Source organism: Coenobita brevimanus, chromosome 83, assembly GCF_032717465.1.
Source record: "Coenobita brevimanus isolate Jiangsu-jjx chromosome 83, ASM3271746v2, whole genome shotgun sequence".
In the NCBI taxonomy this organism is placed as follows: Eukaryota; Metazoa; Arthropoda; class Malacostraca; order Decapoda; family Coenobitidae; genus Coenobita; species Coenobita brevimanus.
In genome coordinates this window covers 2187238-2259326 of record NC_137036.1, presented here as the reverse complement: position 1 = coordinate 2259326, position 72089 = coordinate 2187238, and the positions used below count along the sequence as shown (strand labels likewise).

General features: G+C 44.2%; 1 protein-coding gene across 1 annotated transcript; it reads left to right on the top strand.

Annotated features, from left to right (window-relative positions):
• Positions 1 to 36420: 36420 nt before the first annotated feature.
• On the top strand, positions 36421 to 54987 carry Ric (Ras-related protein interacting with calmodulin). The gene is made up of 5 exons (XM_080280080.1): positions 36421 to 36609; positions 46320 to 46376; positions 51353 to 51426; positions 53357 to 53554; positions 54556 to 54987. The coding sequence occupies exons 1-5, from the start codon at positions 36501 to 36503 to the stop codon at positions 54796 to 54798; spliced, it is 681 nt and encodes a 226-aa protein (XP_080136206.1). The 5' UTR covers positions 36421 to 36500; the 3' UTR covers positions 54799 to 54987.
• Positions 54988 to 72089: the final 17102 nt, after the last annotated feature.

Here is a 72089-nt window from a genome sequence, read left to right as displayed (position 1 = left end):
CACCACACACCACACCATATCAGTTCGCTACACACCACACCATATCAGTCCACCACACACCACACCATATCAGTCCACCACACACCACACCATATCAGTCCACCACACACCACACCATATCAGTCCACCACACACCACACCATATCAGTCCACCACACACCACACCATATCAGTCCACCACACACCACACCATATCAGTCCACCACACACCACACCATATCAGTCCACCCCACACCACACCATACCACACCATATCAGTCCACCACACACCACACCATACCACACCATATCAGTCCACCACACACCACACCATATCAGTTCGCCACACCACACCGCACCATATCAGTCCACCACACACCACACCTCACCACAGCACATCACCACCAGACCACATCACCACACCACACCACACCATACCACACCAAACCACATCATATCAGTCCACACACACAAACACACACACACACACACACACACACACACACACACACACACACACACACACACACACACACACACATTCCCACACTGGTTTCATTTACGAGAGAAACAGTGTTGCATATTCCAGTGATTGTGTGTGTGTGTGTGTGTGTGTGTGTGTGGAGAGAGAGAGAGAGAGAGAGAGAGAGAGAGAGAAGCTATGATAGTGTATATAATTACATGTTGAGTGTGCAATAATGTGATCTTGCTGTTATTTTTTTTGTTTTTTGTTTTTCTGTGAACTGGTTGAACAGGATATGCCGGTGTGTGTGTGTGTGTGTGTGTGTGTGTGTGTGTGTGTGTGTGTGTGTGTGTGTGTGTGTTACTGCTCCTATCTACAGTATATCTATCCTCTCTCTCTCTCTCTCTCTCTCTCTCTCTCTAACCAGTTCCAAGGAATTTCACTAGTTTCACTCCTTTAGGTGATAGAGAAAGGACCCTTCACGTGGTGGCACTGATATAACTGGGCGGGGGATCTTCCTGCAAAATCATATCACAGATACGACAAGGGCTCGCATTCTCGTCGTCCCTAACACCTCTTCCTTAGCGATTTATTTTTGGATATGGCTGGTTAATGTCCTTCTGTACGTTATTAATTTGTGGTAGGTGGTGGCGACCATCATCCACTCACTTGATGTAGTGCTGCCTACGTCTTCCTTCACCTTTATCATTCTTTTTCTGTGTCTGTCCTCCTCTCTTCCTATTTCTCACCATCATCCACTCACTTGATGTAGTGCTGCCTACTTCTTCCTTCACCTTTATCATTCATTTTCTGTCTGTCCTCCTCTCTTCCTATTTCTCACCATCATCCACTCACTTGATGTAGTGCTGCCTACTTCTTCCTTAGCCTTTATCATTCTTTTTCTGTGTCTGTCCTCCTCTCTTCCTATTTCTCACCATCATCCACTCACTTGATGTAGTGCTGCCTACTTCTTCCTTCACCTTTATCATTCTTTTTCTGTCTGTCCTCCTCTCTTCCTATTTCTCACCATCATCCACTCACTTGATGTAGTGCTGCCTACTTCTTCCTTCACCTTTATCATTCTTTTTCTGTGTCTGTCCTCCTCTCTTCCTATTTCTCACCATCATCCACTCACTTGATGTAGTGCTGCCTACTTCTTCCTTAGCCTTTATCATTCTTTTTCTGTGTCTGTCCTCCTCTCTTCCTATTTCTCACCATCATCCACTCAATTGATGTAGTGCTGCCTACTTCTTCCTTCACCTTTATCATTCTTTTTCTGTGTCTGTCCTCCTCTCTTCCTATTTCTCACCATCATCCACTCACTTGATGTAGTGCTGCCTACTTCTTCCTTCACCTTTATCATTCTTTTTCTGTGTCTGTCCTCCTCTCTTCCTATTTCTCACCATCATCCAATCACTTGATGTAGTGCTGCCTACTTCTTCCTTCACCTTTATCATTCTTTTTCTGTGTCTGTCCTCCTCTCTTCCTATTTCTCCCATCTTTCCTGTCACTTTTTATTACTCTTCTTTACAGGTGGCTTTACATTGAGTGACAAGTCCAATGGTTTCCTGTAAGCCAGGAAACCATTTACAACGCTGGGTGGTAACCATATAACCAAACCATACGTGTTCCTTGCGTGTCAACAAGTGGGTTAGTGTCTGGCAGTGTGTATGGGGATCCAGGGAGTTCATTAAGGTTAATAAAGAACCACCACTACATTTACAGCCAGTTTATAAAGAACCACCATCTGCAGTAATGTTTCCTCGACCCCCCCCCCTCAGGGAAAATACTCTCCTTCCCAGCAAACCTTCCTGTAGCATCTCATCAGCCCCAGCACGGAAAATTGTCGTGGTCTGGCCCCCTGCACGGGTCCCCTCCTTCTTCATGTGTGTATCTGCAGGCTGCTCTCCCTCGCCGTGACCTGAGGAGTTGAAGCCTCAGGTGTGACGCACGTAACTGCCGAAGCTTCATATGTCAGACTGGACAAAGTCGTCCTCCTGTTGCTGCAAACGCGTCTTGACTGGCTGGAGTGTCTGCGATGGCTCCTGCACTGCCAAGAGGAGATCCCTAATGGCATCCCGTACACTGGCTTCATGCTGACTGGAATCTCCCTCTGGAGGCTGACTTGCAAAGGATTCAGCAGCACGTACTGCATGGTGGCTGACTGTGCACCGGGGCAGCAGTGGCTGTTTTCCCCAGCTGTGGGAAATTCAAGGCCTGTAGACGGGCCTCCCAGACGTTGGTCGGCTGCGGCGGTGGTGGCTGCGCTACTTGGGCTTGAGCTGCAGTGTGTGGTGGTGCCGGGGTTGTACGTGGTTTGGGGGACTAGTGGGCCTTGTGTTCCTCTCCAGAGTTGCACCACTTGGGTGTGAAGTGTTCGACTGTCTTAATTTTTTCCGGACAGGTGCTACCTTCGTGCCTTCCAGCACAAACACGACACCTGTGTGTCGCACTACACTTCCCTGCCAGCTGCCCCCACCTGCTACAGCGGCAGCAGGCTCCAAAACAGCGTGCAGATCCCTGTGGCCTGATGAGTACTGTCCCTGGAATCTGCCCCTCTGACACAGCAACAAGCTGTGGTCTATCTTTTCATCCACAGGACATTTTCTGGAGCTTCAGGATCCTCCACCGCCCAACACACAGGTGTGTGTGGTTGGTAACAGCTTCCAGAACAACGCCATTAAATCCATGTTTAGTCAAATAATCCACAACATGGCCACTTCCCAGTCTCTTACGGATGTGTCCTACCCTCTTTGAACAATACCTCCAATTCAGGAAACTTTTGCCACAGAAACGGTCCACTTAGCATTTTGTGAGGCGGAGTGTTTACGTGTACTGTGAAGGGGGTGTTGATGGAACCTAGTGTGGGTGTGGAATATTCAGAACGGATTGAATGATTGAATATTTATTGATGTAAAGGGTAGCCCACAGAGTACTTACACAACAAAAGGAGGTGGCGGGTCTTGCCACACACCTCCTTCATCAAATACAGGTTTATACAGTCAGTGGTTAAAATAATCGTGGGCGTAGCTACCGTCCCTTTAGCAGATATCACCTGTAGTACGGTATGTGCTATGTACGTAGTGTTAATGAGTTTTAAGATATATTACATACAGGGGTGAGAAGCAGTAATATCAGCTGTAGTGTGTACCATTAAATGTATATAAATTGATAAGATGTATTACATGCAGGAGTGAGAGGTGGTAACAGAGAGGTATAGAACAGTAAGGGCGTGTGTGCCACAGGCCAAGGTGCTGACATCGCACCGGCTTCTCAGTGCGCCGTATGGGGCCGGTGAGTGATGGCAAAAAAACCAACACAACATCACTCTCCCTCTCTCTCTCTCAACTACACTACATCCTAGTTATTACTGAGACAGGCTTGTTCTGAGGGAACGGGCTTGTTCTGAGGAAAAGCAGTATCAGTGTTGCAACGAACATGTATCTTTTTTAGATCAACTGACAATGACATAGATGAATATGTTGAAACGTCTGGATATGATAAAAATGCTGTTCGTTGCAACACTGGTATTGCTTTTCCTGTATGCTAGTTATTTGTTTGTTCTTAGACAAGTCCCCGAATGGTATGTAGCCTACTAGTGTTTTCATTTTTACATACTGTAATATTAATAAAGGATTATGAATCTCCTACACAGTAGGCTATGTAGCCAAGGTAATATAATAAAGACTTCCTGACGTTTCTTCCATAAGGGTAGATAACTATGGGCCGAACTATATAGAAGAGGGACTTGGTTGTGTAGTATCTTATCTAAGGATGCTTATTTCTTTGTTGACAGGCAGGGACCTCTGTACGAAATACTGCCAAATACTCTCACAGATTCCATCCAATGTATTGAAAGCACAACTCTTGAAGTCCACTACACATGGATTCCTTCCCATGTTGGGATACCCTTTAGTGAAAAGCTGACGATTTAGCTCATTAAGCTCTGCTTCTGGATTCTCCTGATATTAGTGCTGAATATTGCTATACGTACTCGTGTGTTCAAAGCATGATTAACTCTAGCTGGTAATGCTATTTTCAGTGTGTGTGCGTGTGTGTACTTGCTTCGGCAGTACGTATTTTACATCCTCTGTGCTAAAACTATTTGCTGAAGAAAGTGTGTGGCAAGACCCACCACCTTTTTGTTTTATAAGTACTCTGTACCCTTTACTACAATAAAAATTTCAGTTCAGTGCTCTGTATCGTATCATGTAACGTATGTTGGCTAAACGACAACGTATCCCATGAGTCTCGTGTTTGTTGTTTACATGTGTGGTGCAGCAACCAGGCGCAAAAACTGCCATTGCCAAGTTAGCCTCTTTTCTGTTAGATCCAGTAATTTCCTTTTTTTCATTTAACAAAGCCTTTTAGCATCTAGAAGGAACCCATCTAAGCTGTGTAGCTTTATACACAATTCTATCGAGTTCCAACTATATCAGCATTTTTTTTTTTAGTACATTTTGAGGTTTTTATGTTAAGCAAAAGTGCCCATTTTTCATAAGTATGCTAAAATTATTAATTATGACAGAAGGATATATTAGAAATTTTTATACAAGTTTAATGGTAATTTAGTGATTTAAAAAGCTTTTGTCAAAATTCTACCTGTTTTTATAGCAAGATATGCTACATTTATGACGGTATTTGGCAACGGCGTGAGAACCTCTTCGCTCATCTCAAGACAAGGTGGGGATTTGGCGGTCATATGATCTTTTGCTCTTAAATAGGGTGATATCTGCACTTTGGGGTTTTGAAAAGAAAGGTGGGTACTGGGAAGGTATTCCTGTGTGGTGGTCATTTATATATACCTTATCATGTCTTTATTTAACCATACGTACAGTTGGTGGTCGTGTATAAAGAACTCATTGTATTCATTTCGTATTGGCTGCTTGATTTACCCAGCCACATAACCCCTCAGCAGCAGCGTAGAGAAGTGTCATTTTCCAGCCTGAAATACTGTATGTCTTGGTCCCAAATTTCTAGGTTAATTCTTCCATACCCCCAAACGTTGAAGAGGCCTACCGTAGTTTTCATAGTGACCACGCCATTTTTAACTTCCTAGCTGTTCCTTATTAAATGTAAGTACAGTATTTTGTAGTGTTTGCTGTTGACATCTTGCTATTTGTTGACACTCCTCCATGACACTTCTGTTGCAGATTTTAACTTCCTTCCCTGTGGGGTCAGTAATACCCTTACACATACGTACAGGGTAATGGGGAAAAGGTAAATATATACAAAATAATAACACTAGACTCCTGAATAATAATAATAATGAAGGGAATCTGTTTGTGGAGAGGTATATGAGAGAGGGGGTGTGAGCTGGGAGGAGGGCAGTGAAATGGCATTGGACAGGGTGACATGGAGGTGATTTGTTTGTTGCCTCCCCATACGGGATTAAGGCGTCTGGCAATAGATAGATAGATTGTTTGTTGCACAGTTTGTAGTCAACTTTCTTCTGTAATTATAAAATGTGAGATATTGTGTATAATGGAAGAGTTGAGAGGTAGGATGGGGCTGGAGTGTACTGGTGTTGTGATGAGGAGAGGTAGATTGAGATGGTTTGGGCATGTGGAGAGGATGGGGGATGTTACTTGGGTGCAGAAATTGAGAAGTGTTAATGAAAGGGGTAGGGTAGTGAGAGGTGGACTGAAAAAGACCTGGGACGAGGTCATTGAGTGTGACCTTGGGGATAAGGGACTGGATAGGGAAGCTGCCGGAGATTGAGCAGCATGTAGAGCCGCCATTAGGTGACCAAGGCCAACACATTCAAGCATGTTAGAGCCTTAAGAAAAAATAAATAAATAAAATATAAACGACTGTGGGGTCATTAATATGGTGTTAGGGCCTTGGAATATTTACCGCGGTGTACATTTTTTTCCAGTTGTAAAAATGAACAGAAGTGCATGAATTTCAGGCCATTTTCGGCATCATCCTACCCAAATACCACTTAACCTAACCTAGATTGTGTCAGTTGAGTCTAACCAAGATCAGCTTCCACTCTTATCCTTAGTGTGAGGTGTGGGGAGTGCAGTGATATGGTGGTATGGGAGTAAGGCGTCTGGCTGTAGATAGATAGATCCTTAGTTGTCAGTGGAGACCATCTTAACCCTGATTTAAAATTGAAAGACTTAATAGACCATTTCCATTCATCTGCTTGGCTGAATCAGAAGCATAATGAGGGAGGGGGAGTGAGTTGGGGAGGGCAGTCAAATACGGTAAAACCTCCATATAACGGACTTCAATAGACTAGAATTCGCTTTTATCGGACTCAAGGAGCTAGCGGACTAAATTCCTATATACTGTATTGGAAAAAGTCTGATAAAGCCAGAAGCAGTCTGGACTGCCTGACCACTTCAGCTGTGTTCACCACAATAAGGTAAATAAAAGACAAGTTTATCAGTGTACATTACAGTATTATTGTATATATTATACCATTTGATTAATGTAGTAAAGTTGTAGCACAGCACAGTACTGCAGTGGTAGTGAAAACAGTTTAAAAACCATTCATGCTATCCGGACTAATGTCTGATGTATTGGAGAAAGTCCGAGTTAGCAGGGGGAAGTCTCGATGTCACTTTTATCGGAATTTCACATTTTTCAGAGTGGCTTGGGCCCCAATTAGTCCGTTATAATGAGGTCTTACTGTAGTGGGTGACAGCGACTTGGAGGCGTTTTGTCAGCGGCCACCCTTTGCGGGATGAGGGTGTCGGGCTGCAGATAGATAAAAGAACAGAACAAAAGCATACCATCCAACCATAATGCCACACCAAGGTTTTACCGGATAAAAAATAAACACCACCAGCATAGGCGCACATTAAGGTCTCCACAATATCTCACTCATTTTTTATTTCCGGAAGAAAGATCACAGAAGGAAGTAGACTTAGAAGCCTGCACGGTATATACTGCCCTTATTACTGCTTAGGAATATGGTGTTACAATTATGGCAGCATGAGGGTGTGGCCAGACGTGATCCAGAAGACAAAATGAAGCGCTGGGTTAAGAGCCTTTGCAATATCCGAGTCTGAACGTTGGGTGGACCTCTGAGCCTCCTTTCCTCTTGTCGATCACATGTTTGGAGCAAGTGTGGCCGCACCCTTATCCAGGCAAAATTAGACCTGGGGTGTTTGGTACCCATAGCCAATGTCTTGCCCTAAAACATCAAGGACTGCCCCAGTGCCCCATACAGTCCTCTCCTTTAACTTACTGTGTGGTCAGAGGGATGGTTCCAACAATTTATTAAGGTACTGTCTGACTGAAGAGGGAGTTTGTCAAGTTTGGAGTGACTTCTATCTATCTATCAAGCCCGACGCCCTGATCCTGCAAAGGGTGGCCGCAAACAAAACGCCTCCAAGTCGCTGTGTCACCCATCATTTGACTGCCCTCCCCCTAACTGACTCCACCTTCCCTCATATACTTCTCAACTCCATCCCTCCACCTCATCCTCGGTCTCCCCCTCCCTCTCCCTCCCTCCACTTCATTGTTGAATCATATAAATCTGTCTGCTTGTCTAAGTGTTCACCCCTCCAGGAGTCTTGCAGCACAAATGTTATAGACCAAAACTGTGGTGATCTTCAAGGACACTTCCTGCTACTGTACTTTTACTTTGCAATTTGTCTTAGTTTTTCTTTACCAACGCCCTTCATGGATTTCTTTCGTTATTTTTTGAGTTTTTGAGTTTCGTTCCCCCCCCCCTCATATAGTTGGTGAATAGCTTTTAAAATACAATCATTGAACTAACTCAAAGTCAAATGGTCACCCATTACCGGATTATGGTGTCTGGCAACAGATAGATAGACAGATAGTTTATAATCCTCATCGGCACCAAGCACAGACAGACGCCATCTCGTTTTTGGCACAAAATTACCCTTATCAGGGCTGATATACCCAGACCCAACCTCAATCTTTGTAACATAACCCAAGCCAAACCTAACCCAGTCTAACCTAATTTATCCTAACCCTGTCTGTCTATCTATCTATCTATCTATCTTTATCTCTCTCTCTCTCTCTCTCTGTCTATCTGTCTATAGCCTGATGCCCTAATCCCGCAAAGGGTGGCCGCAGACAAAACACCTCCAAGTCACTCTGTCAACCCATCATTTGACTGCCCTTCCCCCAACTCACTCCCCCCTCCCTCATATACCTCTCGACTCCATCCCTCCACCTCATCCTAACCTAACCTAATGTATTTTAGATTAAACAGCAGGAGAACCCCATGCATAGAATTACCAGTTGTATTATTTTCAAGGGAGGGAGAGGCCAAGGATGAGATGGAGGGATGGAGTGGAGAGGTATATGAGAGAGGGGGGTGTGAGCTGGGAGCAGGGCAGTGAAATGGTGGAGGACAGGGTGACATGGAGATGATTCGTTTGTGGCCACCCCTTACAGGATTAAGGCATCTGGCAATAGATAGATAGATAGATAGATTATTTTCAAGCATCACAATAAACAGTGAGGGCCTCAAGACTGACCCCTGATGCACACCAACATTCATGGAAAACTCATCACTCAAATCTCCATTCACTCACCTTATGTTGATGGAGACTACCCACTAGAAGAAGAAAAACTATCCTTTCAGAACACGTCTCTAATGCAAGAGTTAACCGTTACTCCCAGTCCTTCATGTATGCAACAGGTCAGCTTTGGAACTGTCTCCCTCTGTCTGTATTTCCTACTGCCTATGATTTCCAGTCTTTCAAACACAGTGTATCCAGGCATCTCAAAATGAATGGATCTTGAATTTCCCTTTCTTATTTGCTTTTATTTTTTCGTGGAGGGAAGAATCTTGCAGGCTCCTGGTCTTTGGTTCCTTCTTCATTGCTTAAAAACAAATACACACACTATTTTATTTTCTATTTCCAGATGCCGTAATCCTATAAGGGGTGGCCACAAACAGATCGCCTCCATGTCGCCCTATCCCTCATCATTTCACTGCCCTTCCCCCAGCTCATATCCCCTCTCATACCATATCTCTCCACTCCATCCCTCCATCTCATCTGCAGCCTCCCCCCCCCCCTGCACCTCACTCACATACACTCTCCACATTAGTCTCTCGCTCTCCATCCTCTCCACATGGCCAGACCACCACAAAAATACACAGGTAAAATTAAACCCAAGGATATGAGTTTAGCGGATGAAGTGCAAGGAAGGAACATTACTTTTTTTTTTTTCTTTTATAGTGCATTGAGGACAGTTGTAAGTCAAGAAGTCACAGCGTTAATAGAATTGTGATCCCCAGTCTAACGAAGAAAATGATGCTTAATTTTGTGGAGAAGTGAGAGGGATGGAAATGAGTTACTTGTGAGGAGCTGTGTGGAGAGTCAGACAGATAAATGAGGAAGTGAGAGAGAGTGAGGTGTTAATGTGGAGGTACCGTACTGGAAGTGTTAATATTGTGGTAATCTGAGATGGTTTGGTCATGTGCAGAGATAAAAGTGTGAGAGATAATAGTACAGTACTGTAGTAGTAATGATGATGATGATAATAATAATGATGATAATAGTAGTGATGCTGTGCTGGGTGGTAACCATATAACCAACCCATATGTATTCCCTGTGTACTGACAAGTGGGTTGACGGAGAGTTAGTTCCCCTCCCTGTAAAGCATCTAACTCAAACAACCACCCCTTATGGGATTATGGCATCTGGCTATAGATTGGTAGATAGATAGATAGATGATGTTGGTGATGGTAATGTATCTTCCAGCAGTTAATTCAAGATGACCAGCGAGAGTGAGAGTGACCTGAACTGCATCATCTGCATGGAGGTGTATGAGGAGGAGTCCCATCCACCAAGAACCCTGCGTTGCGGCCACACCCTTTGTACTCCATGCCTTCGTGCCCTCCTGGACCGACCCCCAGGCGAGAGGTCCTGTCCCGAGTGCCGCCACGCCATTAAGATAACAGCGGTGGAACACGTGGCCGTCAGCTATGCTGTGCTTCGCCTCGCCAGGGCCCTAGAGCAAGCAAGACTGGGGGCATCGCCTGTGGTCACTCAGGAGTCGTGTCCAACGCACTCACGTCCCCTCACGGCACGGTGCGTATCAGGCGCTGGGAAACAGAGTGAGACAAACACTATCAATAAAAACAGGACACACAGATTCTTGTCTATACTTTAATAGAGAAATTGCTTGCTGGAACTTGGCACTTGTCTGTCTGTACCTCTGAAGGTCCTGGATATACTCCTTTCACTGTAACTTGGTGCTGTATAAAGTTCTTTCGCCTTAACTTGGCCCAGGTTTTTATCCCTTTGCAGTTTATTTCCCTTGGCTCAGTGTTTGACTAAGGCTTCAACTGTGCATCCTTTCCATAGCACTTCTTTGTGACCAGCATCACATTCTGGTGTTAGTCCCTTGTTACAGCTGAGCATTCAGTATGGGAAGATGACAGTTTTAAGCCAGGTTAGGAGAAAGGAGTGCCATTTTGTTTTTAACGGACAGAACTGAGCCACTCCCACCACTTGAATACTATACAGTACTGTCATTCACTGTTTGTTTATAAAGGCTTCAACATTCTTGCATGCATTGGCCTTGATCACCAAATGGTGGCTCTCCATCACTCCTTTGTCTCTGGCTGCCTCCCTCTTCAGTCCATTATCTCTTAGGTCACACTCAATGACCTCATTCCAAGTCTTGTTCAGTCTGCCTCTCCCAGCCCTACCCTCAACATTCACACCCCTCACCCTCCACACCCAGTTGTTGTCCTCTCCACATGCCCAAAACATCTCAGTCTACCCCTTCTCATCACAACACTAATTCTGTGCATCCAAGTCCCATCCTCCTCTCAGGTGTTCATTCACAATCCTAATCCCCCTAACCTATCATTTAAGCAGTGATTGTCCTTGGTTATTATGCTCTTTTTCGTGTAACATGTTCTAAAATTGCCATCTTCCCATCCTAGTTGTAGCAAGACACACTAGAAAATGATAACTATACTCTTTTTACTCCAGCTTGGCCTAAAACTGCCATTTCTTCATCTTAATTGCTGATTTGTAGCTTGAATGTAATGCCGGTCACAAAAAAGTGCTATGGAAATGATGTCAGTGGTAGGTGGGAGCACTCACCATCCACTAACTTGATGTAGTGCTGCTTTGGGTGTCTGCCCTTTCCTCTCTTCCATCCTTCCTCTTCTGTCTCTCTTTCCTCCATTCTTTCCTCTTTCTTCTGCCTACAGGTGACTTTACATTCCCTCTTCTGATTTCTTTCCTTCATTCTTTCCTCTTCCCTCTGCCTATTTGTAATTCTACACTGAGTGACAAACCAAATGGTTTCCTGTACACCAGGAAACCATTTACTGTGCTGGGTAGTAACCATGTAACCAAGTTCTGGCAGCTGGTGGTTTAGTGGGTAATTAAGGCGCTCCAATCGGATTGAGCTGTGTAGGTTTATATCCAAGGGATGGTTGGGGTTTATTGCTCACATAATGCCACTCAGGGATGAGTGAGGCTGGTTACTCTCATCTTAAATGTCAGGACCAACTTGCCTAGCCCTTGGTTCCTACACTTCTCATGGGGAGACATAGGATTGAATGATGGATGGATGAAATGATGTCGATGCACAATATTGTTTTCTTCTGTGACCGCAAAGGAAAAAAAAATCTGGGCCAAGTTAGAGTAAAAACAGTGTAATGAAGAAGTGCTGTGGAAAGGATGCAGTGCTCAACCATCATCCACTCACTTGATGTAGTGCTGCCTACTTCTTCCTTCACCTTTATCATATTTTTTCTGTGTCTGTCCTCCTCTCTTCCTATTTCTCCCATCTTTCCTGTCACTTTTTATTACTCCTCTTTTCTTTTCAGGTGGCTTTACATTGAGTGACAAGCCTAATGGTTTCCTGTAAGCCAGGAAACATTTACAGTGCTGGGTGGTAACCATATAACCAACCCATACGTGTTCCTTATGTGTCAACAGGTGGGCTGGGGGAGGGTTAGTGCCCCTCCCCATAAAACAACTAACTCAAAGACAAACGACCACCCCTTACAGGATTATGGCATCTGGCTATTTGTCTGTTATTTAGTTGTCGTAATATGATGTGCAATTGACAAAAATTTGGACCAAGTTCAGGCAACTGAACTAGTCTGTTTTCAGTTGATGGAACTGAGCCACTGCCATGACTTGACTCCTGTATCATGGTTAAGAATAATAATAATACTGTACTGTAATAATGTATACTATAATGATCCGATTTCAGTGTGTTGACTTGGTTGTTACCGTAACAGCAAAAACGGCACATGTAGTGCAAACTAATGTCAGAGCCGGGTACTGTACTATTAAAATGCTTTAACTTGTAGAATAAAACAATTTCCAGTTGAATTAGGCCACTGGTTCATGAATTATGACTCATTTCTGAAAATAGAAAGTGACGACATCAAGCAGAGGCCATCAAAGGTGACCTTCAAGCAAGTACACAATAATAATAAGACGAAGAATGATGATGATGATGATGACATTAATAACCATCCATCCATCCATCATCCAATCCTGTGTTGCCCCATGAGGAGCATAGGAACCCAGGGCTAGGCAAGTTGGTCTTGACATTTAAGATGAGAGTGACCAGCCTCACTCATCCCTGAGTGGCATTACATGAGCAATAAACCCCAACCACCCCTTGGATATAAACCTGCACCAACACAATCCAATTGGAGTGCCGTAATTACCCACTAAACCACCAGGCACCATAATTTGGTTATATGGTTACCACCCAGCGTATTAAATGGTTTCCTGGTGTACAGGAAATCATTTGGCTTGTCACTCAGTGTAGAGTCACCCACAGGCAGAAGGAAGAGGAAAGAATGAAGGAGAGAGACAGAGAAGGAAGGATGGAAAGAAGGAAAAGAGGAAAGGGCAGGCACCCGAGAGCAGCACTACTTTGAGTGAGTGACTCTGATGATGGTGATAATATTAATAGCAGTAACGATGATGATGATAATAATAATAATAATAACAACAACAACAATGGTAATACTAGACCTAATAGTAATAGCACTGCCATTACAGATGCACGTCAGCTCAGCGATGGGTGTGTCCTCGGTGTCAGTGCCATCCAGCCTGTACACATTTGAAGCCCGTGGGCGACGCGCTAAACGAGATGAAGCAGAAGAAGGTGTGGCGTTTATTCATTCGTTCATTTATATTTATTTTATGTGTCTGTCCTTCTCTCTTGCTATTTATCACCATCATCCACTCACTTGATGTAGTGCTGCCTACTTCCTTCACCTTTATCATTCTTTTTCTGTGTCTGTCCTCCTCTCTTCTTATTTCTCCCATCTTTCCTGTCACTTTTTATTACTCTTCTTTCCTTTTCACGTGGCTTTACATTAAGTGACAAGCCTAATGGTTTCCTGTAAGCCAGGAAACCATTTACAACGCTGGGTGGTAACCATATATTCAAAACATACGTGTTCCCTACGTGTCAACAAGTGGGTTGGGGGAGGGTTAGCGCCCCTCTCCATAAAACAACTAACTCAAAGTCAAACGGACACCCTTTATGGGATTATGGCGCCTGGCAATAGATAGGTAGATAGTTATAAATGTTGCCTTGTTTCCTCCTATGAATCCCCATTTTGAGGTTGGCCGTGGTGCAGATGATGCTTCTGTGGACTGGAAGCCAACCCAAGTACCAAAACCAGCAAGTTATAAATTAAAGACACTGTTATAGAATTAATAAACTGGTGCTGCCTTACCAACTAGAATTTTCCTCCTTCACCAAAGAACAAGGAAAACAGGTGCTGGATGTATCACTAACGATATGAATGTCTTGATTATTCTTACCAATTCCATGAAAAAAGAAAGAAAGTACACTCAAACCTCGATGTATGGCACTAAATGGGGAATCAACTTGTCCCTTACTTGAAAATGTCCCTTACATGAAAATGTCCCCTACTTGAAAATGTCCCTTACTTGAAAATGTCCCCTACTTGAAAATGTCCCTTACATGAAAATGTCCCCTACTTGAAAATGTTCCGTACTTGAAAATGTCCCTTACTTGAAAATGTCCCTTACTTGAAAATGTCCCTTACATGAAAATGTCCCCTACTTGAAAATGTCCCCTACTTGAAAATGTTCCGTACTTGAAAATGTCCCTTACATGAAAATGTCCCTTACTTGAAAATGTCCCCTACTTGAAAATGTCCCCTACTTGAAAATGTCCCTTATTTTACCGCATATAAAGACAGTCGTATTATGAAATGCAATGTTTTACGTATTTATATCTACATATCTATTGCCAGACGCCATAATCCCGTAAGGGGTGGCCATTTGACTTTGAGTTATTTGTTTTATGGGGAGGGGCACTAACCCTCCACCAACCCACTTGTTGACACATAGGGAGCATGTATGGATTGGTTATATGGTTACCACCCAGCATCGTAAATGGTTTCTTGGCTTACAGGAAACCATTTGGCTTGTCACTCAATGTAAAGCCACCTGTAAAGGAAAAAAAAGCAATAAGTAGTGACAGGAAAGATGGGAGAAATAGGAAGAGAGGAGGGCAGGCACAGAAAAAGAATGATAAAGGCTAAGGAAGAAGCAGGCAGCACTACATCAAGTGAGTGGATGATGGTCGCCACCACCTACCCCTAATGATTATGAATATTGTTTTACGGGTACTGTATAAAGAAGCATATTAATGTGTATAACCTAGACATTACGTATCATTTTTGAATGGTCTTGTCTGTTTGTCAGGTAGAATATGGAGTCCCTTAAATTCGAAATCCCTTAAATGGAGGCCCCTTAAATTGAGGTTTGAGTGTAATAGTATCGTATACGTCTCTACCCAACAGGTGCAAGAGACGGAAAAAATGATGGAACAACTGGGCCCGGTGGAGACGCAGCTGAAGAAGAAGCGAGACGACCTGACCAAGCAGCTGGAGGAAGTGGCCAAGGATCTGACCCGCCATAGCCAGCTGGTTGGCATGCTGGAGGAGTCTGAGGCCAGGGTTGTGCAGGTAATGTTGTTTGCACCCATTGGAACGGAGGGGGAGGCTGAGGATGAGATGGAGAGGTGTATGAGAGAGGGAGGGGAGGCCTAGGATATGATGGAGGGTGGAGTGTAGAGGTATATGAGAGAGGGAGGGGGAGGCTGAGGATGAGATGGAGAGGTGTATGAGAGAGGGAGGGGGAGACCAAGGATGAGATGGAGGGATGGAGTGGAGAGGTGTATGAGAGAGAGAGGGGGGGGCCTAGGTTATGATGGAAGGATGGAGTGGAGAGGTATATGAGAGGGGAAATCTGGGGGATGTGAGAGTTGGGGGGAGGGCAGTGAAGTGACAGGGGACAGGGCGACATGGAGATGATTTGTTTGTGGCCACCCCTTATAGGATTGAGGTTTCTTTGCATTAGATTGATAGGAATTGGCATGTCTTAAATGTCCTAAAAACTACAATATAAAAGTCCTGTGAATATCTCAGCTTTGTGTCAAGCATCTGAATTGTCTAAGCTAGGAAATTGGCAGCCTGGGGGAGTCTGTATCTGTCTGTCTATTGCCAGACGCCTTAGTCCCGTAAGGGGTGGCCACAAACGAATCGCCTCCATGTCGCTCTGTCCCCCTCCATTTCACTGCCCTGCTTCTAGCTCACACCCCCTTCTCTCATATCCCTCTCCACTCCATCCCTCCATCTCATCCTTGGCCTCACCCTCCCTCTCCCTCCCTCCACCTAACCTACATACACCCTCTCAGTCAGTCTTTCATTCTCCATTCTATCCACATGTCCAAACCACCTCTTGTATTTCTCCTGATCTTTTCAACCACATACACATCCACCCTACAACGTTCCTTCACTTCTTCATTCGTCAGCCTGTCCCTCCATGTCACTCCACATGCTCCTCTCAAGTAGCTCATTTCCTCTCTCGTCTTCGGAATATTAGCTAGTAGAAATGAGTGGATATAAAGGAGCGTTGTGGTGTTGATGTGGATGTGACAGGAAGCATTATGAGGAACACACTGAGGTGGTTTGGCCATGTGGAGAGGATGGAGGGTGAAAGACTGACAAAGAGAGTGTATGTGAGTGAGGTGGAGGGGGGAAGAGGGAGGGGGAGGCCAAGGATGAGATGGAGGGATGGGGTGGAGAGGTATATGAGAGAGGGGGGTGTGAGTTGGGAGCAGGGCAGTGAAATGGCGGGGGACAGGGCGACTTGGAGGCGATTTGTTTGTGGCCACCCCAAACGGGATTGAGGCGTCTGGCAATAGATAGATAGATAGAAATGACAAGTAAAAAAGGTGAAATAGTAGCTAAGTTTTTGCCCTAGATGCAGCATATCAAAGAGACCCACAAATGGTCAGAGAAGCACACCAGGCCTCTCTTAGCATAGGAGTATTAGCCAGCAGATGAAGGTGACAAATAGAAGAGGTGAAATATTAGGTACACCATAAGAGATAGAATCCTTTATGGGCAGAGAATCACACCAAGCCCCTCTTAGCATAGGAGTATTAGCCAGCAGGTGAAAGTGCCAAGTAGAGGAGGTGAAATAGGTGCACTGTATGAGAGAGAATCCTTCATGGGCAGAGAAACACACCAAGCCTCTTGTATCATAAGAATATTTGCCAGCAAGTGAAAGTGTCACATGGAGAGACAGACTGACAAATGAGGAAGTGAAGGAGTGTTGTGGTGTGAATGTGGATGTGATAGGAAGCGTTAGGAGAAACACACTGAGGTGGTTTGGCCATGTGGAGAGGATGGAGAGTGAGAGACTGACAAGGAGGGTGTATGTGAGTGAGTTGGAGGGGAGGAGAGGGAGGGGGAGGCCAAGGATGAGATGGAGGGATGGAGTGGAGAGGTATATAAGAGAGGGGTGTGTGAACTGGGAGCGGGGTAGTGAAATGGTGGGGGACAGAGCAACATGGAGGCGATTTGTTTGTGGCCACCCCTTACGGGATTAAGGCGTCTGATAATAGATAGATAGATAGACAGAAAAAAGTGACAAGTAGAAGAGGTGAAATATTAACTGCACCTTGTGAGAGACTTCTTCGTGGCCAGAGAAACACATCAAGCCTTTCATAGCACAGGAATATTGGCAAACAGAGGAAAGTGTCAAGTAGAAGAGGTGAAATATTAACTGCACCTCATGAGAGACTTCTTCGTGGCCAGAGAAACACATCAAGCCTCTCTTAGTTTAGGAATATTGGCAAGCAGAAAGTGACCAATAGAAGCATTGAAATAGTAACCAGAGTTTCTTCCCGTGCAGGCATCAACTCCCTCAATCTACACACGTGCCTACACCAACCACCAAAACAGCCTGAAGGAAGCGCTGTTGTTCGTCAATGCTCATCAGACCAACGCCACATCGCGGGTACGGGGAAGAGAGTCACCGGTCATCACCCCAGCCACACCATCACCATCACCGCCCCTTAATGCCATTATTACACCCGAGGTAAATATTTCTTCTTATCTGTATCTCATGACCTCACCATCACTACCCATTACTGTTGCTATTACACCAGTTGATTCTGTAGCTACCATATCTGTGATTTTTTTTTTTTTTTTTTTTTTATAAGAAAGAAGGAACCAAAGGCCAGGTGCCCGCAAATTGTTCCTTCCAAGGAAAAAAAAAAAGCAATACAAAAGAGCCAAATTCAAGATCCATTCATTTCGAGGTGCCTGGACACACTGTGTTCGAAAGACTGGAGATCATAGGAAGTAGGAAATACAGACAGAGGGAGACAGTTCCAGAGTTGACCTGTTGCATAAATGAAAGACTGGGAGTAATGGTTAACTCTTGCAATAGAGAGTTGGACAGATAAGGGATGAGAGTTTGTTGCTAGATGGGGACAAAGTTTGGCTTACTATTCCACCTGTGTTGACTTCACATTAATAACATTAGAGTTCATGGAGTTGATTCAGATTTGATTCCTTGGTGCATGTAAAAGTTGTAGGAGGAAGAGTAACCATAGTGGATTTATCTGAACCTTGTAGTTGAAGCCTGCTTGAGTTTCCATTCTTCCAGCTGATTGACCACCATTATGAGGAGACCTTGTGTAATAGAATAAATGATGACCCAACCCAGGAAAGTATTTAGTAACATATGAAACACAGTAACATAACAGGTGGTGGAAAGAGACACAGGCACATATTAAGTTCAACTCTGACGATCCCAGTTATCCAAGAATTCCTGGGACTACGACATCCTCATGACAACAAAGATGCCAGTTTTGTTTTGTTTCATTTATAAAGGCCCCAACATGCTTGCATACATCAGCCTTGGTCATCTAATGGTGGCTCTCCATACAGCTTGATCTCTGACATCCTCGCTATTCAAGTCCCCTATCCCTGAGGTCACACTCTATGACCTTGTCCCAGGTTTCTTTCTTTCGCCAGCCTCTTTGAGCCCTACCTCCAGTGTTCCCACGTCTCACTTTCTGCACCCAGTTGTCATCCCCCATCCTCTCCACATTCCCAAACCATCTCAGTCCACCTTGCCTCATCACAACACCAATAAACGTCAGTCCCATGTATTTCCATGTTGTTTTTCTGTGTAATTCATTGTCCTGTTTACCAGTGAAAGCAGCCTACCATTGAGTCATGTCAGCCACAAAAGTATAGTGTCATAGTGTTGTGTACTTGTAATAAATGCTGGCTGGTGTGACTAAATCTTCACTTCCAAAAACCACCACTGAGTACAAGTTCATGTGACTGTCGTAATTTGCATTTAATCACTCAGTGTAGTGCTCCTCTCGGGTGGCTGCCCTTTCCTTTCTTCCTTTCCATCCTCTTGTCCTTCTTTCATTTTTTCTTTCCTCTTCCTTCTGCCTGTGGGTGACTCTACACTAAGTGACAAGCCAAATGGTTTCCTGTACACCGGAAAACCATTTCCTATGCTGGGTGGTAACCATGTAACCAAAGTATGGCGCCTGGTGGTTTAGTGGGTAATAAAGGTGCTCCAATCGGATTGAGCTGGTGAAGGTTTATATCCAAGGGATGGTTGGGGTTTATTGCTCATGTAATGCCACTCAGGGATGAGTGAGGCTGGTCACTCTCATCTTAAATGTCAGGACCAACCTGCCTAGCCCCGGGCTCCTACACTCCTCATGGGGCAACAGAGGATTGGATGATGATGATGATGATAAATATGCATGAATGAGACTTGACTCTTTTTAATGGAAGAATATAACCTACATGTACAACCATTGATACAACTTATGTCCATAGCCAGATGCCACTAACAGATAACCTCTTTGTCAGCCTGTCCTCTCTCTTCCATCACGCTGCCTTCCCTCCAGCTCACACCACCCACATTCATAAACCTGTCAGCCTCATCTTCAGTCTTCCCCTCCAGCTCACACCCGCCATTCCTGATGATGTTAATATTCTGTATGTGTATGTAGCTGTATTCTTTCATCCCTGCCAGGCATTGAAGGAAAAGTTGAGAATAACCCAAACCTTGTATGCTGAGCGAGAGTGGCAAGGAGAGAAGAAATACGCCCGTATGCAGCTTCACGGGTCAGACCTGTGTATGCACGCGCTGACGGACAAACCACCGCCCCTAGACTCAAGCCTTATCTCGGTATGTCTACCCCTCCTCCTCCTTCGTTATATAGCTGCTCTGTCAGGCTGATCAGACCCATCAACCACAGGCAAGCAATGGCCCCTACAGGGACATCCCCTGTATTGAACTGATGTTCCCCTGTAGTTCACAGCACTTTCCACATTGAGGTGCAGGGAAAAGTGTGGAAGTTTTATCCCTGGGTGGACACTGCATTTGCATCTTCACCCAGTTAACAGGAGTATTATACTAGGCAGCACATCACCTCGTTATGTGGTTATATGGTTACCAGCCAACATTGTAAATGATGTGGGTTACAGTTACCATAGGCCTGTCACTCAGTGTAGAGTCACCTAAGAACAAGTTGGCAGCACTACTGAGTGGATGATGGTAGCCACTACCTCATCAGGTAGATAGAGGATGCAGTAAAGCAGTATATTACTTGTAGCAGAAAGACATGAGTCACTCCACTGGTGTTGGTGAGCAACTGAGTGCTGAGCAGGGCCAGGGACTGCTAAAAGAGTCTCAGGCAGGATGTAACAGCTCAGATTCATCAAATTGGTTTAAATTTTTGATGGCAAACCTTCCAGTGTACACTTAGTCAAAAAATTATTGCACAGGAAGGGACCAGTGATATAAATGATGAATGCAGTGTATGGTGTTTGCAGGTGATTACTGTGTTATTACCTGAGTGTGTATATGTTGATGGTACTGGCTAACAAATGTCTGGCGTGAGATGTCCAGGGCCTCATAAATAACACTAGAAAACTCATGCCAGTATCCTGTGTGTTATGGGAACAGCTCAGTCCGCTGGTGTGGGTGTGGATGTGGCACTGGCAACGGGATATGAATGATGCAGGATAGACTGATACCGCTAACAAAGCCGCCCCCACAACACACGAGGCATCACCGGCAGAGTGGAGTGGAGTGTTCTGTGGGCCAGCCTGTGTATGCCAACCGTATAAAAAAACTGTAATGTGAGGGAGGGGAAGACCGAGGATGAGGGGGAAGGATGGAGTTGAGAGGTATATGAGGGAGGGAGGAGTGAGCTGGGGGGAGGGCAGTCAAATGATGGGTGACAGAGCGACTTGGAGGCGTTTTGTCTGCGGCCACCCTTTGCAGGATTAGGGCGTCTGGCTATAGATAGAAAGAGAGAGAGAGAGAGAATTACTGGGGATTTGGTAATAGCCGTTGTCTCTGGTGTCACATCGTTTAGCCTGAAGTGTGCACCGATACTTTCCGATTGACTCTACACTATCTATCTATTGCCAGACGCCTCAGTCCCGTTCAGGGTGGCCACAAACAAATCGCCTCCACATCGCCCTGTCCCCCGCCATTTCACTGCCCTGCTCCCAACTCACACCCCCTTCTCTCGTATACAGTACCTCTCCACCCCATCCCTCCATCTCATCCTTGGCCTACTCCTCCCTCTCTTCCTCTCCACCTCACTCACATACACTCTCTTCGTCAGTCGTTCACCCTCCATCCTCTCCACTCGGTCAAAAAATATCAACATAAGTAGTGGACGGTTTCACATTGGACGCTGCTGCCAGTCATGTTTTTCCTTAGGTGATTATTTATGAAGGAATTGTTTACTTCGTGTGTTGCATAAAGTTCGTTCATGTTGTCTCTGTCTATCTATCTATGACCCAACGCCCTAATCCCGCACAGGGTGGCTGCAGACAAAACGCCTCCAAGTCGCTCTGTCACCCACCATTTCACTGCCCTGCTCCCAACTCACACCCGCACTGTCATATATTTCTCCACTCCATCCCTCCATCTCATCCTTGGCCTCCCCCTCACCCTCCCCCTCCACTTCACTCACACGGGTAAAATTACTAGCCATGTGCTGTCTATGTATCTATCTATCTAACTATTGCCAGATGTCTCAGTCCCATAAGGGGTGGCCACAAACATATCACCTCCATGTTGCCCTGTCCCCTGCCATTTGACTGCCCTCCCCATTTTTTTTTTTTTATTTATTTATTTATTTCATTTTTTTTAATGCAAGAAAGAAGGAACCAAAGGCCAGGACCCCCCAGGAATGTTCCCTCCAAGGAAAAACAAAAACAAGAAAACATAGCGAAATTCAAGACCCGTTCATATCATTTTGAGATGCCTGGACACACTGCATTTGAAAGACTGGAGATCATAGGCAGTAGGAAACACAGACAGAGGGAGACAGTTCCAGAGTTGACCTGTTGTACATATGAAGGTCTGGGAGTAACGGTTAATGCTAGCATTTTTGTCAATGAGATGCTGTCTGCCACGGGATGGTGACTGCTTGTTTGTGGTTGATGGGTCTGCTCAGCTTGGCAGACCAGAGTAACAGCAACAGTATCCTTTCATGAACAAGACACTGGCCTGTGCTCAGTGTCTTAACAATAGATAGATAGATAGATAGATACCGGTAGATAGCAAGATTGCAAAGACAGACAGATAAGCAGCACCTGGGTGTTAATGCTGTCTTTTTAATGTATTTCTTTATTTTATTTTATTTTTTGCAGTTTTGGTTCCTGAGACAAAAATATAAAGATGGACAGAAATCACCAGTGCATGAGAGAATTGTCTGTCTATCTGTCTCTGTGTATTGCCAGGCACCTTAATCCCGTAAGGGATGGCCACGAACAAATTGCCTCCACGTTGCCCCGCCCCCTGCCATTTCACTGCCCTACCCCCAGCCCACACCCCCCTTTCTCATACACTCGGTTGCAGTGATAGAATTACAGTAAGACCTCACTATAATGGACTGATTGGGGCCCAAACCATTCCGAAAAATGCTAATTCTGATAAAAGCAACATCTGGACTTGCCCCTGCTAACCCGGACTTTTTCTGATATATCAGACATTAGTCCGGATAGCATGAATGATTTTTAAACTGTTTTGACTACCATTGCAGTACTGTACTGTGTTACAACTTCACTACATTAATCAAATGGTATAATATATATAATAATACTGTACTGTACTGTACACTGATAAACATGTCTTTTATTTACCTTATTGTGGTGAACACAGCTGAAGTGGTCAGGCAGTCCAAACTGCTTCTGGCTTTATTGGACTTTTTCCGATATATAGGAATTTAGTCTTGTGCCAGCTGAAGTAGATGGGAATGGTAGTGCTTTGGTGGACATCTGTGCTGGTAGGGGGTTGGCAATAGCCAACACCTACTTTCAGCATAAGATGATCCACAGGAATACATGGAGGGTTATGAGGAGGATGGATGGTGAACTTGTTGAATGAAAGGCAATGATAGACTGTGTGTGTGTGGATGAACAAATGAGAAGACAAGTGTTGGATGCAAGAGTGTGGAGAGGGTGGGGGAATGGAGTCTCAGACCATCACTTAGTGATGGCCAAGGTAAAGCTGCAAAGAAAATGGTTGAAGAGACGAAGGGGAAGACAGGAGGAAACAGCTCCTGTGAGAAGAGTGGAGAAATTGCAAGACAGTGAGAAAATGGCAGAGTATAAGAGCATAGTGGAAGAAAGATTGCGAAGGTATGAGTTAGAGCAGATGGAAGGGGTGGAAGACGTATGTAAGATATTCACGGAAGAGATAGCTGCAGCGTGTGACATGGTTTGTGGAGTGAGGAGGAGATGCAAGGGTGTGCAAGGCACAGCATGGTGGAATGATGAGGTGAAACGAGCTGTGGAACAAAAGAAGAAGGCATATAGTGAATGGTTAGCGAGTAGAGGTAGGGGAGATGAGAGAGAGAAGAGAGAGGTATATGTGAGCAGGAGAAGGGAGGTTAAGAGACTGGTGAAGGAGAGTAAGAAGAAAGTGGGTGAAGAGTTTGGGAGGGATCTGAGTGTGAAATGGAGGGAGAGTAAGAAATTGTTTTGGAAGGAGGTAAAGAAAGTAAGGCAGTGTGAAAGGGGTAATAGTGGGGGAGTGAAAGATAGGAATAATAGATTGTTGGTGGAGAAGAGAGAGAAATTTAGATGGAAGGAGCACTTTGAGGATTTGTTGACTGTAGAGAGTGAGAGCAGTGCGAGTATAAGCGGTTTGGGAATGGCTGGAAGAAGAAGAGATGAGAGGAGGGAGGAAGAGATCAGTAGGGCGGAAGCAGTGGAAGCAATGAAGAAGATCATGTTGGGAAAGGCCCCAGGAATTGATGGAGTGTGTGGTGAAATGCTTAGGTATGGGGGTGAGATTGTTGTGGAGTGGATATGGAAGTTGTGTAGATTGGCTTGGGAAGAGGGAAGGGTTGCAGAGGACTGGAAATCAGGTATAATTGTTCCTTTTTACAAAGGAAAAGGGGAGAGAGAAGTATGTGGTAACCATGGGGGTATTTGCCTTCTTAGTGTGATTGCTAAAATATATGGTAGAATACTCATTGATAGGGTTAGGCATATGACAGAGGAGCTAGTTGGAGAGGAGCAAGGGGGATTTAGGAAGGGAAAAGGGTGTGTAGATCAGATATTTGTTCTAAGATGTTTTGTGGAGATGTATCTAGAGAAGGGAAAGAAAGTGTATGCTGCCTTCATGGACTTGGAGAAAGCTTATGACAGAATAGATAGACAGGGTATGTGGAAGGTATTAAGAATATATGGAGTGGAGGGGAAATTGTTGAGTGCTGTGAAGAGTATGTACGAGGGAGCTAGGGCTACGGTGCGAGTGGATGGTGAGCTGAGTGAGTTCTTTGATCTCAGTGTGGGACTGAAACAGGGTTGTGTGTTGTCTCCATGACTGTTTAATATATACATGGATGAGATTGTAAAGGAGGTGCAAGGTAGGGCAGTGGATGTGGGGGTGGCTCTAATGAATGAGGGTGAGATTTGGAAGATTCTGGTGGTGGTGTTTGCTGATGATACAGTATTGTTGAGTGAAGATGAATGGGAGTTTCAGGGTTTGGTGAATGAATTTGGGACAGTGTGTAGGAAGAGGAATCTGAAAGTTAATGTAAACAAAAGTAAAGTTATGGTGTTTGAGAAGAATGAAGTCACAGAATGTACAGTGAGGTTGGATGGTGAGGATATGGAGAATGTGAGTGCATTCAAGTATTTGGGTAGTGTGATGAGTAAGGATGGAACTTTGGGGGATGAAGTGCGTGAAAGGGTACAGCAGGGAAGGAAGGTTGTTGGTACACTGCAAGCAGTGATGAGAAATAGGGAGGTGAGTATGGAAGTTAAGAAGTCACTGCATGATAGTATTGTGATCCCTACCCTGACGTATGGAAGCGAGGCATGGACTTTGCAAGAGGGGAACAAGTCAAGAGTGAGAGCAGTGGCAATGAGCTACTTGAGAGGAGCATGTGGAGTGACATGGAGGGACAAGTTGACGAATGAAGAAGTAAAAGAATGTTGTGTGTTGGATGTAGATGTGGTTGAGAAGATATAGGAGAAATACGCTGAGGTGGTTTGGACATGTGGAGAGAATGGAGAATGAAAGACTGACTAAGAGGGTGTATGTAGGTGAGGTGGAGGGAGGGAGAGGGAGGCATAGACCGAGGATGAGGTGGAGGGATGGAGTTGAGAGGTATATGAGGGAGGGGGGAGTGAGTTGGGGGGATGGTAGTCAAATGGTGGGTGTCGGAGCAACTTGGAGGCGTTTTGTCTGCGGCCACCCTTTGTGGGATGAGGGCGTCGGGCTATAGATAGATAGTCTTGTAGCTCCTTGAGTCTGATAAAAACGAATTCCAGTCTATTGAAGTCCATTATATTGAGGTTTTACTGTAATTCATGTGGCAGTCACTGAAGCGTCATTCCCTTCTCCCCCCGAACAGTTCTGGCCACTGAGGGAGGGGTGGAAGGACGGACAGAATCAGCAGCGCGCGTTCCTGGACATAAACATTGGCGGACGAGTGGAGGGCCGAGTGGAGATCCTACTCTTCCACCGCTCTGTGAGGGCAGAGACATTTGTTGACCTGTGTGTGGGGGAGCTGGGGTACTGCTATAAAGATCTCCGGCTCAATTTCGTGGCCGGGGAGAGCAGTTCCCACGCCCAGATGATGGTTGGCCAGGAGTTTGTGGGAGAGCTTGGAACGGTTCACCCCTCAGTGTCGTACCACGTGAGTAATTACCGCGATGCGGGGCACTACAGACGGCAGGTGTTCCCCGGCCTCGTTTCAGGTGCGCCGGCTGAGGACCAGAGTTACCTAGCCACCTTCCGAATCCACATGTTCCACGCCAAAGGTCGGACGGACAATCAGGGCTTCGGTAAAGTGGAATCGGGTTTGGGTCTGATTCGCTATGCCTTCAATGAGGAGCAGGCAAAGACCTCCACTGTGGCTGACTGTGGACTTCTGTATAGAGTGTAGGTTTTGACACACACACACACACACACACACACACACTCACTCTCTCTCTCTCTCTCTCTCTCTCTCTCTCTCTCTCTCTCTCTCTCTCTCTCTTTCACACACACACACACATGGTGCTAGCATACATTTAAAACACATATATTTCTCTCCAACTGAACAGAATCCATGTTTAATCCCAACCATAACTCAACCACATAGAAAAAAACACACATAAGGGACTGAATAGGGAGGCTGCCAGAGATCAAGCAGCATGGAGAGCCGACATTAGATGACCAAGGCCGACGCATGTAAGTACGATGGAGCCTCTCTCTGTCTGCTAACTGCTCTATAACGTTGGATGCAGGCTAATGTAACAGTTAAAGGTGTGTGAACAAGGCAGACTCTCTCTCTCTCTCTCTCTCATGCTACAAGTTTGAGTAAAGGATAATTACTTCAAAATTGACAGGTGTTCCATAATTGACAAATAAATTCCTTGTTTTTTTTATTCCATTGTTCACTAAGTTTTGACAGGTAGCTATACTCTTTGTACTTTAAATTGGCGTGTGAGGAGATGGAGAACGACAGCAGGGTGTGGTTGGTGAGAGGTGTGAATGTTGAGGGTAGAGGTGTGAACTGGTGCTGTGATGAGGAGGGGTGGACTGAGATGGTTTGGGAGGAAGGATGGGACTGGAGTGTATTGGTGTTGTGATGAGGAGGGGTAGATTGAGATGGTTTGGGAGGAAGGATGGGACTGGAGTGTATTGGTGTTGTGATGAGGAGGGGTAGATTGAGATGGTTTGGGAGGAAGGATGGGACTGGAGTGTATTGGTGTTGTGATGAGGAGGGGTAGATTGAGATGGTTTGAGGGGAAGGATGGGACTGGAGTGTATTGGTGTTGTGATGAGGAGGGGTAGATTGAGATGGTTTGGGAGGAAGGATGGGACTGGAGTGTATTGGTGTTGTGATGAGGAGGGGTAGATTGAGATGGTTTGGGAGGAAGGATGGGACTGGAGTGTATTGGTGCTGTGATGAGGAGGGGTAGATTGAGATGGTTTGGGAGGAAGGATGGGACTGGAGTGTATTGATGTTGTGATGAGGAGGGGTAGATTGAGATGGTTTGGGCATGTGGAGAGGATGAGGGATGACAATTGGGTGCGGAAAGTGAGAAGTGTGAACATTGGGAGTGGGATTGCGAGAGGCAGACCAAAAGAGACCTGGGACGAGGTCATAGAGTGTGACCTCAGGCATAAAGGACTGAATAGGGAGGCTGCCAGAGATTGAGCAGCATAGAGAGCCACCATTAGGTGACCGAGGCCATCGCATTAAAGGATGTTGGAGCCTTTATAAACAAAACAATATGACGAAACGAACCATCAGTGGTAGCCTGTCCTTGGGTTCCTGTGTGTTGCTGTTTGTATATTTTTAACACGGCTCTGTAAATTGGAGGTATAATTGATTTTACGTAGAGGCTTGGTGGTGTAGTGGTTAGAATGCACCAGTCGCAGTAATGGCCTTGTGTAGAGTCAGTCCCCAAGTGGCAGCAGGAGATATTTCAGTCGTGTCATGTCACCAGGGGGTTTAGACCGGTCATCTATCTATCTGTCTATCTGTTGCCAGACGCCTTAATCCCATAAGGGATGGCCACAAACAAATCGCCTCCATGTCACCCTGTCCCCTGCCATTTCACTGCCCTGCTTCCAGCTCACACACACCCCTCTCTCTCATGTACCTCTCCACTCCATCTCTCTATCTCATCCTTGGCCTCCCCCTCTCCACCTCACTCACATACACTCTCCTCATTATTCTCTCACTCTCCATCCTCTCCACATGGCCAAACCACCTCAATGTTGCTCTTAAATTGCTCAGCCTATGGTAACCAAGGTCATATTTGCATCAGGTAAGCAAGCTCCCTAACACCTCTCCCTGACTGATTTGTTTTTGGATATGGCAGGTTAATATCCTTTTGTACATTAAATTTATGCAGTGTCTGGTGATATTGGAAGGATTTATGTAACACAGGACATTAAGGTATACATAAATCACTTAGGAAAAGGTGTTAGGGTGCAGAGTGTTGTGATGTTGGATTTATGTAATGCAGGACAGTAAGGTGTACTAAAATAAATCACTTAGGAAAAGGTGTTCAGTAGCAGAAAGTGGTGATATTGGAAGGATCTATCTAATGCAGGGCAGTAAGGTGTAATAAACAAAACAAATCACTTAGCAGAAGGTGTTAGGGAACAGAGTGTTGATATTGGAAGGATCTATGTGACAGGGCAGTAAGGTGTAGTAAACAAAACAAATCACTTAGGAGAAGGTGTTAGGGAGCTCACTTGCCAAGAATATCAGCCACTTCGTGCACCACACAGCTGGTTTAGTTATGCACAGTGTTAGGCCTGTGAGGTGTAGCCAGGATTCCTTGAGCTGGAATTATGTGTAGATGAGTGTGTGGCCCCTTTCATCTGGCATGGTGTTGATTGTTCTTAGTCTCCTATGCTTTCTCCTTCCTTGCTTCTTCCTTGGTGAGTGAGAGAGGTGATGATGATGATGATGATAATGAAGACAGTAATGATGAAGTGATGATGATGATAATGAAGACAGTAATGATGAAGTGATGATGATGATGAAAGAATGATGATGATAATGATGAATGAAGCCATGATGATGATGAATAAGTGAAGAAGTGATGATGATAATGATGAATGAAACTGTGATGATGATGATGAATGAAGAAGTGATGATGATAATGAATGCTGTTGATGATAATGATAATGATGAATGAAACTGTGATGATGATGATGATGAATGAAGAAGTGATGATAGTGAATGCTGTTGATAATAATAATAATAATGATAAAGATAAGCTTTGTATCTGTTGTAAGTTTTTATCCAGTCAAATCCACTGTTAGTCATGTAAGCGTTTATTTTGAACTGAAGCTATTTTCTGTATTATTTTGTATTCTTGTCTCTAGTACCGTAATGCATATCCGTTTTAGTCATGTTCTAAGGTCATTTCAGTTACAGTAAAATCTCAGTTATGCGTTTTAATTCAGGCAGACCATACGCTGAATGTAGTGATGCGTCAAATATTGCACAGTACGTCTCCATCGGCTCAGCGTTTGGTGTCGTGCCGGATGTTGTGTTACTATAGTCGTGGTGTGTGACTCTGAGGTGGTTGTTATCGTACCCTGGCAACCTACCATTCAAAAGTGCATCTGATTTTGTGTTTTAGACTCATATTATTCGTGTATAATATGTTCGTGTATCATCCACTCACTTGATGTAGTGCTGCCTACTTCTTCCTTAGTCTTTATCATTCATTTTCTGTGCCTGCCCTCCTCTCTTCTTATTTCTCCCATCTTTCCTATCACTTCTTATTGCTTTTCTTTCCTTTACAGGTGGCTTTACATTGAGTGACAAGCCAAATGGTTTCCTGTAAATCAAGAAATCATTTACAACGCTGGGTGGTAACCATATAACCAAATCATATGTGCTTCCTACGTGTCAACAAGTGGGTTGGTGGAGGGTTAGTGCCCCTCTCTGTAAAACAAGTAACTCAAAGTCAAACAGCCACCCCTTACGGGATTATGGCGTCTGGCAATAGATAGATAATATATTCGTGCATATTAACAAGATTCGTGTATAATATGATACGAAATGGGATGCACTTTTGAATGGTAGGTTGCCAGGGTACGATAATGACAACCTCAGAATCGTTCGCTGTGACTCTATCCATCTCATCCCTCTATCCTAACTTTCCCATGAGTAAAAGATGGAAACTAAGGATAAAATACAACAAAATAATGATACAGTACAGCGATACAGTAATACAGCGCTGGTTGGCTACTGTTTACAAGCCGATTCATACGCTTCATCTCCGAATATTGCATAGAATTATTGTTTACTTTGCATTTTAGTGCATACTGTATTCCTGAACTTTTTGCATCCAGCCTGTTGTGTTTTGGGTATAAAAGAGTCTAGGCTGAGACACACATTGGCCCCTAACACCTCTTCCTTAGTGATTTATTTTGTTGTTGGTTATTGCAGAGTATGGCAATATTAGTGGGATTTATGTAACACAGGACAGTTAGGTATAATACAAAATAAATCACTTAGGAAAAGGTGTTGGGGAGCTTCCATGATTGAAAAGAGACTCACACATTGGCCCCTAACACCTCTTCCTTAGTGATTTATTTTTTTGGCTGGTTAATATCCTTTTGTAATTGGTGCAGAGTGTGGTGATATTGGAGGGATTTATGTAACACAGAAGAGGACAGTAAGGGATAATACAAAATAAATCACTTAGGAAAAGGTGTTAGGGAGCTTCAATAACTGAAAAGAGACTCACACATTGGCCCCTAATGCCTCTACCTTAGTGATTTATTTTTGTGGTTGGTTAATATCCTTTTGAAATTGATGCAGGGTATGGTGATATTGGAGGGATTTATGTAACACAGAAAAAGACAGTAAGGTTTAATACAAAATAAATCACTTAGGAAAAGGTGTTAGGGAGCTTCCATAACTGAAAAGAGTGTGGGCTATTGTCATTATTTTTGTACACATTAATTCTCTCTCTCTCTCTCTCTCTCTCAAGTATTTTTATATTTTCTTGTGCTGTATGCTGGTGGCCATGTAATTTCTCTCTCTCTCTCTCTCTCTCTCTCTCTCTCTCAAGTCAGGAGTGAGCAAGAATTAAGTATATATTGTGCTGTAAAGGGTTAAGTGATATATGGCCATTTTGTAACCCTTTTATTTTGAGTTGGTGCCAGAGGTGCCTTCATGTGGTGGCACTTATATAACTGGGTCACTCCACTGCCTGGCTAGACAAATTCGCTCCCCGTAGTCCCCTCCCAGTCCTTTCCAGTAACCTACCAAATCCTTCCCAGTCCTTTCCAGTACCATCCCTTTCTCCCCATTCCCCTCTCAGTCTTTTCCAGTCCCCTCCCAATCCCCCCCAGTACTCTCCCTTTCTCCCCAGTCCTCCTTATCCCCCCAGTCCCCTCCCAATCCTTTCCAGTACCTTCCCAATCCCTCCCAGTGCTCTCCCTGTCCCCCTAGTCCTCCCTATTCCTCCCCCAGTCCTTCCTATCCCCCCAGTCCCCTCCCAGTCCTTTCTAGTCCCCCCAGCTTCCCCCCCCAGTCCTCCCTATTCCCCCCCCAATCCTTCCCAGTACCCCCAATTCCCCCTCCAGTTCCCTTCCAATCCCTAAAGAAGAGGATGGTGGCCTGGGAGAAGGGCAGTGTCAGTCTGTAGTCCATTGGGTTCACATTTGAGATGAACCCAGGGCAAAGCAGCTGCCATAACGAGAACCTCCAAAAAAAAAATGGTAGTGGGTGGGTTGAAGTTTGAGTATTTTATTCTATATGTTGCAGTAGGTGGGGGCGCTCACCATCCACTCACTCGATGTAGTGCTGCTCTCGGGTGTCTGCCCTTTGCTCTCTTCCATCCTTTTTCCTTCCATCCTCTTCTGTCTTTCCTTCCTTCATTCTTTCCTTGTCCTTCTTCCTATGGGTAACTTTACACTCCCTCTTCTGTCTTTCTTTCCTTCATTCTTTCCTTTTCCTTCTGCCTGTGAGTGACTCTACACTGAGTGACAAGCCAAATGGTTTCTTGTACACCAGGAAACCATTTACTACGCTGGGTGGTAACCATATAGCCAAATTTTGGCACCTGGTGGTTTAGTGGGTAATTATTGCGCTCCAGTCGGATTGAGCCGGTGAAGGTTTATATCTAAGGGGTGGTTGGGGTTGATTGCTCATGTAATGCCACTCAGGGATGAGTGAGGCTGGTCACTCTCATCTTAAATGTCGAGACCAGCTGCCTAGCCCCAGGCTTCTACGCTCCTCATGGGGCAATGTACGATTGGATGATGGATGGATGGTAAAAAAACAAAACATGATACCAGGAAATCAAGAAAATGGGGGGGAGTTTTGAGTTTTGTGTATGTAAAATGAATCTTCATGGTAGGAACTCAGAAAAATGGGAGTTGGGTGAATTTTGATTATTATATATGGTAAAAAAAGAAAAATCATGGTACCAGGAAGTCAAAAATAAAATAGGAGTGAGTTGGGGAAATTTTGAGTAATTATATATTTTAAAAAAAAATGGAAGGAAGAGTTTAAATAGAAGTGGTAGTGAGTGGGGTGAATTTTAAGTTTTATTATATATGGTGAAAAAAAAATTCTTCATGGTAGCAGGAACTTGAAAATATAATGGGAGTGAGTTGGGGGAATTTTGAGTAATTTTATATGTAAAGAGAAAAAAACATGGAAGGAAGAGTTCAAAAAGAAATGGTAGTGAGTGGGGTGAATTTTGAGTTTTATTATATATGGTAAAAAAAAGTCTTCATGGTACCAGGAACTCGAAAATAAAATGGGAGTAGGGGGAATTTTGAGTGATTTTATATGTAAAGAAAAACCATGGCAGGAAGAGTTTAAAAAGAAATGGTAGTGACTGGGGTGAATTTTGAGTTTTATAATACATGGTAAAAAATATCTTCGTGGTACCAGGAACTCAAAAATAAAATGAGATTGAGGGGTGAATTTTGATTATTTTAATATGTATAAATAATAAATAAATGGGAGCCTGGTGGTGTAGTGGTTAGCATGCCCCAGATGGAGTGATGGTGTTGTGTAGGTTTGATCCCCCAAGAGGTGACTGGAGGTGTTTACTGGAGTGCCATCAAGGGAAGCAGCCTTGTCATCCACCCCTGAACCCAGTGAACTTCTGTGTACCCTTATGTCTTGGCCTAAACTTACATCTCTACACACTGAATGATTTGTGAGATGAGATTATCAGTAGAATGCCTTGCTATGCTCTTACTTCATCATCATCTAATCCTATGTTGCCCCATGATGAGTGTAGGAGCCTGAGGCTAGGCAAGTTGGTCCTGACATTACAGATGAGAGTGACCATGCTCACTCATCCCTGAGTGGCATTACGTGAGCAGTAAACACCAACCACCCCTTGGATATAAACCTACACTGGCTCAGTCTGGTTGGAGTGCCTTAATTACCCATTAAACCATCAGATGCCATAATTTGATTATATGATAAATGGTTTCCTGGTGTACAGGAAACAACTTAGCCCTAAAATTACCGTCTCTCCACACTGAATGCTTTGTTGTGAGACAAGGTTAACAGTAGAATATGATGCTATACTCTTTTTACTTGAACTTGGCTTAAAATAGCCATCTCTCCACACTGAATGCATTGTTGTGAGAAGAGATTGACAGTAGAATATGATGCTATACTCCTTTTACCCCAACCTGGCCTAGAATCTCATCGTTTTACAGTAGAATATGATGTTATACTATTTTTACTCTAACATGGTCCAGAATTTAGTCTTTTTGCGGTTTATTTTACATACGTCAGTGGAAGAAAACGACAACACTGTGGCTGTATATAATTTCCATAGCAATTAATTATATTTGAGTTTTAATCTAGTGCTACATCTCAGCATTCAAGATGGAGAGATGGCAGTTTTAGGCAAGGTTGGAGCAAAAGTACTGTAGTTACAAAGAAGTGTCAGCACTGTAGTGTGTCTTATAAATGGAAACAAGTCTGGGCCAAGTTAAGGTGAAAGAACTATACCTTAACCTAGCCTCAGCACCCTGCACCACAGAGGGAGTCTGTGGGATTGGCTGTTACTGTTTTTTATGTATTATCTCACTCATTTACTGGCAAAAAAGTGAGACGGCCAGTAATACTTTTATATCATGTACCTAAATATACTTTTTAAATGTGTCCTGTCCCTTCATTATCCCTCTAGTCATACTTAAGCTTTTACTTGTGTCTGTCTATCTGTCAGTCTATTTATCTATCTTATCTATCATTATCTATCACCCGACGCCTTAATCCCATAAGGAGTGGCCACAAACAAGTCACCTCCATGTTTCCCTGTCCCCTGTCATAACCCTGCCCTCCCCCAGCTCACACCTTCCTTTCTCATATCTCTTCATCCCATCTTTTCATCTCATCCTCGGTCTACCCCTCTCTCACCTACCTCTCCATCTCAACTTCAGTTTCCCGCTCTCACAAATACCTCTCCACTCCATCCCTCCATCTCATCCTTGGGGGGGCGCGGTAGCACAGTGGTAGCGCGCCGGACTCGTAATCGGGAGATTGCGAGTTCGAGCCTTGCCCGAGCTGCCGTGCTGGGAGTGGTAGCTCGCTCCTGTAACCCTAGCGGGGCTATATAGTCCAATACAGGGCTTAGCTCGGGGGAACTATTTCTCCCATTCCATCTCATCCTTGGTGTCACCCTCTCTCATATACCTCTCCATCCCTCCATCTCATCCTAGGCCTTCCCCTTTCTCATATACCTCTCCACTCCATCTCCCCATATTATCCTCGGCCTCCCCCTCCCTCTCCCCCCTTCCACCTCACTCACATATACTTTATCTATAGCCAGATGCCATAATCTAGTAAGGGGTGGCAGTTTGCCTTTGAGTTGTTTTACAGGGTGGGACACTAACCCTCCACCAACCCACTTGTTGACACGTAGAGGACACATATGAGTTCGTTATATGGTTACCACCCAGTGTTGTAAATGGTTTCCTGGCTTGCAGGAAACCATTGGGCTTGTCGCTCAGTGTAAAGCCACCGGAAAAGGAAAGAAGGAGAATAAAAAGTGACAGGAAAGATGGGAGAAATAGGTAGAGAGGAGGACACAGAAAAAGAGTGATAAAGGTGAAGGAAGATGTAGATAGCACTACATCAAGTGAGTGAATGATAGTCACCACCACCTACAACCTGTGATAAATTCATTATCAATTCCAGCATCCTGCACACCCCTTGTTTGTATTCTTGTTGGTAAAGGAAGTTCCCTAGCACTTCTTCCTTAGTGATTTATTTTTGGATATGGCTGGTTAATATCCTTTTGTACATTATTTATGCAGAGTATGGCAATATTGGAAGACTTCAGATAGCACAGAAGAGGACATTAAGGTGTAATAAGCAAACTAAATAAGAAAGATACATTCCAGTTTCTGACACTCCCTTTTCCTCCGCTCATTCGTCATCCTCCATCCCATCTCATGCCTCGCGCATCATTCTCTCTCTCTCCCTCCCGGTGCACCTCTTCCATTTCATTCTTACCATTATTCTCTCCCACTGTATCTTTTTTTTTTTTTTTTTGAGAGAGGTTTGCAGAGGCCCCCACATACGATTGAGTTCCCCTTTGCCACCCCCACCTCCCTCCCCATAAATCCTCCCCTACACATAGTTTTAATATCAACATGGTTTACAGCAACAATATACAAGCGGATACTGAGGTGTAATTACAAAATAAATCGCAAAGAATGATAATTATGAAACTCCAAACTATTTGAGAATACGACCCAGTTACATTGTGGTTTGAATTTGGCGGCATGATGAGTGGCATTTCTGTAATCAGCTGCTATAGATTAAATATCAATGTTTATCGTAGTTTTCGTGAGTTTGGATCCCTTATTGGCAACCAACAGCCTACTTAACACTGTAAGGAACTTGGTATGGTGTTGAATTCTAATTGTAATGCGCATAGCCACCACCAGAGTTGTCAATCTAGCCTAAGAATTATATCATCCAAGTTCCATCTGCAACGTAGGGGCTGACAGACATTTGAAGCGTGTAATCAGTTGCCCTGCAATGACTGGAATTTTGCGAGCAATCAGCCTCAGCCGTCTCTTTGATGTAAACCTAATGGGTCATTCTTCACTGAAGAACTCTTTACAGGTTCTTCCATTTGATCCATGGATGTACTATAAAAGAAAGCGAAGGCATTATGTACTGTAATATCTACATTATCTGAACAAACCGTCCCAGCATAATTAAAACATTGTCAGTTTAGATGTATTTTTTAATTAGCTTTAGTCAGCGAGTTTTTTACGCTCAAAATTCACATAGAAGACCAAGGATTAGAAGACGACCCTCAGTCAATGTTACATCCACCAGCCGCTGGGTGAACAGGAAAATATTGTATACCTTCACAACAACAAATATTTCAGTCAAAGTTATATTCTAGATAATTTAGCACATTTTTATGACTGCAAGGCAGAGTACTTAGCATTGATGCCTATTGAGTACGCTGGGGTAATTAAGACAAAGCAATTTTTAATGAAGTCCCCATCTTCTAATTTAAACATGGTCCGCAGACAACTGAAATAGGATTTTTTTTTGTTTTATTAATTTTTGGTAGCAAGTTTAGCAACGTGTGTAAATTGTTGGCAAGGGTGTAGGTGAGGCCGAGGGAGATACAGTCATCTATAACATACACAACATAATACACAGAACGAGAAGCTAACCCCATCAGCCAATTTAGCAATTTACAGAGGAACCGGCGGTTGAAATGAGTATCTTCTGTTGTTTGTGAAATATGGTGATGCCTGGGAGACACAATAGCTCGTTCCCTCAACAACATACTCACAATGGCATTGAAGTGTTCAGAATTGTTGTCTTACAAGAGGTTGGGGTTGGCAAATCTGGTGAGTATTGTGGGAGTGTTTCGCTGGCCTTAATTAATACTGAGTCATTAGTATTTAAAGTCATAATACCTGGTAGTTACTGTCAGTTCATATTTCAGGTTCCGTAATTTTGAAAGTGTTGCAGTGGCTGTGGTAAACTGACAAGAATAGTCGTAAATTTTGGTATTATTCTATGTGTTTTAAAATAATGAACTAATACGTGGGAACGATGGTAACTTATTATGAAGTTAGTATGCTCGAAAATGTTGTTAAGTACAGTTGTGTTCAAGTCTCTAGGCCTTTTTGCTTTATTAATTTTGATATTACACTGCTTTTTTAATAGTGTTTGATGTATTTTGATTTGTTTTGAGACTTTTGGTGGGGGACAGGGTGACATGGAGGGGATTTGTTTATGGCCACCCCTTACGCAATTAAGACATCTGGTTATAGATAGATATAGATTTTTGTCAAATTTGGCCTTGCATGGGTCAAATTTGACGCGTTGCCCTCGTCCGATTTTCAACTTTTCTTTAATATTTTCTAGTAGAATTGGTCATTCTAAGAATCTTTTCTTCTATGACATTTCTCTCGCAAATTGATAATAAACGAGTTACACGCGATATGCTTCCTCCAATCACAATCACAGATTGGTATTTTTTTGTACTTACACCCAACTCAGTTGTGTGTGTTCGTTGGTGCGTGTCATTGTGTGGGTGGATAAAGCGCATGCGTAGCACATGAATCAGCCAATCACAAAGTAGAATTTCAAATACCCTACGTTAGGGCCCGCAAGATTTGAAAGTCAGTTTGTCTCCAACCATGGACTGGGAAGCCTGCAAAATTTATTACTTCACTGGTATTTCACTGTTCTACCAGCAAGAAGATAAAACTGTAGCCTTTGTGTGATCGCATGGTGTTTTACCTTCACCAGGAACAAAGTACCCAAATCAAGGCAAAAGTCTCATTTTACGTGAGGATCAGAAAATGTTGCGCTGTCGCCCGCCACCAGTTGCCGTTACAGCTACAGACGACTCTTCAGATGCAGACAAGGAACTGTAAACTGCTAGGTAAATGCATTATTTCTTATTTACACCCAGTTAGGTTAGGTTAGATGAGGTTTGGTTAATGTCATGGGGGGTCTGGGGGGCAAAGCCCCCCAGTTAGGAAGCACAGCCAGGGTTGGGGGGTCTGGGGGGCGAAGCCCCCCAGTTAGGAAACACAAACTCCCTAAGAAGCTTAAAATTATTTTCTTCCGAAGGATTCTAGTGTTTTTCGTTTGATTTTGATAACAGTTCCAGTAGGAAATCACTCCCTTTTGCGTTTTTCCCCCACCCAACACCCCGGTTTCCCACAGGTCCCCCAGTATTCCTGGGGGAGGGGGAAGAACCGCAAAAAAATATGTTTCACGTGACAACAGGCGTCCAACCTGAGTGTTTTCTGTTGTTTTTCGTGTGATTTTTGTTGATTTGGACCGGTCCTTTCCACCGGAAGTCGCTAGTGGCGTTCAACAAAAACTAGCGACTTGCGATAGAAACGAAGGTCAATATCGATCGAATCACACCAAAAACAACAGGAAACACTCAGGTTGGATAAAAAAATCGGATGAGGGCAACGTGTAAAAATGAGGAGTACGTGTAAAGTTTGGTCTTCCGGGACAAACTTTCAAATGTGAGCGGGTGAGCGGACAGAGCGTGCGCTCGTCTGTGATTGTGATTGGTGGAAGTAACTCGCATGTAACTCGTTTATTATCAATTTGCGAGAGAAATGTCATAGAAGAAAAGATTCTTAGAATGACCAGTTCTACTAGAAAATGTTAACGAAAAGTTGAAAATCGGATGAGGGTAACGTGTAAAAATTGACCCTTGCATGTAGGTAAAGTTGTATATGACATAGGTAAATAAAAACTGATCATGATACAGCATGTCAAAAAAAGCAGGCCTATTCTTCACAGATATCTACCTATCTGTCTGTCTATTTATTGCCAGACACCTTAATCCCGTTAGGGGTGACCACAAACAAATCGCTTCCATGTCGCCCTGTCCCTTGCCATTTCACTGCCCTGCTCCCAGCTCACACCTTCCTCTCATATACCTCTCCAGTCCATATCTCCATCTTATCCTTGGCCTCCCCCTCCCTCTCACCCCCAACCCTCACCACCTCACACATACACACTCCTCGTTAGTCTCTCTCTCTCCATCCTCTCCTTATGGCCATTTGCATCATGGGAAAGCAGTTGTGGTTGATGAGGTGTATGCAGAGATGATTAAGTGTAGTGGAGAGAGTGGAATGAAGTATTTGTTGGAGATATGTAAGAAGGCATGGATGAGTGAAACTGTGCCACCAGAGTGGATAAAGGCTGTGATTGTACCCCTGTACAAAAATAAAGGTGAGCAAAGTCAGTGCCAGAATTATCGTGGCATAAGTTTATTGAGTGTGGTAGGGGAGGTATATGGAAGAATTATTATAGAGAAAGTAAGAGAGATATCAGAAGTCCAAGTGAGTGATGAACAGGGTGGCGTTAGGAGTGGCAGAGGATGTGTGGATCAAATATTTGCAGTGAGACAGATAGTGGAGAAGGCTTGTGAGAAGGACCATAAGGTGTTTATGGCATTCATGGATATGGAAAAAGCATACGACAAAGTAGACATAGAAGGATTGTGGAAAGTTTTGTGCATGTCCATATCCCCTTTGGCCCTTTTCCTCACAGAACCACAAATCTCACCCTCTACTGATATATCTCCATTTTGTTTTCCTGGTTACCATCTCCTTACAAACTTCCGTAACAAGGGCGGCACCTGTTGTTATATCAAATCCCAATATGCAGTTGACACTATTTTAAACTTCACTTCTTCCAGTTTTGATTACTCGCTGTATAAACTAAATTGTTAAAATATTACCAAATATATCTGTGTAGTTTATCACTTCCCCAATGCTTCTTTGGAACCCAGTGTATTTGATTCCATATCCACACAGTTGAGTAACCTTAATCTTGCCCTTAGCATCGAAATTACCATTTTGGGTGATTTTAACATACCAAAAAACATAATGTTGAATGGTTCTTGCTTTATGCCAGGACTGACGACGCCGGTTTAGAGTGCGAGCTGTTTGCAGAATCGTTTAATCTCACCCAGCTGGTAAAGCAACCAACCAGAACACCTGATAATCCTGACCATAGTGCCTATCTCTTGGATTTATTCTTGACAAATAATCCAGATCAATACAGGATAGAGGTACTGTCACCACTTGGATCCTCTGACCACAATCTCATCAAAGCCTCTTTAGTTAACCCCCCACACCTCCCCATTCTGAACCTGTCAGGGTTGACCTGATGGCACTTTGATAGGGCAGACTGGGATGGATTTAGAAATTATCTTGCTGACATTCCATGGCAGTCTTTTTTTTCTCTAGTGATCCCAGTTCTACTCAGTCCCACATTTGTGACTTTCTAGCTGGTATGGATTTATTCATACCAAATTAACAGTTCACTAAAAGATCAAACTCTCCAAAATGGTTTGATGGCAATTGTGCCAGGGCAACAACCCAAAAGTCATTAGCATATAACTCTTACTTAAAATCAAAAACATTTGAATCACTCTCTCAATTTAAAATTGCTAGAAATCATGCAAAAGCTGTAATAAATCTAGCTAAATCAAACTTTCTTCAAAAGCAAGCAACAAAACTACGTAACAACCCTAATGACAATAGAATATTCTGGTCAACTCTCAGTTCTTTCAATAATAACTTTAACAAGTCATCATCCATTCCCCCACTAAAATCTTCAGATGGCGACATTACAAATGACCCGTGGGGGAAAGCGGATTTTTTTGCCAGTACATTTGCCAGAAACTCTACCATAGACGATACCAGCCAGAATGTTCCAGTACTAGAACTTGATTCTCCCGAAATTGCCACACTTAAAATACAGACAAGATACGTAAAATCCATCCTAGACAATTTACCTACCAACAAAGCTCCAGGCCCTGATGGAATTCCACCAATTGTTTTGAAAGTGTTCCCCTGAACTTGCCTCTGTCCTAGCTAAATTATTCTGACTGTGCATACGTACATCTTTATTCCCAAATTCATGGAAAGAAGGCAATATCCACCCAATTCCAAAGAATGGAAGTTCCTCTGACCCCTCTGATTACAGACCAATAGCTGTCACATCTTCTCTTGGCAAGGTATTTGAAACTTTAATTAATAAGCACATTGTTAAACATCTTGAATCCACCAACTTAATTAGTGATAGACAATATGGTTTTTGCCACGAAAGATCCACCATTGACCTACACAATCTCCTAACTCATACCATCCATCAATCAATTGATCTACATGGAGAAACTCCTGCAGTAGCTCTTGATATTTCTAAAGCTTTCGACAAAGTATGGCACTGTTCCCTGCTGTCCAAACTCCCTTGCTATGGACTAACATCTTTTGTTCGTTTGATTTCTTCCTATCTCAGTGACAGGAAAATAAGAGTAAAAGTAGATGATGTATATTCCAATTTCCACTCAATGAATGCTGGCGTGCCGCAGGGGTCAGTTCTGGGGCCAGCCGTATTTTTGGTTCATATTAATGATCTCTCATCCTATCTGTCACCCACAATCCCATCCACTCATATGCGGATGACTCATCACTACATAGTTCATTCACACTCAGACACCCATTAACAAAGTCTAATATCTCTACCTCTCAACTCAGTACAGCCATCTCCATAAATAAAAGACCTATCTACGATCAGTGAATGGGGACAAAACAACCTTGTCTTTTTTAATGCTAGTAAAACTAAATATATCTATCTATCTATCTATTGCCAGACGCCTCAATCCCGTTTGGGGTGGCCACAAACAAATCGCCTCCATGTCGTCCTGTCCCCCGCCATTTCACTGCCCTGCTCCCAACTCACACCCCCCTTTCTCATATACCTCTCCACCCCATCCCTCCATCTCATCCTCGGCCTCCCCCTCCCTCTTCCCCCCTGCACCTCACTCATATACACTCTCTTCGTCAGTCTTTCACCCTCCATCCTCTCCACATGGCCAAACCACCTCAGTGTGTTCCTCATAACACTTCCTATCACATCCACATCCACACCACAATGCTCCTTTATGTCCTCATTCGTCAACCTGTCTCTCCATGTGACTCCACAGGCTCCTCTTAAATAACTCATTTCCACTGCTCTCACTCTTGACTTGTGTCCTTCCAACAATGTCCAAGCTTCACTTCCATACGTTAGAGTTGGTATCACAATACTGTCATGTAGTAACTTTTTTACTTCCATGCTCACTTCCCCTGTTTCTTATCACTGCTTTCAAAGAACCAGCAACCTTTCTTCCCTGCTGTACCCTTTCAAGCACTTCACCCTCCAAACCTCCATCCTTACTCATCACACTACCCAAGTACTTAAACGTACTGACATTTTCCAATTCCTCACCATCCAACCTCGCTGTACATTCACTGACTTCACCTCTCTCAAAGACCATCACTTTACTCTTCCCTACATTCACCTTTAGATTCCGTTTCTTGCACACTCTCCCAAACTCATCCACCAAGCCCTGCAGCTCCCCTTCGTCTTCACTCAACAACACAGTATCATCTGCAAACAACAGTACAGGGAGTTTCCAAACACTATCCCCTCTCACCAGGGCCACTCCAACATCCACCACCCTACCTTGTACCTCTTTTATTACCCCATCCATGTACAGATTGAACAACCATGGAGACATGACACATCCCTGTTTCAACTCAACCTCCAAAGAGAAAAATTCACTTAGTTCACCATCCACACGCACCGTAGCCTCAGCACCATCATACAGACTCTTCACAGCATTCAACAACTTTCCATCTACTCCATATATTCTTAATACTTTCCACAATCCTTGTCTATCCACCCTGTCATATGCTTTCTCCAAATCCATGAAAGCCGCATACAACTTCTTTCCCTTCTCTAGAAACTTTTCCACTAAAGATCTAAGAATGAATATCTGATCTACACAACCTCTTCCCTTCCTAAAGCCTCCCTGTTCTTCTCCAACTAATTCCTCTGTTCTTTCTCTAACTCTGTCAATAAGTATCCTACCATACACTTTTCCTATTATACCAAGAAGACAAATGCCCCTATGATTACCACACACTTTTTTTTCCCCTTTTCCTTTGTATAAGAGAATAATTATACCTGTCTTCCAATCCTCTGGGACTCTACCTTCCTCCCAGGCCAATCTGCACATCTTCCACATCCATTCTACTACTGTCTCTCCCCCATGCTTCAGCATTACACCACACACTCCATCAATTCCCGGGGCTTTCCCCAGTTTGACTTTCTTCATTGCTTCCACAACTTCTATCCTACTGATTTCTTCCTGTCTTCTCACCTCTCTCCTTCTCCCAGCCATTCCCCAGCCACTTATACTCGCATTACTTCCATCCTGTATGTTCAACAATTCCTTAAAGTGTTCTCTCCATCTGCTCACACTTTCTCCCTTCTCCACTAGTAATCTACCATTTTTATCTTTCACTCCCCTGTTAACCTCACTTCCACCCTGTCTTACTCTCTTCACCTCTTTCCAGAACATCTTCTTACAGTCCCTCCACTTTACACTCAAATTCCTTCTAAATTCCTCATCCACTTTCTTCTTTCTCTTACTAATCTTTTCACCTCTCTCTTTCTTTCCACATATAACTCTCTCTTCCGCCTCTCAACTTCTTCCACGCCCCTATTTCTCATCCATTCATTGTATGCTTTCTTCTTTTGTGCCACAGCCTGTCTCACCTCTTGAGTCCACCACGCTGTTCCTTGCACCCCCCTCCGTCTTCTCTTCCTCCCACACACCACATCACATGCTGCACATATTTCTTTTGTAAATATCCTGCACACACCTTCCACGTCCCCCATCTGCTCCGATTCATATTTGCCCAATCGTTCCTCCACTTCTCTGTTATACTCTGCCTTTTTCTCATCCTCTTGTAACCTTTCCACTCTCCTTGCAACTACTCCTTCCTCTCGTCTTTCCCTTCTTCTATTCCTCCATCTTACTTGTATCCTAATTCTGGCCACCATCAAGTAGTGGTCAGAAAGTCCACTCCCTCAACTTTTATAAGCTCTTGCATCCATTACACATCTTCACATCCTTTCATATCACCGATCAAAACACTCTCTCATTCCTTCCAAACTTTTCCATGCACACTTCCACATTTATCCAGAACTCTTCTCTCACTCTGCCAGCAAGATCTTGCGTTGGCACATACACACACATAATTGCCCACATTTGTATTCCAACTTTCAACTTTACCCACAGAATCCTTGACCCAACTGATCCATACTGTCTTATGCTCTTCTTCCATCTTTTGCTCACAACTATATATACTCCTTCCTTTGCCCTCTCATTCTCACCTACTCCTGCACATATACCCCATCCATACTCCCATTCTCTCACACTTTCTCCTCCCCATTTTGTTTCAGTCATTCCACATACATCCACTTTTGCACCCTCAAGCACCTGGACAATCTCCCTCTCTTTCACCTCATCATTCGCTCCTCTTACATTCCACGTAGCACTAAATATATACAGTTTACTAATAGACAGATATTGCCAGATTTGTACATTACCTTCAGTGCTACTAATATTCCCAACTCTGAAAGTATTGAAATTCTTGGCATCTCACTTAACAGTGCCCTCAGCTGGACCTCTCATGTTAGATCACTTGCTAAAACCACCTCAGAGAAACGGGTTATTGTACAGAGTCCGTAACTTCTTCGCTGATGAGCAGTTGGCTATAATTTATAAGAGTCATGTGCGCTTTCAGCTTGACTATTGCTCACCCTTGTGGAACGGATTTGGAGAGGTTGCATTAAAACAACTAGACAAAATTCAGAATAAAGCTGTTAGAATTATTAACAACCCTGCCATTACTAATAAACTACCTTTCCTACAAGTAAGAAGGAATGTTGCCTCCCTTGCATTATTTTACAGATATTTTTATGGCAAATGCTCAGACGAAGTTGCGTCCATGGTGCCACCTCACCATACCTTCCCTCGTGCTACACGGGCATCTGGTAGCGGCCATGACCGGAATGTCACTCAGCCATATTGCAGAACTTCTGCCTATCAGAATTCTTTCATTCCCCGAACTGCATCTCTCTGGAACTCACTTCCCCAGAGTTGTTTCCCTCCAAACTTCAACCTACAGCTGTTCAAGTCCAACTGTTACAGATATTTTATGAACAGTGGACACCAGTAATCTGGTGTATGGATTATTTTTTTTTTTATTAATTTGTTTTTCCTTCCTCTGTTCTGTTAAAAAAAAAAAAAAAAAAAAAAAAAAAAAAAAAAAAAAAAATTGATGGTGTAGATGGTAAGCTGCTAGTTGCCATCAAGGGTTTTTATGATGGTAGTGAAGCATGTGTAAGGGTTAATGGGCATCTAAGTGAATGGTTCGTGATCAGTTTGGGCGTGCGACAAGATTGTGTGATGTCCCCATGGTTGTTCAATATATATATGGATGGGGTGATGAGAGAAGTAAAAACACGAGTAATGGAGAGAGGGATGGCGTTGGCAATGAATGGTGATGGATGGAATATCTCAAATTTGTTGTATGCTGATGATACAGTATTGCTTGCAAGTACCGGACAAGAACTTGGTAGGCTAGTGCACAGTTTTGCTGATGTCTGTGAGTGTCGTGCCTTTAGAGTAAATGTAGAAAAGAGTAAAGTGATGGTTATTGAGAGAGAAGGTGACTCCCAGTGTGAGGTTACAGTGAATGGAGAGAGACAGGAATTGGTGAGAGAGTTCAAATACCTGGGTACAGTGATAGAAAAGAGTGTACTATGTGCAAAAGAAGTGGAAAGTAGAGTGCCACAAGGAAGAAGGCCTGATAGAAACACAGGCTTGAGTGTTGCAGCTGCACGAGGCTTACATGAAGGAATGTTAGTGCCAACTTTAACATACAGATGTGAGATTATGGTGTGGCATGAAAATGAAAAGTCAGGAGTAAGAGCAGGGGAGATGGGACTGCTGAGGAATGTATGTGGAGTACAGAGAGTGGATAGGATATGAAATAATGTGATTCATGAAAGATGTGGAGTGAGGAAGTCTGTGGACACCAGAATCGAAGAGAGCGTATTGAGATGGTATGGTCATATGGAGGGAATGGATAACATAGTGTGGTGAAAAAAGTACAGTATATCTGAGTGAATTTGAACGAGGGAGAAGATGAGGCAGGTCAAGGAGAAGGTGGAGGGATATTGTGGATGAGTGTGTGAGGAAGAGAGGTTTGGAAGTCAATGAGGCTAGGGAACTGACAAGAGATCGAGCTGGCTGAATGAATGTTGTGAGGAGAAGTGCATGATCAGGGATTGGCACCCCTTTTTAACTTGACAGCATTCGGATTGACTATCAGGTAGGTACATTATATTTGAAGCTACATAACGTGGTGAATGATTTTGGCGTATCTGATAGAGCCAGGATTCCATGGGCTTGAATAATGAGTGAATGGAAGTGTTGTCCATTGAATTGGGCAAAATTGGGCTGTCTGGATGTTGCTACTCCTCACCCTGCCCTAGGGTGGGAAACGAGGTCCGGATGATGATGATGATGATGATTATGATTATATTTTTTTTTATTGTTGTATGGTGTGTGTGTGTGTGTGTGTGTGTGTGTGTGTGTGTGTGTGTGTGTGTGTGTGTGTGTTTGCTGTATATATATGAAACTAAAAAATAAATGGTATCTTTTCAGCGCTCACTCTGCAGTTCGTGAGTCATAACTTCTTGGAATATCATGACCCAACAATTGGTAAGATATCACTGTTGTGGTGATGGTTATTGTGGTGGTTGTGGTGGTAGTAGTAGTAGTTGTGGTTGTTTTAGTTGTGGTTATAATTGTAGTTGTTGTGGTTGTAGTGGTAGTTGTGGTTGTAATTGTAGTAGTTGTTGTTGTTGTGGTTGTAGTAGTAGTAGTTGTTGTTGTGGTTGTAGCAGTAGTAGTAGTAGTTCTTGTAATTGTTGTTATGATTGTAGCAGTAGTAGTAGTTGTTGTTGTAGTTGTAATTGTTGTTGTGATTGTTGTAGTTGTAATTGTTGTTGTGATTGTTGTAGTAGTTGTTGATGTAGTTGTAACTGTTGTTGTGGTAGTAGCAGTAGTTGTTGTTGTAGTAGTAGTAGTTGTAATTGTTCTTGTGATTGTAGTAGTAGCTAGTTGTGGTTGTAGTAGTAGTAGTTGTTGTCGTAGTGATTGTAGTAGTACTTGTTGTGGTTGTAGTTCTAGTAGTAGTTGTTGTAGTTGTGGTTGTAGTAGTTTTTGTTGCAGTTGTTGGGGTTATTGTAGTAGTAGTTGTTGTTGATGTAGTTGTAATTGTTGTTGTGGTTAATGTAGTTGTAGTAGTAGCAGTAGTGGTAGTAGTAGTAGAAGTAGTTGTTGTTGTAGTAGTAGAAGCAGTAGTTGTAGTTGTTGTGATTGTAGTAGTAGTTGTTGTTGTGGTTATTGTAGTAGTAGTTGTAGTTGTTGTGATTGTAGTAGTAGTAGTTGTTGTAGTTGTTGTTGTGATTGTAGTAGTAGTTGTTGTTGTGGTTAATGTAGTTGTAGTTTTGTTGTAGTAGTAGTAGTAGTTGTGATTGGAGTAGTAGTAGCTGTTGTTGTGATTGTAGTAGTAGTTGTAGCAGTAGTTGTAGTTGTGATTGTAGTAGTATTTGTGGTTGTAGTAGTTGTTGTTGTTGTTGTTGTGATTGTAGTAGTAGTAGTTGTGGTTGTAGTAGTAGTTGTAGTTGTAGTAGTAGTAGTAGTAGTATGTTTATAACTTTAATGAGTGCTGGAGATTCCTTTGCCCCATAGTCTGTTTGGGTAAGGAAGCTCCCTAACACCTTCTCTTAAGTGATTTATTTTGCTTACTTCTCTGTCTTCCTTTGTGTTATATAAATTCTTCTAACATCACATCCTTTCCAATACCTGGTACTTAACTTGCAAAATGATATTAACTGGTCATATCTAAAAATAAATCACTGAGGAAGAGGTGTTAGGGAGCTTTCATAACTAATGAAAATGCAGGCTCTTGTATGTGTGGCTGTGTGTGTGTGTTTGTGTGTGTGTATGTAATGTAGGTGTGTGTGTGTGTGTATACAGTATGTAATGTTGGTAATTATGTGTGTATGTGTATGTGTACCGTATGTAATGTAGATATGTATGTGTGGCTGTGTGTGTATAATGTAATGCAGCTATATATGTGTGTGTGTAATGTAGGTGTTTATGTATGTGTATGTGTGGCTATGTGTGTGTGTATATATAATGTATGTGTATGCATGGCTGTGTGTGTATATGTAGGTATTTATGTGTGTGTGTTTATGTGTAGCCATTGTGTGTGTGTGTGTGTGTGTGTATGTATGTATGTAATGTAGGTATATACTGTATGTGTGGCTGTATGTGTATGTAATGTAGGTGTTTATGTATGTATGTGTATGTAATGTAGGTGTTTATATGTGTGTATGTGTGGCTGTTTGTGTATATGTAATTTGTGTATGTGGCTGTATGTGTATGTAATGTAGGTATTATGTATGTTTGTGTATGTGGCTGTGTGTGTATGTAATATAGGTGTTTATGTGTGTGTGGCTCTATGTATGTGTGTAATGTGACCAAGTACTTCTATATGTATGTGTATGTGTGACTGTGTGTATGTGTGTGTGACTAGGTAAGATGTGTATGTGTAGCTGTATGTGTATGTGACTAGATACTTATGTGTATGTGACTAGGTACTCATGTATGTGTATGTGACTTGGTACTTGTGTGTATGTGTATGGGTAATATCTCCACATATGTCCATTGTGTCTGCTAATGCACAGTCGGGATCATAAATAATCACATATCCTCCAGCACCTTTTACCTCAAGCTGGCTCCTTACTGCGCAGCAAGTCACAGTGGAGTAAGAGGGGCTGAGAGGGAGGGGCCACAGAGGGAAGGAAAGGTGGGTGGGGGGATGAGGGTTGGTGTGGGGGTGAAGTGAGGGAGGACAGGGAGAGTAGGCAGGGGAGGGAGAATGAAATGGAAAGTGTTGGTCACATAATTTATTTTCTTTCAAACAGAGCGTGATAAAAAGGATTTATATAATAGCTGGTAGATAAAGCTGCATTACACCTTGTACAGCGGCGTCAGACAACAAGCTTTAGATAGGTGGTGATATCAAGGGCTGGCTCGTGAAACAAGTATACTGACGTGACAGATCAAACAATAGTGCAGAGCCAGAAGTGTCCAGCACGACACACTAGTGTCTTGTCCACCAATTTGTAACCAACAGTTTTTTGTCGGGAGAAAATATCTGAAATGCCCACCCCCACGGGAAGCCCAGGGAGGGGTGTCTCAACACCCACCTCAGGAAGGACCCACGGCCCCACACCCACCCCAGGAGGAGACCACAGGGAGGCATATGGAGAGAGTGCAAGGCCCGGGTAAGATGGGCCTAGGTTCCCCACGACCCTGCACCCCTCTTCCCCTCAACACGGCCACCAGCAGGAACGCCGTCCCGGCAGACTACATCACAGCATGGCCAGCCCTCGCCAGGATCAGGGTGGGACTCATCTTAGCACAGTCCCAAGCAGCACCACTGTGACAGCCACTGTATGCCCTTCAGCTGTTACCCCCTGCAGTCCCACGGTGATGGCCACTGTATGCACTTTGGCTGGCAAACCTGGCAGAGGCAGTCCCGCGGTGATGGCCACTGTACGCACCGGGCAGGACGTGACGACCACTGAACGCACTTCAGCTGGTAAACCAGGCAGAGGCAGACCCGTGGTGACGGCCAGTGTATGCGCTTCGGCTGTTGTCTCTAGGGCCTGTGGAACTACGGTGATGGCCACTGTATGCACAGGGAAGGGACGGCCACTGTACGTCCTTCGTCCACTGCCCTTGAGACTAACCCTTTGGAGGAAGTCCCTGGCTCGGCCCACCACCCATCCAGAGGCCGTATGGGATGCTGCTCTCTCTCTCCCCACAGGTGCAGCCCCCCAGAGGAGTTGCAGCTGGAGGAGCTGTGGTGAGGGCCCATCACGAGCCTGGGGATCCACGCCCTGCAGCCAGGCCCCGGATGACACTCTCCACGGATGGACTCCATGAGGAAGGGACGCCACAGGCAGCTCCTGATGGCGGCTCGACCCTGCAGAGACCGCAACCCCCAGACACACAGGGGCACCCCTACGGCTCCGGGGCGTGACCTCCCCAGTCTCACCTGCAGACGACCCTCCTCCAGGAGCAGGCAGAGGCAAGCATGCCTGCCGGCCCTGTTCGGTCCCAGTCCAGAGGGCTGACTTCCCCATTAAGGCCCCATCAGGGAAGGGCCTCCCTCCACGCCGACCAGCAGCCCTGTCCAGACGACACCGCCTCCGGCAGCAGTCCCGTGCCTCCTATGGGAAGGCACACCTGACGAGCTACCTCCCACGCCCGGGCGCCACCTATAAGCAGCCCAGACCCACAGCAGCCCGGGCCAGAGCCTACCAGCCTGATTATGTCCCCTTAACCTGTATATGTGTATTGTTGTTGTTGTTGTTGTACTGTACAGACTGTAACTAAGGTAATATACGTGTAAGGTTGGTCAGCCGAGTTTTTATGCCCTGTTCCCCTTGTTGTGTATTCTAGTTCCAGTCTCAAAAGAGAACCCCGGCTCAGTAGCTAATGTTCTAAGGACGAGAGGTCGACCTAAGAACACCTAGCATAACAGTATCATTGTGTGGGAATGAGAGGGTGTTGGGGTTGTTGGATGTCTCTTCAAACCCATACCAGCATAGAGTCCAAACAACAGATTATGAGAGATATTGTTATTATATCCACCCATGTGCATAGACATCAGAGTTATTTACCTTTTATGCACAGATATTTTAAACAGTCTTTTCATATCGGTCATAAAATAATTGACATGATGGTGACTGTATAGAGGGAGTGTATACTGAGAGGATGATCATATTTACTATGGACACAGCCACAGTCCAAGTATACAATATTAAGTATACAATATTACCTAGACTTGTGGACACAGCCATGTCAGAGGCTGCATATGATATTTAGTTCCAAATATTAATTACGTGTAAGGGTAGAGGATGTTTCTTACACAAACATTAGGGAAGTTGAAGCCATCCATAGTCCATACTGGATCAGAAGTCAAAATACACGGATAAACACAAATATCTTGCTCTGCACTAATGTTTGATCTGTCACGTCAGTATATTTCTCACACGAACCAGCCCTTGATATCACCACCTATCTAAAGCTTGTTATCTGACGCCGCTGTACAAGGTGTAATGCAGCTTTATCTACGAACTATTAACTCCTTCATATCATGCCCTGAATGAAGGAAAATAGACAAATTATGTGACCACAACTTCACATTTCATTCTCCCTGCCCTACCTACCCTCCCTCCCCTCCCTCACTCCACCCTCACACCATCGCTTGTCCCCCCACTCACCTTTCCTTTCTCTCTCTCTCTCTCTCTCTTCCTCTTCCCTCCCCTGCCTACCCTCCCTCACTCCAGCCCCACACCATCGCTCATCCCCACACCCACCTTTCCTCTCTCTCTCTCTCGGCCCCTCTTACTCCACTGTGACTTGCCACACATAAAGGAGCCACCCTGAGGCATGGGGTACAGGAGGATAGGTGATTATTTATGACCACGACTGTATGTGTAATCTGACTACTGGTGTGTGTGTGTGTGTGTGTGTGTGTGTGTGTGTGTGTGTGTGTGTGTGTGTGTGCCACGACTACATATGTACATTTAATATTGACCCTGTGTTTTCAGAGGATGCATATCAGCGGCAGGCGGTGATAGATGGCGAACCAGCCCTATTGGACATCCTGGATACTGCTGGACAGGTTACTACTACCCTAGTTTAATAGACTTGTTTATCTATCTGTCTATCTATCTATCTATCTGTCTGCCTGTCCATTTGTCTGTCTATCTGTCTATCTATCTATCTATCTGTCTGCCTGTTCATTTGTCTGTCTATCTGTCTATCTATCTATCTATCTATGTCTGTCTGTCTGTCTGTCTTTATATCTATCTATCTATCTGTGTCTATCCATCTATTTCTCTCTCTCTCTCTCTCTCTGGAAGGGGTGACCACAGATTACGTCCCTATCACCTTCTCTTTTGCCATTTAGCCACCCTCCCTCCAGCACACGCAACCTCCTTCTCATCCTCAGCCTCCCTCTGCTCTTGTTTCCATCCATCTTACAAATACAGTTCTTTCTACACCTCTCCACCCTATCCCTCCATCTCAATCCTTGGTCTCCCTCTCCCCCCTCTCTCCATCTACCTCATACACACACTCTCCCAGTCAGTCTTCTTTACCCCTCCCCCCTCTCTCTCTCTCTCTCTCTCTCTCTCTCTCTCTCTCTCTCTCACACACACACACACACACACACACACACACACACACACACACACACTCACACACACACACACATTCCTTGTCAGCCTTCTCCACCTCACACACACACACACACACACCAGTATTTTCTTATCAGTAAAGGCGATTTGAAGTATCTAATTGTATTATCATCGGCAACTCATTCTTCTTACCTGAGTCACTTTTGATAACAGGATTTGGAGAGACTGCAGTGGCTAGAGATTTGAGAGAGAGAGAGAGAGAGAGAGAGAGAGACCTTTTCTTTCTTTCTTTCTTTCTATCTTTTTTTTTTTTTTTTTTTTTTTTTTTTTTTTTTTTTTTTTTTTGGGCGGGTGAAAGTTTGATTTTTATTATAGTATTTTATTTTTCGTTGTTGTTGTTGTCATTGTTGTTGTTGTTGTTATCACTTATCATCATCATTATCATCATCATCATCACTGTCATCATTATTATTATTATCATCATCATCGCCATCATCACTGTCGCATTGTCATCATCATCATCATCGTGTCTCAGTACTATCATCATCATACATGAGTCAGATTCATGATCTGTTCATTTTGAGATGCTTGGACACACTGCATTTAGAAGACTGGAGGTCATAGGCAGAGGAAAATACAGGGGAAGACAGTTCCAGAGTTGACCTGTTGCATACATGAAGGACTGGGAGTAACAGTTAACTTACCTCCTATCTCCCTACCTTCCTACCTACCTACTTACCTACCTACCTGCCTACCCCTACCAACACTGGAGGTCATAGGAATAAGGAAATACAGAGGTAGACAGTTCTAGAGTTGACCTGTTGCATGCATAAAGGACTGGGAGTAACAGTTAACTTACCTCCTGTCTACCTGCCTACCTACCTACCTACCTTCCTACCTACCAACACTGGAGGTCATAAGCAGAGGGAAATACAGTGGAAGACTGTTCCTACCTACCTACATGCCTACCTACCTGCCTACCTACCTGCCTACCCCTACCAACACTGCAGGTCATAGGCAGAGGGAAATACAGAGGAAGACAGTTCCAGAGTTGACCTGTTGCATACATGAAAGACTGGGAGTAATAGTTAACTTACCTCCTATCAGCCTACCTACCAACCTATCTACCTATCAACACTGAAGATCATAGGCAGAGGGAAATACAGAGGAAGACAGTTCCAGAATTGACCTGTTGCATACATGAAGGACAGGGAGTATTGGTTAAGTGTTGCTGGGATCAGGAAGTTAGCCTAGCCTCCCCTAGACCTCACAGGGGGGGTAACTGGTATTAATTTTTCCATCCCCTCACCAGATTGAATTCACAGCAATGAGGGATCAGGGAGTTAAGTTAGCATCAGACCCCTAGACCTCAGAGGGGGGTAGCTGGTATTAAATTTTCCATCCCCTCACCAGATTGAGTTCACGGCGATGCGGGAGCAGTACATGCGTTGTGGCGAGGGGTTCCTGATCTGCTACTCGCTCACGGACCGCCGCAGTTTTGAGGAGGTGGCGGGGTACAGGAAGTTGATAGCCAAAGTGCGTGCGTCCGACCCCATACCTGTGGTGCTGGTGGGCAACAAAGTGGACCTGGACGACCCTATGCATCGAAAAGTGAGTACGAGGCTGGGTTTACATACGAAGCTCGGTGGAAGTGACAGGAAAGATGGGAGAAATAGGAAGAGAGGAAGGCAGACACAGAAAAAGAATGATAAAGGTGAAGGAAGAAGTAGGCAGCACTACATCAAGTGAGTGGATGATAGTGAGAAATAGGGAGAGAGGAAGGCAGACACAGAAAAAGAATATTTAAGGTGAAGGAAGAAGTAGGCAGTACTACATCAAGTGAGTAGATGATGACGAGAAATAGGAAGAGAGGAGGGCAGACACAGAAAAAGAATGATAAATGTGAAGGAAGAAGTAGGCAGCACTACATCAAGTGAGTAGATGATGACGAGAAATAGGAAGAGGAGAGCAGACACAAAAAAAGAATGATAAAGGTGAAGGAAGAAGTAGGCAGCACTACATTGAGTGAGTGGATGATGGTGAGAAACAGATAGAGAGGAGGGCAGATGCAGGAAAAGAATGATAAAGGTGAAGGAAGAAGCAGACAGCACTACATCAAGTGGGTGGATGATGGCCACCACTACCTACCACTTGTTCACGTGTATAATCCCTGTTTTGTGATATAATTCTTCCACTTTAACTTGCCAGAGAGTTTCATTATTTGCAGCCTATTTCTCACAGCCCAGTGGCAGAATGAGGGAGTACTGTGGCATTAAATCATTTCCATTGCACTTCTTGATTGAAACTGTATTTAATCTATTGTTACAACTTTACATGTAATGAAGAGATGGTATTTGTAGACCAGCTTGAGGTGAACAGAGTGTGGTTGTGTGTGAACCAGTATTTCTGTCTATCTACAGCCAGATGCCATAATCCTGTATGGGGTGATCGTTTATGTTTGAGTTTGTTTTATGGGGAGGGGCACTAACCCTCCACCAACCATCTTGTTGACATGTAGGGAACACGAATGGGGTGTTTTATATGGTTACCACCCAGTGTTGTAAATGGTTTCCTGGCTTACCAGTATATGTAATCTGTTAAATACTCCCCAGGTCACGACAGAAGAGGGACAGGCGCTGGCACAAGCGATGGGATGCCCTTTCTTCGAGACGTCCGCGGCCCTCCGTCACTTTGTAGATGACGCCTTCCACATGCTGGTGAGGGAGATCCGCAAGAGGCAGAGCAAACCCGATGGGGGATTGCAGGCACAAGTAACCCCCAGTCAGCCCCTTTCACACTGGCGTCGATTCAAAAACATCTTTCTGTGGATATTCAGAAGGCCGAGGTACAAGTAAGAGTCGGTGCTGCGTGTCCAAGGTGGCGATGGTGGGTGACCTTTTTGGTGGTTGCCCATTACCAGACGATTTTAGGAGATTTTACTCTTGAAACTGGGTGACATGCCTTTTAATTTTCCTGCTACAAGAAATAAGAGACAGTGGATGGACTAGATGCCAAGATTCATCCGTTCTTTCGTTATCTGTGGGAGATTGATGAGAGGCAGAGAAAACCGGACAGGATACAGGGCACAAGTAATTCCCAATCCTCTCCTTTTACACTGTCCTAGGTTTTAAAATGTACTCCCAGCAGGATATGATGCACAAGGAATCCCCAGTCCTCTCCCCTTACACTGTCCTAGGTTTTAAAATGTACTCTCTCACATAACATGAACTAAGTAGAAAATACTGTGTTCACATCATTTTTATTTTACTCCTGTCACTGCTGCACAATTTTAGATTTTTAAATGTAAGGGTTTGATATCAGAGTATGTTTAAACTTGCAGAGTGGAGTGCTGAGTCCAAATTCTTGACAGTCTTTTATATAATACTTGTGGTTCTTACATATGGTCAGTGTGCATCCCATACTACACAATTTGTTCTATTTTATTTCACTTATAGAAGCTCCAACATACTTCCGTGCGTTGACCTTGATCTCCTAATGGCGGCACTCCATGCTGCTTGATCTCTGGCAGCCTCCCTATTCAGTCCCTTATCCCTGATGTCACACTGTATGACATCCCAGGTCTTTTTTGGTCTGCCTCCTACAACCCTATCCCTAATGTTCACACTTCTCACCTTCTGCACCCAATTGTCATCCACTATCCTCTCCACATACCCAAACCATCTCGGTGTACCTCTCCTCATCACAACACCAATACACTCCAGTCCCATCCTTCCTCCCAAACCATCTCAATCTACCCCTCCTCATCACAACACCAATACACTCCAGTCCCATCCTTCCTCCCAAACCATCTCAATCTACCCCTCCTCATCACAACACCAATACACTCCAGTCCCATTCTTCCTCCCAAACCATCTCAGTCCACCCCTCCTCATCACAACACCAATACACTCCAGTCCCATCCTTCCTCCCAAACCATCTCAATCTACCCCTCCTCATCACAACACCAATACACTCCAGTCCCATCCTTCCTCCCAAACCATCTCAATCTACCCCTCCTCATCACAACACCAATACACTCCAGTCCCATCCTTCCTCCCAAAACATCTCAATCTACCCCTCCTCATCACAACACCAATACACTCCAGTCCCATCCTTCCTCCCAAACCATCTCAATCTACCCCTCCTCATCACAACACCAATACACTCCAGTCCCATCCTTCCTCCCAAACCATCTCAATCTACCCCTTCTCATCACAGCACCAATACACTCCAGTCCCATCCTTCCTCCCAAACCATCTCAATCTACCCCTCCTCATCACAGCACCAATACACTCCAGTCCCATCCTTCCTTGTAACTCCACCATCATAAGCCTAGCCCCCCCAGGGTTTACAATTCAAGGATGCACTATGCATCCATCTAATCATTGCCAATTCTGTCCAGTACTCCAAACTTTATCGTCAGAATGCTGGAGTCACATGGAGAGACAGACTAACAAATGAGGATGTGAAGGAACGTTGTGGTGTGGATGTGGATGTGATAGGAAGTGTTAGGAGAAACACATTGAGGTGGTTTGGCCATGTGGAGAGGATGAAGACTGAGAGACTGATGAGGAGAGTGTATGTGAGTGAGGTGGAGGGGGAGAGAGGTAGAGGGAGGCCAAGGTTGAGATGGAGGGATGGAGTGGAGAGGTATATGGGAGGGGGGTGTGAGCTGGGAGGAGGGCAGTGAAATGGCAGGGGACTGGGCGACATGGAGGCAATTTGTTGTGGCCACGCTGTATGGGATTAAGGCGTCTTGCAGTAGATAGATAGAATTCTGGAGTCTTCATCCCACTTTCTGTTTCTGGTTTAAGCACTCTGGTTTTCAGTAATCCAGGGCGCCATGTGGTATCTCTGTTTCATACCCGTAACCATTCATATTAGCTTTGGTATTCTGTGCTGGGTTAGGCATGGCATTGTTAAACACCTTATGGGAGGCCCAGTGGTGTACCTGAGGGGGGGGCTGTTTGTAACTGCCCCCTGGGCCCCAAAAAGCCTTAAAAATGTATAAGCTTTTTTATTAATATTTAAATATGTATATTTTTATCATCCCTACAATCCTGGCTGAGATATTAGGTAAGTTTTGAGAATGATGGGGGCTGGGTTCTTTGCGGGGCCCCCCTCCAGGAGGGGGGCCCCGCAAAGAACCCAGGCCCCCAAATCTCTAGGTACGCCCCTGGGGAGGCCTTTGCTGAGTTAAAATGGCAGCAAGTGGATGAGATGGAGGGATGGAGTGGAGAGGTATATGAGAGAGGGCGGGGGAGGCCAAGGATGAGATGGAGGGATGGAGTGGAGAGGTATATGAGAGAGGGATGGGGAGGCCAAGGATGAGATGGAGGGATGGAGTGGAGAGGTATATGAGAGAGAGACGGGGAGGCCAAGGATGAGATGGAGGGATGGAGTGGAGAGGTATATGAGAGAGAGAGGGGGAGGCCAAGGATGAGATGGAGGGATGGAGTGGAGAGGTATATGAGAGAGATGGGGAGGCCAAGGATGAGATGGAGGGATGGAGTGGAGAGGTATATGAGAGAGAGAGGGGGAGGCCAAGGATGAGATGGAGGGATGGAGTGGAGAGGTAAATGAGAGAGGGGTGTGTGAGCTAAGGGGAAGGTAGTGAAATGACACATGGAGGCCACCCGTTATGGGATTAAGGCATCCGGCAATAGATAAATAGATAGGAATGAAATCAGATGGATGTGACTTGCATTCAGATTCCCCTTTCACTCTGATTATGTTTAAATTTAATTCTTGCTTTGCCAGACATTTTATTTAATGTAACCCGTCAAGACCGATGTCACACGATCGTGCTTTTGTGTAAATTGACACGCCAGCCTATATCGCATGATCACTAAAGACACACAAGAAACTGGGGGAGGGTAACTCCGCCCCTGTGGTGACATATATGGGATCAGACCAATGAGCGCTGAAGTGTCTGGGGTGGTATGGCATGATAGGCCCCCTAAGGTGGGGGAGAAGGAACCCCCCCACCACCACCACTGTCACTTTACTTCCCTCAGCCTCATTGTGTCATCTGCACATTGTCCCCTCTCAACCAACCATATCCCAACATACCCCATATAGCAGTGTGTGCATAGCAACCCTCCTCCCCTATCCCTCCTCCCCTATCCCTCCATCCTCCTCCCCCCTCCAGCCAGACACACTCCACCTCCACTCTTCGCCTGGCTTGTTTTGTTGCAATGGGCGTATGCCACACTGACATTTCATGCCTAGGGAACACTTCACATTGACATTAGTTATGTATATATAATTATTTACCATAAATAATGCATTTTCTGTACATTTTCTATATTCATCCATGGGGGATTGGTAACTTTTTTGCATCTGTGACGGGCTATTGTGCAATAACTATTTGGTCCATCTGGCTGACACCTACATGTTCAGGTGTGTCAATTCAGTCTCTTGAAATGTGGAAGAAAAATATTTACTTTGGTGAAAGTCGAAAAAATGACCTTGTTTTGCAGCTGGAGGGACAGACCTGCTGAGCGAATTGCATACTTTAGGGGTTAAGGGAGGACCGTATAAATTGTGGGAGCCAGTGAGTGCTCCATCTGACCCCTCATGTCCAAAAAATCTCTCAAAATGTCCAAAAAAATCTCTCAATAATGAAGTTACAGGAGCTAACTGTTTGTACTGTGCCGCACCCCAGCTAAGGATTTGGCCTGCGATGATGATGATGATGATGATATCATGATGGTGATGATGTACATGAACACTTTGTACATTAAGTAGAAGAGCGGTTTTTTGTACATTAGGCACGATGTTGATAGTTTTTGTGATATCTTGCTATGCCTGCCTGACCCTACCTCACCCCATCCTTAAGTGGGCCATACATGCACAAGCAAGCCCGTCCAGTGGCCTGAAGAGGCCGGCCTCAACGAACAATGCTGTGCCCACACACGATTCAGTCGGCCTCACGTCTCCAGCTCAGTTGCAAGTGAAACGCCGTGGCGTGAGGGTGGCCATGGACGCTGCGCTGCCGATCAATGACCTGCAGCTGTATGCTATTGGGGCTGCTGCCACGGCCTGTACTACAATAATAGAAAGAAGAGGAAAAAATGGACCAAATGGGCAAAAGACCGGTTGATGAGTAAATTGTCCCATCTGACTCTGTTGAAAGAATTGCGGTGCGAGAAAAATGACTCATTTAATTACTTGAGGATGGACAGGGATTCCCACCTGCAGCTGTTGTTACTGGTTTCCCCAATAATAAAGAGGAGTGCTATTTCGCTGCATGAAAGACCGACAGCCACACTGAGGTTTATTGCCAAAGGTGGCTTGTACGAGGACTTAATATTCTCCCGCACAACTGACACAAGACTGACGCCTGACGGCCTGGGTACCTCACACACGCTTAGTTTGCCTGAAGCTGACCTGAGCCTGACCACGAAAACCTGTCTGCAACAGATCCCAGGACGACTGTTGAGGCCGCCTGCACAGGTGCCTGTTCCCTACCCACACACACCCAGGTTTGCCTGAACATACCGGCCTCTTCAGGCCACCAGACGGGCTCACCTGTGCGTATATGGCCCACTTTAGGTGGGGAAAGGAAGTTAGGGTAATGATAAGAAAATGTTATGGTGTAAGTACATGTGATTGAGGAGGAGGAGAAGACAGACAGAGATGGATAGATGAAGTGAGAGGTATATGAGAGAGGGTTTGTGAGTTGGGGGAAGGGCAGTGAAGTGGCAGAGTGCAGGATGACATGGAGGTGATTTGTTTGTGGCCACCCCTTATGGGATTAAGGCATGTGGCTAGAGAGGAAGAGAGAGAGAAAAAAATCTATCAGTGTCGGATGATGGAGGACGTTTACAGTTGATTCCCTGTCATAGCACTTCTTCGTGACTAGCAACACATTAGTCCTAGTCTATTATTATAGCCCAGTGGTGGTATCCTGACATTTAAAATCACTTCTGTCTATCTATCTATCTATCTATCTACCTATCTATATTTGTGATCAGGTCTATCTATCTATCTGTCTATCTTTATTTGTGATCAGTTCTATCTATAGCCAGATGCCTTAATCGCAGAAGGGGTGACCACAAACAAATCACCTTCATGTCGCCCTGTCCCCTGCCATTTCACGGCCCTCCCCCAAACTCACCCCCTCCACTCTCTATACCTCTCCACTCCATCCATCTTATCCTTGGTTTCCCCCTCCCACCCCCCCCACTCCAACTTACATACACTCTCCTCATTAGTCTCTGGCTCTCCATCCTCTCTACATGGCCAGACCACCTCAAAGTATTTCTCGTAATCCTATCACAACAGTTCCATGTCAAAAATTAGATAGTTTTACAAGAAGCACTATGCAAGGGAAGACTTTACACGCCCTTCCCTCAATGGTCACTGCTCCTCTGAACTGTCTGCTTGCATCCCTCCACCTATACGACAGGCGTGTGGCACCCATCTAGCAACAAACTCTCATCCCTTTTCTGTCCAAGTCTCTAAAGCAAGAGTTAACTGTTACTCCCAGTCCTTCATTTATGCAACAGATCAACTCTGGAACTGTCTCCCTATGTCTGTATTTCCTACTTCCTATGATCTCCAGTCTTTCAAATGCAGTGTGTCCAGGCATCTCAAAAGGAATGAATCTTGAATTTCGCTCTCTTTTGTATTGTTTTTGTTTTTTTCTTGGAAGGAACAGTTTGCGGGCTCCTGGCCTTTGGTTCCTTCTTTCTTGCATAAAAAAAAAAAATCATCCTGCAGAAAATAATTCCACAGTATTTTTATGTCATAGATTAATTTACAAAGGACACAGGAGGAAGATTCAACGCCCTTGTCTTACCTGCAAATCAAAACCCAGATTGAAGGAGCGTTTGTCTATCCTGGCCCTGGGATTATGACTTCTGATAGATAGATAGATAGAAGGATAGATAGGTAGATAGATAGAGATGGTTTATTGATAAGAATGAATAATGCAGAAATAATTACAAGATATGAATTCCTGTATTTTTGTGTTCAGAATAAGTTAGAATTATGGGGTGTACTAGATTGTAATGCTGTACTGTAATGTAATGTACTCTGTTAAGTGCCGCAGTTGGAGCTGACAACCCTCCATATGTACATCCGTTACAAGTGGAAATATTGGATGGGAGAGAGTGAGGGAGAAAGAGAGAGATAGAGAGGGTAGAGCTAGATTTCTTTATTATATCTAACTTTTTGGCAAATAATTCTCTCTCTAACCTGTCTCTCTCTCTCTTTCCACACAGAGCTTGCTTTCTTTTTCCCTAAGCTGGCTACTCTCTCTCAAGGTGGATCCTGTGTAGCCCATTAGAGAAATTAAATCTATCTCTAATCCTGTCTCTCTCTCTCCATCATGGGTGGGAAAGACAGGTTAAAGCTAGATCTCTCTCTCTCTCTCCTGTGTAGCCCCAGACGTTATAGAGAAATTAAAACTATCTCTAACCTGTCTCTCTCCCATCCAACATTGTCAGCCTCACACACGTTCAAACTCCGTGAAGTGAGTGGATGGTTTTTTCAGCCCTAAAGCCACAAGGGAAGCAGACTGGCCATATACCCTGAATATATTGGACTGTTTTGACCTAGCCTCAGCACCCTACACCTCTGCATTATGGTGATTTATTATTATTATTATTATTGTTATTATTTGTAGTAGTAGGTGTATTATTGTTGTTGTCATTGTTATTATTATTATTATTATTATTATTATTTTTGGTAGTAGTAGTAGTAGTTTTAATTATTATTGTTATTATTACTATTATCATTATTATTATTAGTAGTAGGTGAATTACTACTACTACTACTCCTACTACTACTAGAATGACTACTGTTATTACTAGTTTTTATTATTATTATATTATTATTATTATTATTATTATTATTATATTACTACTACTACTACTACTACTAGAATGACTACTGTTATTACTAGTTTTTATTATTATTATTATTATTACTACTACTACTACTGCTACTACTAGAATGACTACTATTATTACTAGTTTTTATTATTATTATTATTATTATTATTATTATTATTATTATATTACTACTACCACTACTACTACTACTTTTTTCATTCTCTGTACCACCAAATTTTGTTAGACAGACACCTAGTAGTAAAGGACTTTTGATGAAGGCTGTATGTAACTCTCTCTCTCTCTCTCTCTTTCTCTCTAAATAAAAGAGAGAGAGCGAGAGTCATAATTATAACTCTTGGTGCTTACTATGTAAATCCAAAGAAATTATCATCATTATCATTATTATTATTATCATTACTATTATTATTATTATTATCCATCCATCATCCAGTTATTGTTATTATTATTATTATTATTATTATTATTATTTTAACCTTTTCTCTCTTGTAAGGTACTGCCAGTTTTACAGTAATTCTTGTAACTGTCAGAGCATTATATGAGAGAGAGAGAGAGACTTAGGTATTTTACTCTGAATAGCATCAGATATGTATGGGGTAATTTCTCTCTCTCTCTCTCTCTCACACACACACACACACACACACACACACACACACAAAACAAATGTACTCACATTCAATTTATTGTTAGTGGCAGCCTGGTGGTGTAGTGGATTCAGGTGCCCATCAGAGTGACACGGCCTTCTTCATGACCCCTAAGACATGAATTTTTCCGATAACACCGCTGGGGGGGTTGGCTCGTCACCCACCCCTAAGTAAACAGCTGGTATGGGGTCGTCTCTCTTGGATCCCTTCGCTGTCAGTGCAGTAGAAAGGAAATGTCTGTCGCTGTTTGTCTTGGGGTTTGAATTTCGTCTTTCCCTTTCCTCTTGGTGCATCCTGTCCAGTAGCATTTATTTGTGATGGTGCGAAGTAGGACGAGGAAGGGTAGGTAAGAGTTGTATAGTTATTGGTAATTTTGTACTTGAGGGAGGTGTAGATAGATGATGATGATGATGATGATGGTGGTTAGCTGATAGTTTTACATGTAGGTGATGATGTGAGTGATGATGATGATGATGATAGCGATGATGGTGGTGTGAATGATGATGATGATGATGATAGCAATGATGGTGGTGTGAGTGATGATAGTGATGATGTTGATGATGATAGCGATGATGGTGGTGTGTGTGATGATAGTGATGATGATGATAGCGATGATGGTGGTGTGAGTGATGATAGTGATGTGGATGGTGATAGTGATGATGGTGATGATAGTGAATGTGTTTTTAAAGCGTTATTACTATGTTATATAAGTAAATTTAGCCAGGCATTGTAGTGATGTTTGTTGTTAAGTTTAATAGTGTACAGATATAAGTGTGGTGATGTGGTGATGATGATGGTGATGGTGATGATGATGGTGATGATTGATGGTGGTGATGATGATGGTGATGATGATGACAATGGTTATGATGATGGTGATGATGATGATGATGGTGATAATGATGGTGATGGTGATGATTATGATGATGATGGTGATGGTGATGATACTGTATGTCAAAACACTGAATTTTATATATTTATGTATTTACTGGTTTATGCTGTGTTTGTAGTAATATTGTGAGTTATTGCTGTTAAATAAATCACATGCGTTTATTTAATATTGTACTTTCTATTCCTTGAGAGGTGGAGGCCAAGGATGAGGTGGAGGGTTGGAGTGGAGGTATATGAGAGAGGGAGTGTGGGCTGAAGGAAGGGCAGTGAAATGGCAGGGGACAGGGCGACATGGAGGCGATTTGTTTGTGGTCACCTCTTGTGGGATTAAGGCGTCTGGCAGTAGACAGATAGATAGAAAACATATATGTAGACATCCCATAAGTTCCTGACTGTTAAGGGTGTGTGTGTGTGTGTGTGTGTGTGTGTGTGTGTGTTTCCATTCATCCATTGGTAGTCAGACTGAGATAGGAATGAATCTCCTTGGTTACTAGTCAAACAGGAATGAGTCCTTGGTTACCAGTCAAACAAGTGGGAATGAGTCTCCTTGGTTACTAGTCAAATGGGTGGGAACAAGTCTCCTTGGTTACTAGTCAAACAGGAATGAGTCTCCTTGGTTACTAGTCAGATAGGAATGAGTCCTTGGTTACTAGTCAAACAGGAATGAGTCTCCTTGGTTACTAGTCAAACTGAGGTGGAAATGAGTTTTTGCCAGAGAGAGAGAGAGAGGGAGGGGGGTGGGGAAGGGAAGGAAGGAAGGGAAAAGGGGATAAAAGAAGGAAAGAAAGGAGGGAGGGAAACAGGAAGAGATTTTAGAAAAGGAGAAACAAAGTAAGGAGACGGGAAGGAAGAGGAGACATGAAAGAGGAAGAGGAAGGAAAGAATGAATAACAGAAGGAAGAAAGATGGGGGGAAGGAAGGAAAGAAAGAAGGGAAGGGACTGAAGGAAATAGAAAGGTAAAGAAGGAAGAAAGGAAAGAGAAAGGGAAGAAAGAAAGAAAACAAGGAGGAAGAGGAAATAAAGGGAAGGAAGGAAGGCATGGGAGGAGAAAGACAGATTACAGGACAGAAAGAAGGAAGGAAATAGGAAGGGTGAAATGCCCACCCCCACAGGAATCCCTGGGAGGGGTGTCGCAACACCCACCCCAGGAAGGACCCACTGCCCAACACCAACCCCAGGAGGAGACCACGGGGAGGTGCATAGGGAAAGCACTGGGCCCGGGATAGACGGGCCTAGGTTCCCCGCGACCCTGCTCCCCTCTTCCCCTCAACAGACTACATTGCAGCCAGGCCAGCCCCAGCAGACTACATTGCAGCCAAGCCAGCCCTCGCTAGGATTGGGGTGGGACTCATCTTAGCACAGTCCCAAGCAGCACTGCGGTGATGGCCACTGTCTGCACTTCGGCTGACAACCCAGAGAGAGGAAGAACCGCGGTGACGGTCACTGTACGCACCGGGAAGAAAGGGATGGCCACTGTACACCCTTCGTCTGCCATCTTCTTAGGGAACAGCACTGCAGTGACAGCCACTGTACACACCATGAAGGGAGAGATGGCCATTGTCCTCTCCTCGGCTGTTGTCTCTAGTGTCTGTGGAACCGTGGTGACGGCCACTGTACGCACCGGGAAGGAAGAGATAGCCCCTGTATGCCCTTCGTCCACTGCCCTTGAGACTACCCCCTTGGAGGAAGTCCCTGGCTCGGCCCACCACCCATCCAGAGGCCAAGTAGGACGCTCTCTCCTCACAGGTGCAGCCCCTCAGAGGAGTTGCAGCTAGAGGGCTGAGGACCCATCACGAGCCTGGGGATCCGTGCCCTGCAGCCAGCCAACAGGCAACGCCCTCCCCTGACAGACTCCAGGAGGAAGGGGCGCTGCAGGCATCTCCTGACAGCGGCTCAACCTTGCAGAGACCGCAGCCCCCAGACACCCAGGGGCACCCCTAGGACTCCGGGGCGTGACCTCCCCAGCTCCACCAGCAGGCAGCCCTCCTCCAGGACCAGGCGGAGGCAAGCAGGCCTGCTTGCCCTATTCAGCCCCAGTCCAGAGCCGCCTTCCCGGTCAAGGCCCCACCAGGGAAGGGCCTCCCTCCACGCTGACCAACAGCCTTGTCCAGACGACACCGCCTCCGGCAGCAGTCCCGTGCCTCCTAGGGGAAGGCACACCTGACGAGCTACCTCCCACGCCCGGGCGCCACCTACAAGCAGCCCAGATCCACAGCAGCCCGGGCCAGAACCTACCGGCTTTGTGTCCCTCCGTAACCTGTCTGTGTGTACTATTGTCATTGTACTGTACTAATTGTAACTAAGGTAATATACGTGTAAGGTTGGTCAGCCGAGTTTTTATGCCCTGTTCCTCTTGTGTATTCTACAGTAGTTCCGGTCTCGAAAGAGAACGCTCAGTAGTGTTCTAAGGACGAGAGGTCGACCTAAGAACACCTAGTATAACAGGAAGGAAGAATAGATAGAAATTAAGAAGGCAGAGAGGAAGGACGAATTGAGGAAGGAAATAGGTAGGGGACAGAATGACAGAAGAAAAGTCAAGGACGAGAGAAGGAAGGATATAATGAATAAGAAAGAACGAAGAAGGAAACAAGGGGAGACGGAAGGAAAGAAAAGGGCAGGGAGGAAACAAGAAAGGGAGAAAAGAAGCTAAGAAAGGAATAATTAAGGCCGGAGAGAAGGAATTAAGGAAGGAAAGAGAGTAGGAAGAGGAAGGAATGAAAGAAGCAAGAGGGGAAGGGGCATTCTCCAGTTTTACCATTTATTTGATCCAGTCAGTTTGAATATGGAAAAATGAACTCCATAAATCCGTATGCGATTCAAAGATTTCAAAGATTTTTCACAGTATTAAAATTAACACTCGATATTATAATTAGTATCTCAACTAATTACGGCTTGTATAAGGATAAAGTTGTATTAATTCCGTATTGCAAAACATGGAATAAAATAACCTGTAACGAAAGAAAATAAAGATAAGCTAAGAAAATACTAATTAATATGTAATTCCATTTAAAACCAATTAATTTAGGCATATTATCTATCACTGAAAGTTGCTAAAAATAAATTCGAGCCAATAGGAACGCCAAGCAACGTTGTGTGGCGTCCCAGCAACAGCCGCTGCTTAATTAATTTCACATTTTCTGGACACCGCCGGCCTGAATATTGACTGTGAGTATTGTTGTTTAACCTGTATGTTTGTAGGATTAAGTGGAGGTAGTGGGAATATATATAAAATAGTGATAAGTGGAGTAATGGCTGATGGTGTCTAGGGAGGCTGGATCAGGGCATCATTATTTTGTCCTACGTCAGGTCTGTGGTGCTGGTGAGGGTCGCCAAGTACACATATTTGCTCTTCCTCTCGAAATTAAACGTAATGGAGATAATTTTTATGGACAGCATATGGATTGATTAGATTGGATTGGATGTGGTTAGGCTAGGCTGGGTGTGGTTAGGTTAGGCAGGGTGTGGTCAGGTTAGGCTGGGTGTCATTAGCATAGGTTAGATTAATGCCTAAAATCAGCAGTTTAGCCATTTCATTTTCTCACTGCATGGTTTGTTTGGGTTAGATAAAATAAGAATAATATTTTTGGGTCTGGGAGAAGGAAAGATGGAATGAGTTATGTCTACAAGAAATGAAACTCAAAATCAAATACAGTAAATCATCATCATCATCATCCAGACCTCCTTTCCCACCCTAGGGCAGGGTGAGGAGTAGCAATGGCCAGACAGCACAAACTTGCCCAGTCCAATGGGCCACGCTTCCATTCACTCATCATTCAAGCCCCCGGAATCCTGGCTCTATCTGATATGCCAAAAACATTCACCACATTCTGTAGCTTCATATAAATGTATTCGACAGAGTCAGTCCGAACACTGCCACGTTAAAAAGGATGCCAAATCCCTGATCATGCACTTCTCCTCACAACATTCATTCAGCCAGCTCAATCTCTTGTCAGTTCCCTAGCCTCATTGACTTCCAAACCTCTCTTCCTCACACACTCATCCACCATATCCCTCCACCTTCTCCTTGGCCTACCTCGCCTCCTCCCTCCTTCAAATTCACTCAGATATACTGTACCTTTTTCACCACACTATTGTTATCCATTCCCTCCACATGACCATACCATCTCAATACACTCTCTTCGATTCTGGTGTCCACAGACTTCCTCACTCCACATCTTTCACGAATCACATTATTTTGTATCCTATCCACTCTCTGTACTCCACATACATTCCTCAGCAGTCCCATCTCCACTGCTCTTACTCCTGACTTTTCATTTTCATGCCACACCATAATCTCACATCTGTATGTTAAAGTTGGCACTAACATTCCTTCATGTAAGCCTCGTGCAGCTGCAACACTCAAGCCTCTGTTTCTTATCAAGGCTTTCATTGCACCAGCTACTTTCCTTCCTTGTGTCACTCTACTTTCAACTTCTTTTGCACTGTACTGAGGTATTTGAACTCTCCAAACCATCTCAGTCTCTCTCCATTCACTTTAACATCACACTAGGATTCACCTTCTCTTTCAGTAACCATCACTTTACTCTTTTCTACATTTACTGTCAAGGCACGACACTCACAGACATCAGCAAAACTCTGCACTAGCCTACCAAGTTCTTGTCCAGTACTTGCAAGCAGTACTGCATCATCAGCATACAACAAATTTGAGATATTCCATTCATTACCAATGCCATCCCCCTCTCCATTACTTGTGTTTTTACTTCTCTCATCACCCCATCCATATATATATTTAGCAACCATGGGGACATCACACAACCTTGTCACACACCCACACCGATTGTGAACCATTCATTTAGATGCCCATTAACCCTTACACATGCTTCACTACTATCATAAAAACTCTTAACGGCACCTAGCAGCGTACCATCTACACCGTACATGCGCAAAACCTTCCACAATCCTTCTCTGTCTACTTTGTAGTATGCTTTTTCCAGATCCATGAATGCCATAAACACCTTATGGTCCTTCTCACAAGCCTTCTCCACTATCTGTCTCACTGCAAATATTTGATCCACACATCCTCTGCCACTCCTAAAGCCACCCTGTTCATCACTCACTAGGACTTCTGATATCTCTTTTACTTTCTCCATAATAATTCTTACATATACCTTCCCTACCACACTCAATAAACTTATGCCACGATAATTCTTGCACTCACTTTGCTCACCTTTATTTTTGTACAGGGGTACAATCACAGCCTTTTTCCACTATGCTGGCACAGCTTCACTCATCCATGCCTTCTTACATATCTCCAACAAGCACTTCATTCCACTCTCTCCACTACACTTAATCATCTCTGCATACACCTCAACAACCCCAGCAGCTTTCCCATTTTTCAGCCGCTTCACAGCACTCTTCACCTGTGCGAGTGTCACGTCTCCTGGCACTGCATTCCTTCCCTGCACACCCCCAAAACCAATCATGTTTACAGCCGCTCTGCTCTCTCTATCCCCATTCATCAGGCTCTCAAACTATTCATTCCATCTGGTCTATACTTCATTCGCATGGGTTAATAATCTATCTCTTACATCCTTCACACTTTCACATTGAATTAATTACAGTATTTATAAATATATTCTCTTATTGACACAAGTCATATATACCGTACTCAAAGAAATGTTCCCAAATTTGTTTTTCTCTATAGTTTTTTGTGTTTTGTTTGGGTTTAACATTATTTTCTCTCACAAGCAACACCAAATTTACCCCAAGTTTTTTAATCAGCTCAGATCAGTTTGTGTAGAAATTGATATACAGCAAAGCCTCACAATAACAGACCAATTTGGGCCCAAGCTGTTCCGATAAAAGCGACATCCGGACTTCCCCCTGCTAACCCATACTTTTTCCGATATATCAGACATTAGTCCACATCACACCAACGGTTTATAAACTGTTTTCACTACCACTGCAGTACTGTACTGTATTATACATTCACTACAATAATCAAATGGTATAATATATATAATAATACTGTACTGTACACTGATAAACATGTCTTTTATTTACCTGATTGTGGTGAACACAGCTGAAGTGGTCAGGCAGTCTGGACTGCTTCTGGCTTTATCGGACTATTTCAGATATATAGGAATTTAGTCCGGTAGCTCCTTGATTCTGAGAAAAACGAATTCTGGCCTATTGAAGTCAGTTATATCAAGGTTTTACTGTAGAGGAAAAGTCATAATTGAATAAAATGTATTGTATCATTTATCAAGACTCCAACATACTTGCTGCATCAGCCTTGGTCACTGAATGGCGGCTTTCCACGCTGCTTGATCTCTGGCAGCCTCCCTGTTCAGTTCCTTATCCCTGTGGTCACTTTTTATGACCTCTTCCTGGGTCTTATTTGGTCTGCCTCTTGCAGCTCTATCCCAGTGTTCACATTTCTCACCTGTCACACCCAGTTGTCATCCTCCATCCTCTCCACATGCCCATACCATCCCAAACTACCCGTCCTCATCACAAACCCTCTCAGTCTACCCCTTCTCATCACAGATCATCTCAGTGTACCCCTTCTCATCACAAACCATCTCAGTCTACCCCTTCTCATCACAAACCATCTCAGTCTACCCCTCCTCATCACAACACCATCTCAATCTATCCCTCCTCATCACAACACCATCTCAGTGTACCCCTCCTCATCCCAGACCATCTCAATCTACCCCTTCTCATCACAAACCATCTCAGTCTACCCCTCCTCATCACAAACCATCACACTCAACCCCACCTCATCACAAACCATCTCATTCGACCCCTCATCACAACACCAGTACACTCCAGCCCCATCCTTCCTCTCAAACCATCTCAATCTGCCCCTCCTCATCACAACACCAATAGACTCCAGTCCCATCCTTCCCCCCAAACCATCTCAATCTGCCCCTCCTCATCACAGCACCAATACACTCCAGTCCCATCCTTCCTCCCAAACCATCTCAATCTACCCCTCCTCATCACAACACCAATACACTCCAGTCCCATCCTTCCTCCCAAACCATCTCAATCTACCCCTCCTCATCACAGCACCAGTACACTCCAGTCCCATCCTTCCTCCCAAACCATCTCAATCTACCCCTCCTCATCACAGCACCAGTACACTCCAGTCCCATCCTTCCTCCCAAACCATCTCAATCTACCCCTCCTCATCACAACACCAATACACTCCAGTCCCATCCTTCCTCCCAAACCATCTCAATCTACCCCTCCTCATCACAGCACCAGTACACTCCAGCCCCATCCTTCCTCTCAAACCATCTCAATCTGCCCCTCCTCATCACAACACCAATACACTCCAGTCCCATCCTTCCTCCCAAACCATCTCAATCTGCCCCTCCTCATCACAGCACCAATACACTCCAGTCCCATCCTTCCTCCCAAACCATCTCAATCTACCCCTCCTCATCACAACACCAATACACTCCTGTCCCATCCTTCCTCCCAAACCATCTCAATCTACCCCTCCTCATCACAACACCAATACACTCCAGTTCCATCCTTCCTCCCAAACCATCTCAATCTACCCCTCCTCATCACAATACCAATACACTCCAGTCCCATCCTTCCTCCCAAACCATCTCAATCTACCCCTCCTCATCACAACACCAATACACTCCAGTCCCATCCTTCCTCCCAAACCATCTCAATCTACCCCTCCTCATCACAATACCAATACACTCCAGTCCCATCCTTCCTCCCAAACCATCTCAATCTACCCCTCCTCATCACAATACCAATACACTCCAGTCCCATCCTTCCTCTCAACTCTTCAATCGCAGTCCCAGCTCCCCCAGGCCTCACATTCAAGGACGCACTACACATCACACACAAACTATCAGGAAAACAAATTTGAGTGTAAAATTGAGTGAAAGTAGACCTGTAGATATTTACCACCTTTTTGCTCAGTGTGGCATCTGGCTATAAGTAGATAGATAGATAGATTGATCGATAGATAGATGATAGATAGATGGTGATGCAACAGTTCCATAACCCTTTGCATTCTGTTGACGCTGTATGCATCATATTAAGATTCTTTTGTAAAATTTTCACCATAAATAGTGTTTATGTGTCATAACAAGGTGGTAGGTGGGGGCACTCACCATCCACTCACTTGATGTAGTGCTGCTTTGGGTGTCTGCCCTTTCCTGTCTTCCTTCCATCCTCTTCTTTCTTTCCTTCATTCTTTCCTCTTCCTTCTGCCTACGGGTGACTTTACACTCCCTCTTCAGTCTTTCTTTCCTTCATTCTTTCCTCTCCCTTCTGTCTATGGGTTACTTTACACTCTGTCTTCTGTCTTTCTTTCCTTCATTCTTTCCTCTTCCCTCTGCCTATGGGTGGCTCTACACTGAGTGACAAGCCAAATGGTTTCCTGTACACTAGGAAATCATTTACTATGCTGGGTGGTAACCATATAAGCAAATTATGCCTGGTGGTTTAGTGGGTAATTAAGGCGCTCCAATCGGACTGAGCCGGTGAAGGTTTATATCCAAGGGATGGTTGGGGTTTATTGCTCACATAATGCCACTCAGGGATGAGTGAGGCTGGTCACTCTCATCTTAAATGTCAGGACCAACTTGCCTAGCCCCGAGTTCCTACGCTTCTCATGGGGCAACATAGGATTGGATGATGGATGGATGGATGGATGGAGATAGAGACTCGAGCACGACGTCATAGAATGGTTGCATGGTGGGTGCTGCCCGGCTGGTCTGACTCATGGCTTTGATTCTTTACTACTTTATTCTATC

Excerpts from the sequence above, each read along its gene's own strand:
- Ric (XM_080280080.1), top strand. The coding sequence starts at position 36,501 with ATGGTGATGCCTGGGAGACACAATAGCTCGTTCCCTCAACAACATACT. Across the intron at positions 51,427-53,356 it reads TCCTGGATACTGCTGGACAG|ATTGAGTTCACGGCGATGCG; the intron begins GTTACTACTACC and ends TCCCCTCACCAG. Across the intron at positions 53,555-54,555 it reads ACGACCCTATGCATCGAAAA|GTCACGACAGAAGAGGGACA; the intron begins GTGAGTACGAGG and ends AATACTCCCCAG.